At 33.7% G+C, this 72,089-nt stretch overlaps 2 protein-coding genes across 5 annotated transcripts; both read right to left on the bottom strand.

The window, feature by feature from the left end:
• Positions 1-18,663: 18,663 nt before the first annotated feature.
• On the bottom strand, positions 18,664-30,245 carry LOC129891373 (uncharacterized). Of its 4 annotated transcripts, XR_008767188.1 has the most exons (7): positions 29,829-30,021; positions 20,902-21,158; positions 20,605-20,692; positions 19,889-19,955; positions 19,663-19,791; positions 19,313-19,422; positions 18,664-19,015 (listed from the first exon to the last, which is right to left on the bottom strand). XR_008767188.1 is itself a non-coding variant. In XM_055966712.1 (6 exons), exons 2-6 carry the CDS (start codon positions 29,894-29,896, stop codon positions 19,738-19,740), a joined length of 534 nt encoding a protein of 177 aa, XP_055822687.1. In that variant the 5' UTR covers positions 29,897-29,978; positions 30,189-30,245; the 3' UTR covers positions 19,446-19,737. The 4 variants fall into 4 exon arrangements, 2 of the variants coding, with proteins under 2 accessions (XP_055822687.1, XP_055822688.1); XR_008767187.1 differs by lacking the exon at positions 19,313-19,422 and having other exon boundaries at positions 18,666-19,015; XM_055966712.1 differs by lacking the exons at positions 18,664-19,015; positions 19,313-19,422 and adding an exon at positions 30,189-30,245 and having other exon boundaries at positions 19,446-19,791; positions 29,829-29,978.
• Positions 30,246-38,405: 8,160 nt separating this feature from the next.
• LOC129891372 (uncharacterized) lies at positions 38,406-42,750 on the bottom strand. Its single transcript, XM_055966711.1, has 3 exons — positions 42,643-42,750; positions 40,253-40,406; positions 38,406-38,723 (listed from the first exon to the last, which is right to left on the bottom strand). Exons 2-3 carry the CDS (start codon positions 40,402-40,404, stop codon positions 38,585-38,587), a joined length of 291 nt encoding a protein of 96 aa, XP_055822686.1. The 5' UTR covers positions 40,405-40,406; positions 42,643-42,750; the 3' UTR covers positions 38,406-38,584.
• Between the last annotated feature and the right edge of the window lie 29,339 nt (positions 42,751-72,089).

Here is a 72,089-nt window from a genome sequence, read left to right as displayed (position 1 = left end):
ATATGTCTACCCCCAATTTTTTCAGTTCCTTTTAGGAATTCATTAAAGTCTCCCCCAATAATCTAATCTCCCTCTATACTGATAGAAAAGTTCTTAAGATCCTCCTAGAGTAAAGTCCTAGTGTGATAGTCAATGTTATAATAGATATCACTAAAAGCCAAGGTTTAGGACCATTAGTTACCTGGATCAGGATATGAATGGTCTGAGGGGTGATGCAGATATCACTGAGCTTCAGAGCTTCCTTTTTCCATAGAATGACCATTCCTCCATAGAGTCCTTCTACAGCAGATTCAATGTAGAAATCGTAGTTGAAGACTTTAGTCAATCTCTTATTCTCAGTCATCCTTGTTTCAAGGAGTGCAAACATTATCGGTTTGTGCATTTTCACCATTGCCTCACATTGGTGCCTGAAGGTTGAGCTATTGACTCCCCTGACATTTCATATTACAAGATTCATCATGCTCACTTTAGGGGGAGGGTTGGTTTATAGCTTCTTACCATTCTCAACCTGGGAAGGCTTCAGATTATCCAACACTGGGTTCAAGGAAAAAACTGGGTAGGTGCTCTTCTTTTTGCTCCTCAAGCTCAAAGAGCATTTCTTCAGTGGCTTTGGAAGGTACACCATGATTACCTCGCTGGATAGCTCGGATAATTCATTTAGTAGACAATTTTTAGCACAATGGCTTGAGCATTTTGTTCCCCAAATAAGGTTAAAAGAAGTTTCAGGTCCTCGTTTTTTCTCATTATGATTTATGTTGCTGAGCTTCCTGTTTCTTGAGGTTTTTTTGGGCAGTTGTAGGCCTGGTTGTACCATGGTATGAAGAAAAAATTCATTATTTCTTGGGAAGGTGGGGATGTTGGGAAAAATGACATGGCTGGGAAGGATTAGGACATTAAGAGATTCATTTTCGATAGCGACACCGGATCTTGGATTCCCAAAAGCTGAGCTTGCTTCAGTGTGTGCATCCACACCAGATTCCCTATTCCTTCTATTGCAAGGTCTAGTCCCTCCTTTACCACGTGGTCTAGGTAATTTGGGTCTTGTATTATTAGGATAACTGGCAATTCTCCTATCTTCACCTGCAAGAAGATCGATCTTTCCTATATGGCCAACTCTAGCCAAGAGGATGACATGTGGTCTGGTGGAGTTGGTTTGGAGATGAGGATAAGAGGAGGAGTTGGTGGAGACGCTATTATCAGAGGAGGAAGAAGGATTTTTGGGAATGATTGTAAGTGTGAAATGACGTTTCCAGTGGCCATAAAAGAACGATCATCAATATAGCTAATTGAGGTGACGATTGGGGTCACTTCAATTGAATTATGGTGATGATTACTCACTAATGAGTAGGAATTTTAGATGGTGGAGTTAGCTTCTATGGTTTTTGTTACAGAGGATTTTTGGGAACGGAGGGAGTGAAATTTCTGGTGGGTCCCACCTGGTCCACTATCTTGAATGTTCAACTTGGAGGTGGAAGGGAGAGGTTTCCCTTGAGGAATGAGAGACAGATTTGAGGATCTTTTCAGGTGCTCCTGATAAGTAGTAGCATTTAAGGAGGCAGGTGGATAGAGACATGGGACTTGACAGTTTGTTTGGGTACCACACAAATTTGAAACATAATCTATTTTTTCTTTTCCTTTTTTTATTTATTGTAGTTTCTTGAGTATTGTATACATTTTTATTATTTTTTATGGATAAAGAAAGTAATTGTTTTTTTATTAACAGGTTTGGGGTACTTAACTGTCCTCGTTGGTACTCTCCTTACCTGTTGTGGTGTTGGGTTGTTCCTTTGGGCCTCCATTCCTACATCTCGGCCCGAATATGGATCTAGTTTGTTAATTTTTCTCTTTGGAAAAGTAACAATGTGCCATTGGTCATTTGGTTTTGTAGTTTTGGGTATTGTGGAGTGGTTATCGAGCGTTTTTTATTTAGTAGACTGAGTGCAACTTTTAAGAACATGCTCAATTTTTCCACATCTTGTACATATGATTCCTTCTTCATATATAAGTTTTTGGTTATGGGTTCCTATTGTTACCTCTTTCTTAACCAAGTGGCTGGTGGAAACTTGAATGCAAATTTTGGTGTATCTGCATTGTAGTGTCGTTGAGGTGCATGTATCTATTCTTCAGGAGTCTTCCTAGTTTTTTTTCCAATTTTTTTAGGTTTTCTTTGTCATAGAACTTAGTAGAGATTTGTGACAGTCTTGTTCATATTACTGTGTGTGTTTTCATAGTTTCTTGAGGAACAAAATTGGGCTCCCATCTTTTCACTGATAGAAAATTTTCAAGTACGAACCAATGGCCAGCATGAAGGATTTTGTTCATATTTTTTTTGTTAAACTTTGCAATATAAAAATCCCACCCAAATCTATTAGATTGAGGGGTTTAGTGGATTGTCACATGTCAGCAAGTTTTAATTTTGAATAGCTGTGAGTTATTTTCTTTTCAAACAGTTTAACAATGACTGAGTTCCTCCAAGGATTGTATATTCTCTCTTTGTCTTATTCAGATAGAATAATTGATCCTTGTGGAGAGTCAGAGTCTTTGTCTAGGAGAAAGATCCTTGGGGTGTATGTGTGGTTTAAGCCTTTCTTCTTGTTTAAAAGAATTTATTTCAATGAGGTTTCTGTCAATGAGTGATCTTCTTCCATTACAGTCTTTAATTTGTATCAGGTGGTTCTGGTGGGTCAGGGGGGTTGACAGAGGTTATCGAAATGTTCAGGATGGAGGATATTAGACAGCTCTATAGGAAAAATTCTAGAGCAATATTTATTTCTTTATATGGTATCAGAGCATGATTTATCTCACTGGATGTTGAGCAACCAAATTAAATGGCCACTCTCCAAATGTACGATGACCTTGAATGTGAGGTGAAGAGTTGAAGAATGAGAAAGTCTCACATTAGTGTTTAATGAGATAGCTGAGATGAGTGGTCTCATTTTAGGGACTTGGACAGTCCTCCTCTCACGAAATAGTTTTTGGAGTTGAGGTAGACCAAATATTCATTTCTTTACATTATCTTAACAACATCATGACTATATAAATGCCATAGAAATATCATGACATATTTAAAATAACAGGTTTAATTTCATGGCTATGCTCTTCTTCATTTTTCCTACTTGTGATTTGATATTTATGTTTTTTAATCTCATCAAATTAACTACAAGTATACAATATGGTCTGGGTTCAAGGGATGTTTTCATGATATGCACCAACTTGTTAGAAATAATATCAAGGAATATTTTGATTGATTGGAATTCATTGTATAATAAATAGAGTTTTTTTCTTCTTTCTTTGCCATTGAATGAGGAAAGTATAAGTCATAGTTACAAAGTATTATATATTCAAATCATAGTAAATTCATAGTATAGTGCTACTTTGTGTTAAAAATATATTTAATAAAGTATAGTGCTACTTTGTGTTAAAAATATATTTAATAAATATAAACAATTTATTCAAAATCAATCTATAAATAAGAAAAATTATAATACAGAACTTACAAATTAAATTTTTTATCTCCACCTATATATTCTTCACTATAACTAAACCAAAAGATCCGATTATTATATGAGCCATTACATATATTCGTTTAGTTATTAAGATTTTTACGCTATACAACAGCAAAATAAAGATAAAAAGAACCATCCTAATTTTTATCAAATTTTAATTATTATTATCACTATGTATACATTAATTATACACTCGTTATAAACTACTTCCTTCGTTTTGATTTATTTGTTAAAATTTGATTTGACACAATTATTAAGAAATAATGATTGATATAGTGAGTTTGTCATTTTATCTTTATTGAATGATAAAGTCCCAAATATATTTACTTACTATATTTTTCAAAGATATTACCCCAGGGTTAATAAAATGAGTGTATAATAGGAAACAAAAATTATCTTTTCTTAATTTATCAAAAATAAAAAATAAAAATAAAAATTAAATTAAGAAATATGTGACAAGTAAATCAGAAAGGAGGGAGTATTTTAGTCGCCTGACTAAAAATTTGGATAACTCGTACCGCAGGTATATATATAAATGACCAAAAAATATGATAATTTTTTTTTTCAAATTCCAAGATCATGTATAGTATTTTCTGCGTTCAGATTTACTTGTTAATTTTTAACCTGACATATTTATTAAAAAATTAATGATTGATATAGCGAGTTTATTATTTTATCTCCCTATTAATTGATAGGGTTATGAATATATTTACTCAATGCATTTTTCAAAGATAGTATCTAAATAAATTAAGGGTATAATAGAAAGAAAAAAATTATATTTTCTTGATTTGTCAAAACTGATAAGTTAAAATAGAAATCAAATTAGAAAATATTTGACAAGTAAAAGCGAATGAAAGGAGTAGGTCTAAAAAAGTACTTCCTCCGTTCATTTTTACTTGTCCATGTTTGACATAACACACCTCTTAAGAAACAATAAATAGAGAAATAATTTTACTATATCACCCTTATTAATTAGAAGTCATCTAAATATTAAAAAAAATAGTATTTAATTGCTAATGTAAAATAAGTACAAAATGAGAAATTATCTCTTCATTTTTCAAATTGAACAAGTAAAGTTGGACAACTATTTTTAGTATATTAGACAAGTAAAGATGGACGGAGAGAGCAGTAAATACTTCCTCTAATTTTTTTTATTTATCCACTATTTTAAAATTAAATTTTTATTTTTATATGTCACTTTTAATATGTAAAGAAAGACAATTATTTTTAATTCTTGTTTTACCCTTAACATTAATTACTTATTTCCCAATCATTTTTCAAAATCTAATATACTAAACTAATAAGGATAGTGTTGGTAAATAACCATGTCATCATTATTTTCTTAATGAGTGTGTCAAGTAAAAGTGAACAGAGTGAGTAATATAGACATACTCTCTATGCTCTCATTTACTTGTCCACTTTAAATTTTGTATGTCTTTATAAAATAATGATTGATATGAATATTTTATCATTATACCCATAATAATTGATGTTTAGCACTCTTAGGTCTTTGAAAATGATTTGGGGATAAGCAATTAATGCCTAGGATAAAACATGGAAAAAAATATTTTTTTTTGATATATTAAAAGTGACAAGTAAAAATTAAAATCTAATTTAGAATAATGGACAAGTTAAAATGAACGGATAGGAGTTACGTAAATTACTAGTATTACTATTTCAAGGGATATTTTCATGGATGTAATATATTTCCTCTAGTCCATATACCATATTAAGTGAATTATTGAGATATTTTTTTTTTTTTTTTGGTAAATATTGTTTTCTTTTATTCATTTGTAAAAGAGGTAAAAGATAATTTTGGGTACCATTTACCCTACACACACTTTCCCTTTTGAGCCCTAATTACTCTTCTTCTTCGATCTTCTTTGCCATTGAAGATGATGAAGAGGCCAAAATTGGTTTCCGTCTGATTCTCACCCGTTTGTTTGCTCTGTATGTGTGTTTGTTGCCTTGAATAGTCAGTAGATGAACATTTTCATCTGCTTCTTCGCTCCTTTTTGCCATTCTTGCTGTTCTTGTGAAGATGATGAAGAGGCCAAAATATGTTGCTATGATGGTTTTCTTCTGATTCACACCATCTTGTTTGCTCTGTATGTGTGTTTGTTGCCTTGAATAGTCAGGAGATGGCCATTTTCGTCTTCTTCTTCGACGTTCCTTGCCATTTCTGCTGTTCTTGTGAAGATGATGAAGAGGCCAAAATTTGCTATGATGGTTTCCTTCTGATTCACACCCGCTTGTTTGCTCTGTATGTGTGTTTGTTGCCTTGAATAATTTGTGCTCTTCTCCTCTTAGTGTTGACGATGATGAGGAGACCATTAGATTTGATGGATTCTTTCTGATTCACATCCGATTGCTCTGCATGTGTGTTTGTTGCCTCGATTTTTATTTTAAAGGTGGACCTTTCCTTGTCTTCCTTCTTATTCCGTCTTTGTGCTCTTCTCCCCTTATTGTTGAAGATGATGAAGAAACTCAGTGTGGTTTTCTCTGATTCTCATTTGTTGTTGTTTGTTTTTGGTGTGTATTGTACTCCTCTGTTGATCTTGTTGCTTTTGTGTGTTTTCTGAAAGTTGTGAGATGCCTTCTTTGCCTTTGATTCAACTACGTGTAGTTTGTAGACCTGCAAAATGAACAAACGATTAGTAAAGACATCAACTCATTCTCCTTTTCTGTGTCTCCACTTTCCCATTTCCTTTTTCCTCCCTTTCCTTCAACATTTCTTAATTCTTAGATACGGAATTTGACTCTTGTCACTATTTAGGATTCTTCTCATCTGTGCATTCAACTCCTCAAACAAATAAGCCCGCAGGGGACCCTCATCTATGGCATAATTTGCTAAAGCATCTGCCAGTTTATTTGCTTCCCTTAGGGTATGTTTGAAAATGACATCCAAATTTCTCTTGTATTCCTCCACTTCATCTACCCAACCTGCAATATTCCATGGAGGTTTCCATTCTCCATTCAAAAATTTTTGAATAGCTTGGGAATCTGTCTGGAAAATGATTTTATTTAGTCCCTGCTCTTTACAGTACTTCAATGCTTCCAAAAGAGCCACAATTTATGCTTCTATACTGGTGGCATAGCCAATTTCCTCACTCTTAGCATATATTAAGTTCCCTTCTGCATCTCTCACACAGTAGCCATATGCACTCCTCCCTGGGTTGCCTCTGGATGCACCATCTGTGTTGCAAGCATACCACCCATGTGGAGGTAGATTCCATCTAACTTTTGTTACCTTCACTCTTGCCTTGCCTCCCTCTAGCATTTGGATCAGATTTTTCCATCCAGGGGGGATAGTTCTAATTGAGGGATTTCTATATTGCACTAGTCTTTGGATAGAAACTGTGACTAGATATATAACTGAACTATTAATCTTTCTATGTCCATGCTTGATACCATTCCTTCTCTTCCAAAGTTCCCACATTATAATTGATGGCACTGCAGCATAAACCTGTTTCAGTCTGTTAGTAACTGGTGCCATCCACCATTTCACAATTAGCTGTTGCAGTTGTACCCCCTCCATCCTTATTCCTGCAGCCTTACAGAAAAAGGACCAAGTCCTTTTAGCTGTCTCAGAAGTTAAGAAAATATGATGTATAGTCTCTTCTCTAGGATTTATACAACACCAACACTTTGAAACCAGACTAGTGTTCATCTTCTTTAAAACATCATCTGTAGGAATTTTGTATTTCCAGCATCTCCACATGAAGAAGGAAATTTTAAAAGGTAAACCCTTTATCCACATGAACCTGTAAATGTCCAGTTTTGGTCCCCTTTGCCTAATAAACTCCCAAGTTGATTTAATTGTAAATTCTCCACTTGTGTCTAGAATCCACCATGGTCTATCAAAGTCTCTTTCTTCCTTGGGTATGGTTATATTGTCTATTATATGATCAACAATATCTTTAGCAAGTACTTCCCTAAGTTTTTCTCTATTCCACCTCCCCTGCACTATCATTTCTTTAACATTTTGAATACTTGCATCATAAGTATTTCCTGGATTTACATAGTATAAAGCTCCCAATCCAGTCCAATTGTCTAGCCAGAAAAGTGAATCTCCTTTCCTCACTTGCCACCAGATTTGGTGTTCTATTAGGTCCCTGGCTTCTAGCATTCTTTTCCAAGTCTGTGACCCTTGTTTCCATTGCACCACTATAGCATGCTCTTTCTTACAATATTTGTTGGTCATAAAGTCTCTCCACAGGGAAGGTTTTGTCCTAAAGTTCCACCATAGCTTACAAAACAGTGCTACTGCCACATCATGTAATGATCTAACACCTAGGCCTCCTTCTGTAGTAGGAACACACATCTTATTCCAAGCTACCCAGTGTCTACTTCTGCCCCCAATTGTGTTGCTCCAGAAGAACTGAGCAAACATTTTGTGAATTTGTCTGATGATTCCAATAGGGGGATTAACAGCTGATAGCATGTGCATTGGCATGCTTTGAAGTACATGCTTAATAAGTATTGCCCTTCCTCCAAAAGATAACATTTTACCCTTCCATCCTTGTAATCTATTCATGATCTTAAGAGTCAAAGTATTAAAGAATTCCTTCTTTCTCCTACAATGATAGATAGGGCATCCCAAATACATAAAAGGAAATTCTTTTCTATTCATGCCAGTGACAATCTCCACTATTATACTGATGTCTCCTGCCACTTTATTATGCATATAAACAACACTTTTGTTCATATTAATCTTTTGGCCAGAAGTCTGCTCATATTTTCTCAAAATCCTCATTATTCTTTGCAAAGAGACCATATCTGCTGAAGTAAAGATGATCATGTCATCAGCATATGCAAGATGATTTATTTTTGGACTCCATTTAGGCATGCCAAAACCTTTAACCTGCATATCATGATGAAGTGCATTTAAGCTCCTTGTTACGACCTCTGCTGCTAGTATGAATAAAGTAGGGGATAGAGGGTCCCCTTGCTTTACTCCTCTAGTAGATTGGAAGAATCCTTGTTGTTGCCCATTAACCAAGACAGAGTACCAGTTATTGCTGACAATTCTATAGACCTAGTCTATGCTCTTTTCTGAGAAACCCATGTGTCTGAGTACCTTAGTTAAGAACAACCAAGATACCCTGTCATATGCTTTTTCCATATCCAGCTTTATAATAACATTTGCTTCTTTTGTTCTTAGCCTTATATCAGATACTATTTCTTGAGTCAATAGTATGTTCTCCATAATACTTCTATTTTTGACAAAACCAGCTTGATTGGGAGATATAATATTAGGTACTTTGGCAGCCAATCTCTCATGTAACAGCCTCGAAAAAATTTTATTCACAAAATTGCTCAAACTGATTGGTCTCATATCAGAGAAGGTATTAACCATATCTTTCTTTGGTATTAAGACCAAATTAGTATGAGTGACAAACCTGGGTAATTCTGCACCACTGAAGAAAGCCTTTATCATATTGGTGACATCCTGTCTAATGATATCCCAACAGGTTTGATAAAACACCCCAGTAAAACCATCTGGTCCTCCTGCACTGTCACTATTTAGTTGGAAAACCACTGCCTTCACTTCTTCATCAGTTGGCTCTGCTTCAAACATCACATTGTCCTCCTCAAAGATCATTCTGGGTAAGTGATTCAGAATTTCATAGTCCTTCGGATCTTCTTCTTTTGTGAACTGAGTAGTGTAGTATTTGATGGCTTCAGCACTTATTCCTCCTTCTTCTTCTATCCAAATCCCATCTTCTCCTTGAATTCTTCTGATTTGCATTTTTTTTCTTCTTCCCTGTACATGTGCATGGAAAAATTTTGTATTTCTATCCCCATCATGGAACCACTGCATTCCAGCTTTTTGTTTCCAAAATTCTTCCTCTAAGTGTAGATATTTGTTTAAATCAGCTTGGACTTTATGCAATTCTTGTCTATTAGTAGCTGTTGGACAATTTTGAAATTGATTTTCCTTTACTTTAATAATCTCTTCAAGAGTTTCAATTTCCTGAAATATATTCCCGAAAGTTGTTTTACTCCATTGTGTCAAAGCTACTTTCACTTTTTTCAATTTATGGTGAAAAAGAATGAAAGGGTTTGCCATAAACTCAGCTGTCCAGTTTTGTCTAATTATTTCCATAAAACCTTCCTGCTTTACCCACCAGTTCAAAAACTTAAATGGTTTTTTGATTCTTCTATTGTCTCCTGTATAAGAAATTAACATAGGAGCATGGTCTGACCCACTCCTGGTCAGATGGTTGATATCAATACTAGCATATTTTGTTTGTAACATTTGATTACCCAAGCATCTATCCAATCTCTTGAAGATGCAATCCTCACCATTTTGACCATTCCACCAGGTAAATTTGCTGCCACTAAACCCCAAGTCTGCTATTCCACAGCTCTGAATGCACCCTCTGAAATCCAGAATTTCATTGATGGTTACTGGAAGACCTCCCAGTTTCTCATCTTCTGAGGTTATTGTATTGAAATCACCCCCAATCATCCATGGAATATTTACTGAGGAAGATAAATCTTCCATTGAGTCCCATAGCTGCAGTCTTTCATTTTGAGTACACTTTGCATACACTAGTGATATTAGCATCTCCTCTTGACTTCCTCTAATTCTCAATTTGATGGTTAAATGTTGCTGATGGTCCATCATTACATGATAGTCAAAAATATTATCCACAAAAGCCCAAATCTTACCTGATATATTAGCCACTGCATGCTCCATATCCAGCCTTCTTCTATATTCCTCTATCCTGTCTGATTCTTGGAAAGGTTCCATTAAACCAATAAATCCAAAATGATGTTTTTGATTCATTTTTATCAACCTTGTAAAAGCTTTCTTGGTATTGACTGACCTAATATTCCATATAAGAGCATTCATCATGGTTTATTAAGTTTATTAATCTGCCTTCTAGTATGAACTCCACCTCCAGGTGGGATACTTGTCTCTCTTGATATCTTTCTTTTTTCTTTTCCTCCTCCTTTTTGGAGATACTTTGGTGAGATATCTCCTGCTCTAACAGCTGCTTCAAAATTGTGCTCTAAGGTATGTTCATCTAGGTCTCTGCTACCTCTTTCCATAATCATTTTTGATATTGTTAATATGCCCTGCTCATGTTGCCCCTTACTGAGCTCTTGATTTTCCCTCTCCTGTTCTGTTCTTTTTTTTGTTGTTGTTTCTTCATTTTCCCTGTTTGCTTTATCATTTTCTTCTTGCTGCTCTTCTATATGTCTCTCCACTTCCCACCAGCTGTGATTTTCTTGTGAAGTCACTTCTTTGTTATGGCTATTGTGTTCCCTTCCTTGCTCTATTTGGTTTAAATCTGGAGTTTGAAATTTCACCATGTTATCTTGTGCATCTGATATTATTTGTTCCCCTCTGCTTGTGGCTGTTGTCTTGCTGCTGTTTGCACTATATTGGTTTCTGCTTTGACTCTTTTGTTCATCCTCCTGTTGTTGGAGCTTTGAAGCTGTAGATGCTGTGTGGATTTTCTTGTTTGGTGACTGACTGTGTATTTCCTCAGGTAAGCTATCCTCCATCCTTGTTCTTGTGTGACTGCTGTAGATCTCTTCTCCAGATTTGCTGTTGTCTTCTTGTGGTTGTTCTGTGACATTTGTGTTATTTTCTATGTCCTTTGTTGGGCTTTTATTAGTATAGAAGCTCTTTTCTATCCATGTTCTAGTCTCTTCTTGTGTCATTTGTTCTTTATTTGTATTATCATGGTTGTCTGCAGTATCTTCCAGTACTGCAAATGCATTGGTATTTGCTACCTCCTTGCTCTTTTGTACTGGACTCACTTTCCCAATTATAATCCCTGATTTATCCTTTTTGTATTTGCTCCTCCTTTGCATCCATTCTTGCTTACCAGTATTTTGCCATCCCCTTTTCTCTTGATTGACTTCTTTGTTTTGTGTTTCTGTGGCAGCTTCTCTAGACTGTTTTGCCAATTCAGGATTAAGGATTCTACATTCCTTTTCCTCATGTCCTTGGAGTTTGCAGTGTTTGCAATATTTTGGTAAGTAATCATAATTTATCCTTACCCATTTTGATTTTACTATTCCTGATTCATCTTCTTCAGCAATGTTTATCCTTTTTGGTAGAGTTGTTACTAAATCAACTTCGACTTTGATTTTTGCGCAGCTTGGCCTTGTTTTGTTTGCTGTTGCCAGATCTACCGTTAGTGGTTTTCCGACTGCAGTTGCTATGGAAAACACTACCTCTTTAACAAAGAAATTTGGAGGCAGTTCAGGAAAGCTTATCCATGCTACAGCCCTTGAAGTTTCTTCCTTTGGATTAAACCATGGATTCCATATGAAGGATCTCATTTGGCAATATCTGTCATGTACTTTTATGTAGTACACAGGGGTAGACATCATTTTGACATAGTCTTCCAGAAAATTTAGACGGATCAGAATGTGTCTTTCATCAAGCTGTCCTATGATTGGTACTCCTTTAATTCCACACTGCATTGGAATTACCTTTCTTAGTTCTTTTATATCAATGTTGTCATATGAAAACTTACCAACTACTGCATATTGTAGTTTCTCCTTTTCTATCATCTGTTGTATCTCATTGGATTTCCAAGCAATAAATGGTTCCCCGTTGATGTATGAGATTTGCTTTGATGGGATTGTGAGTGTTTCTGTATCCAGATTTGTGGGTTTGAAAAGATTGGCATATGTTTGGTTTTGTGTATTGGTCTTGAAATTTTCAGTATGTAATACTGTAGGTTGTGTGCTTAGTTTGTTGATTGTATTTTGGGTTACCGGAGGAGGTGGTCCTCCGGTTGGTTCGGCCATTCCGGCCAGTGGCTATTTTGTAGTATTGTTTAAGAGGGGGGAGAGAATATGTGACGGCTAGGGTTTCTACTAGTGCTCCCTGTACTGTTATAAGTTTAATTCACCCGCTACTTTGAATTATTGAGATATGACATACGTTTTAACAAAAATATATAAAGACATAAATTAATGATTATTTTTCACCATTACCCTTTGATTCTTCTCCAAACTATTCTTCTCGAAAATCTAAAGTAGTTAAGAACATTATTAAAAAAAAGATAAATAGAAAAAAGTCCCAATTATTTTTTTGAATTTTGATAAATTTACTCATTTTAAATTATATATTAAAATAAACATATAAATAACAATTCACATGATATGAATCAGATAGAGTATGATATAACATACGTTTCAATTCTCAAGCAAAATATACAGTCGTGAATCATGATACTCATCATTAAGGCTTAATTAAATATTGATTTTTATAAAGAAAAAATAGTGAAGGTGTAGGAATAAATAGAATCTACATAGAATAAAGCAATTAATTTTGAGGAAAATCAGGCATATGTAGTCAAATGGATTTGTTGAATTGGAAGACCAGATACAATGTAATCTTCATCTTCTTCTTTCTCTCTTTCTTTGTATTTTAATTAAATACAATCGAATCTTTTTATAATGATGTTGTTCGTTCAATTTAATTTTATTGTTAAAGTAAAATGATGTTATAAAGAATATATAATATAAAATTAATTTCAAAGAAAATTTATTTGTTATAGTAAAATATTATTATAGAGAATGATTGCTATAAAAATGTCTAATGGTCCGTTATGATTAGTCATATAAAAAAATCTTTTTTAAAAAAAAAACAATTGGGGTCGATTTTTGTTATTTTCTAACACGTTGGACTGTGTGGGAAACTATATATTATATTTCGTTAAGTGTAATATTTTATTAGCTATTTAATCAATTCCAAATCTCCTTATTATCTGTAGGAGATTATTTTCTTTGGCATTTTATCCACTAGACTCTTGATTTTGTCCATTGAAAATATCAATGGAGATTTTTCTCTAAAAGATACTATGATTTTACAAATTATTAGAGCAAAAAGGGAATCAAGATAAGATTTTTCTCATTTATTAATTTATTTATTGTGGTGTAATATATATTGGAACAAGGTGAGTGAGAAAAAATTAAAATTTTATGAGAGTAAAACGATGTACATTTTAAGGAAATCTTTGTTGGAGAATACAAATAAAATAAAATAAAATAAAATAAAATAAAATAATTTTGATTCGAGGACAATCAAATAATGACAAGTTTCTATGCAATTGGAGAGATAAAAACTTAGGATTTTGTTACTTCAACCTGGTATATAGAAAATTATTTTATTTGTTCGACGAGGAAGGCTTTTTTGTTATGCTACTAATGCTTGCTCTGCTATTCTGTCCAAGCCTGACTGAGGAAGAGTTATGGGGCATAAAACAAAAAAATACGCCGATAAGGCATACTATGTGTAATGATTCCCCCATTCATGATAAATAAAAAGATAAAAAGAAAAGTCATTCCATTTTGACAAAAGACCCACACCCAAGTTCCATAGCTTTTGGTTCGCTATTCGGATCATGATTTTCCTACCCCTAGAGGGAAAGGAACATCTCTGAAATGTACAAGTATGTAATATGACAGGATAAAACATGCATAAGGTAGAATAATACCAGTTCAGATATCGCAATCAGAAAGATAAGGAATTCAATCAGGATGTCATAAGTCTAAAGCAAGAGTAAGGTTTAGATAGAGACCAATCATATACAATTCAATGCAATCCGATCAGATCCAATCCAATCCAATCAAATTAGAGTACTATCAAGACATTTTACCTGGCTGGGCGTCCTCTGCCCCTATCTCATCCTATATTTCTTCTTGGAGGCATGATCTCAAGTCAAAACGTGAATGCACGAATTATAAGTGAACTTTTATAGAGCTAAATTCTATCGCATGAACTCAGGATATGAAGAAGTGAAACAATTTCTAATATCCTATAGCCTCCTAATTATAAGTTTGGTGCACGACTCACCCATAAGCAAGACTCTACTAGACACGACTTCATAAACACTCTAAGACTCTTGAACTCTATGCTCTGATACCAAGTTTGTCACGCCCCAGGAGGGTACCCTAGGCGTGGCCGGCACTTAGAGACTATTGCTAGTCCCTAAGAGAACCACTTTACCTGTTCACTTAATCACTCAATCAACTCTCTATCAATGGAAGACGTAACTCATCAAGATGATCAAATAAATACTTATGGAATAAGGCCAAAAGCCAACAATCTGTCAAACCAATCAACAAGACTAATACGAATGAAAGTAGCCAAAAGACAATCTTAAATCAACAAGTCAACAATCTAGACTATGAAACCTTTACCAACTGTCTGAGTGGTGCCAATGACAGGTTCATGGCTACCTCAAATCAAACAAAAGTAAAAGTCTAAACTCTAAAGATAGATGATAAAAGAATGTCATCCTCCGAAAGCAGGGAGAACTCACCAATCAATTGGAATGCTCTCGTAACGGTTCAATCCTCTCTTATGCTGGCTACATAGTTATTGGGTTCAAGCTATTACTTATACTTACCCAATTCGGTGTTCGATACTCATCCCAAGACTCAATGCTCACAAGACAATCAATTCCAATCAACCAATGAACAAGTTTCATTTGGACTTTTACCAGTTTATCGAATCTATCCAATCAGCCCTTTCGGACAATCAATCTTCTAATCAAACCAATCAACAAGTCTCATATGGATTTTTATCAGTTCATCAGTTCTGTCAAATTAATCCTTTCGGACAATCAATCTTCCAATCATTCTCAAATCATTTATTTATAAGAAGTTGGAACAATTATTTATGACAACATTTAGTTGAGACCATTTAATTGAGTCCAATAATGAAGATGCAAAGACTAACAGGTTTCATCAAGACTATCATCATGCTCACATCCCAATCACAATCATACATTCACAAGTTCAAAGCTCTAGACTCAATCCTTAATCATATTCATCCAATATTAGTCAAAATATCATGAGTATTTATAAAGTAAATAGTCAAAATTATTTGTTCAAGAACAAGTTCATAGAAAACATCAATTACAAAATATTATATAAAAATATGTTAATTTTAAGGAAAATTCTCAAGAAACACAATCACGGGGACTCAAATCATTCACAAATCAACCTATTACAATCATGGGGCACATGAAAGAACAAAGTCCATGCTTTAGTTTAGCCTTACATACCTAGGATGAGTACAAGACAATCAATCTGGCAAAAAATCGCTTCAATCTCTTGAACCCTAGCCTTTTATTCACTCCTTAACCCTAGGTCTCTAGTTAGAATGCGTATAATGGATTTAGGAATGTTTAGAAACTCTTTTAAGGTAGAAAATGAGCTATATCAGTCATGGGTTAAATATAGGAGGGGTGTGAAGAAGATCGAAATGCCCCTTCTTAAAATTAAAAACGTGCAGAAAAATTAACCTGTGAGGGAACAAGTGCGTGACGCGGACTTGTTCCCTCATAGTTCATATTTTTTTGAAAAATTTCAGCGGTGGTTTTTGAACCTAGATTGGCCAAGTCCACGACGCAAACTTGATGCGCACTTCTCTGGAATTGCAGTTTTGCCCCAAAAAATTATCTTTTGATTCGGTTGACCTAAAATTCAACCGAGATCACTTTCCCACATAATTGTTTTCCTAATCGATATTTCGGCCTCGGATTGATCGAAAAAGTTAAGAATGATGCGTTGTGCGAGCGTTCATTAGTTTAGGGGTATTTTGATAATTTTATCGGGTGTAACATAAATACTACTATAATTAATAAGGATGATATAGTAAAATTACCTATTTATTTATTATTTCTTAAAGAGTGTGCCAAGTCAAATATGGCCAGTTAAAAAATATACGGAGAGAGTAGTTTTAATAGACTTGTGGGTTAAGTTTAATAGAGTAACTAAACTAAGATCTTAGACGAAGAGAGTGTCCAACCAATCACAACAAGCAATCCTGCACTAAGCAAGTCGTAGTCCCAGTTGTTTTACTCCTTTGATAGAGTTGAATCGGAACAATTAGATCATTAAGACAATTTGTTAAAAAAAATAATGGGCTTTTTGAAAGAAACGAACAAAAAATAAACAAAGAATAATTTTCAGGCATGAAGAATCCCTCATAACTAATCTCTACATTATATTACTAAGCCTGAATAACTTTTATCAAGTTACCAAATCATCCCTAAGGGGTCGTTTGGTAGAGTATATAAGCAAAATAATGCATGCATTAATTTTGTGTATTAGTAATGCATTGTTTGGTATTTTTTTTATGTTATGTATAACTAATGATTACATTAGTTATACATTATATTGTGTATTAAGGTTTGTATTACTAATACCATGGATTTCTAGTGTAAGGAGATGTAATGCATGCATTAACAGGGTTAAAGACTCAATTACCCCTCAAACCCTTTTTGCATCTTTTCCACTATAATGAAGATATTTTTATAAATAAATACTTTTATACAATACATATATTTTTAATTCACCAAATCAAATAATATATAAAAAATATTTTATGTATAATTAATCAAGCATAACTAATACAAGCATTATTAATATACTTTATTTAGCATTATTTTTATACATTCTAACAAACGATCCCATAATGCGTACAATTTGAAAGTGCATGAAAGGACAGACACTTATAAGGCCCTCAAGGAAGTCTTTCACCGCTCATATGGGAAAGAACAATCCACTTCTCAAAATATAGCAAACTATTCTTAGACTTTTAACATATTTGGCCGCTCGATCAAAATAATTATAGTCGCTAATTAATATATAGAGGCATATTACATAAATATGATATTTAATTTGGCTTCAATTGGTAATTATGACCTCTAATATTACAAGTACACGAGTAGACACTTTAATTATCCAAAACTTGAACAAATAGATACATTCGTCCCGCATGACATCTTACATGACAATTTTGTATCCTACGTGACATCCTACATGTATTATGCTACGTTGGACATGTGTGACTATTTGTTCAATTTATATAAGTTTAAGTGCCTACTTGTTCATAACTTAAGTTGAAAAATATAGATATCAGATGAAACTAAGTTAAAGGACACATTTATATATTATGTCATATATAAAATATATACATCATTTATTTGGGCCAGCTCATTGCATGTTGGACTTTTAATGTCCTACATATTCTTCAATTGTACACAACCAATCCATTCTCAAGAACTATAAGCCAATATGGTTTAGTAGCTGTCAATCCAGCCCACAAAGTCCATTTCCCTTAAAAGGAAAGGTAGATTTTTTTTTTCAAAAAGACAAAAAATGAAGTGGAAGAATTTTCTTCGTTGAGTTGAAAGGGAAATAGGATGGGAAATCACAAAGTTTTCTAGTGCAGTTTTGACAGTAAAATCAAGATCCATAAAATACCATTTTCACAATAGTGTCATCATTGTCATGGACAAATGGAGTTGAGAAATAATTAATTAATTGAAGTCAGATTTGGAGTAGTTAATTAATTAATTGATTGGCTATTGGAGTGCAGAATATTTGGTTTTAAAAAAAAGCCTTACAATCCCTACAGGGCAAAATCTTTTATCTTGCTTTTCTTTTTTCTCCGTGAAAAACATTTTCCAAAAATTATTGCAACCAAACACACAAAAATATGTTTTCTTTGACAGATATTTTTCATTAAACGGGGAAAAACAACTTCCTTTGCTTAGATTATGTTTTAGAGTGAGGTAGGGCTATAGCTGTGTTAATAGGAACAATTTCAAATATATACAATAAACTAATTAGTTTATAACAAATATAGCTATATTTTATTTATATAAAAAATAGACAAAATCATAAAAAATTTACAGTGACTATACACTAACTATACAATATAGATTACTTATACATGAGTTATACACTAAATATACATTATGATACGGTGACTATACATGCCTATACAGCGAATGACTATTTTTTTGGTAATTATTTTGGCCAAATGGCTACTGAGTGTAATTTGCCTGTGTTAATAAGGGTGTTCACGAGTCATTTATTGATCAAAATCAAAATAAAAATTAAACTAATTTAATCGAGTTTTAAATTATTAAAACCAAACCAATAAAATCAGATTTATTTAATCAATTTGATTCGATTTTTACTCAAACTGTGAACACCCCTATGTCACGGACTTAGACTTCAACTAAGACCTCCATGCGGCACTTGACAACTTACTCACGAATCTTTCACGATCTTGCAAGCTCAAGTAAGCCTTTAAGACTAGATCACTAAGGAAACGCTAGATTATAAGAAAGATGAGAGTTTTTATGAAAAAAGTCTTTATATTACTGGAAAGAATGCTTGATTTCTGAATGGTTTATTACAAATGAATGCCCCCTCTATTTATACTACTCCTAAGGAGCTTAAGTGTAAATAAAAATTACTATACAAATCCTTCCATATTTACAAAAAAGTTCCTACTCTAGAATTTTCTACACACTCTAGAGAATTCTAGAGAACTTTAAGTCTTTCAAGACTTCTCTACAAGAATCTAGAGTCTTCTACAAGTCTCTCTAAGACTCTAGGTTCTTCCTCCTTCTTCAAGATCAAGTGGTGGGTCATAACACCTAGCTACGTGGAATTGATGTTTTCCTAATCTATCATCAAGCCCCATCTTTAATCTTCATAACAACCTAATTAGAACAATGTATCAAACACTTTGTTATTTATATTGAGACAATTTCAAATATATACAATAAACTAATTAGTTTACAACAAATATAACCATGTTTTATTTACAAAAACAATAGCCAAAATCATAAAAAATATACAGTGACTACAATATATCTTGCCAAAAGTCAAAAAAAATATGCATTGACCATACAATATAGATTAATTATGCATGATCTATACACTGTATATACATTATGATACACTCAAAAACTAAATATAACTTGACTATACATAAAATATATACTGATTATACATACCTATACAATGAATAGCCATTTTTTTGGTAATTACTTTTATCGAATGGCCATGTTGGGAAATTTGGAAGGCTAGGTGTGCATCAAAGAGATTTCAAGACAACATTCAGCCACTTCATCAACAGGAGGAACAATATATGCAAATCAAATTTGACAAAATTAATAAAAACAGCAACACATAATCAAATTATGCAGAGTAAATTAGCTTCCCATTTACAAAGCATATATTCATTCAACCCCTATATAAATGCTTCCTTTACTATTAGCCTTCTCATTTTCTATCGGTTAAAAATCTTTGTTTTCTAAACATTCTTGCATCCTGTCACTCCCCGTATTCTGGAAACTATACACACCTTTTTCAGAGGTTAAAACAACCCGAAAATTCAGATAACGCGAAGAAAATCAATACGTAATTCCGATCAACATGGTTAATCGTATAAACCCTCGTGCTCCCAAATATCAGCGAGAAAGTCAACCATGTCCTATAAAGAACAGCCATTTGGAAAAAAACACAGTTAATCCGAGCTTTTGCTTCAAATGGAAGTGAATAGAAGTTCCGAGAAGTGAGAAGTGACTCACCGAGAGAGGAATTGGCTGAGGGAATCGCTTGTTGGTCCCAAATAAGCTTTCATAGGAAACATTCCAACTATAGCCAGACAGAACAAAACAAGCACAATTAGCCAAGAAATGTAGACAAACTTTAAATAATGTAAGAGCAAAATAAACTCTGGAATTTTAAAAGTCTTGACGTGTATGGATAGGCGTGGTAGCCTTATTCAACGATAAAAAAAACCTGTTTGAATGAAGCTTATTAAACACTAGGTGGTTTCTTCTTATATGTTCAAGCTTTGGTGGACAGAGTTACTCGATACCTGAGTTGGTGGGAGGTAGAAGGCAGGGGCGGAGCAAGCCTTACAGTTAAGGGTTAGGTAGAGCCCAGTATTTGTATTTTAGAAAAAAAATCATTTAATAAATATAAGTAATCTTTCCAGAGCCCAATAAACAAAAGGATTGTGGTTCCGGACCCATAAAGTAAAATTTTTGGCTCCATATCCGATAGCAGGTACCCGTGGAATTAGTCGAGGGTTCGCAAAGCTGGCCCGGACACCACGGTTATAAAAGAGAAAGTGAAAGATAATCTCCGAGACTTCTAGTAATCTCCGAGACTTCTAGTGGCATAATACCACTTTAGGAAAGGTGCTAACATATGATTCCTGAGAATGGTACCATAGTGTTGAAATGCTCATAAAAAACATGAACATGAACATGAACAAGAACAAGAACAAGGTTCTCACTTTAACATCGGTTCTTCAGCTACTCGTCGGTTCTCTGGATTTTTACTTGCTAGCCACTGAAGCCTAGTCTGGTTCCAAAGAAGATAGCCTGCAATCAGTAGACAGTTAAGATAGCAAACAGAACATAAAACGCCCTATTCAATATTCATGCATGGGCTACTTCACAACTAGGTATGTCTTATGTTTTTGAATGGAAATCATGCAATGAAAGTGGAAAACGGACTCGAATGTCTAGCTACAGAAGTGACTAGTATTCTAATATATAAAAAACTCAAGTCATCAGTGCAATGAACTCACCATGATTTACGAATTCATTGTTGTTGCTAGCATTGCCAGTGCCACTGTGTTGACTGAGGCTCTGATTTGAGATACTGATGGAAGACATGCTTCTATGAGATTGAACAGTACTAATCTCCAAATCGCATGTACTGGTGCTCCAAAAATCATCCGATATACTCGGCTTTCTCACCAATTTTCCTTGTATTCGTAGTCCATTAGATGGTTCATCCACAGCAATAATTGGTTGAGATTTGGAACAGCAACCAAAGCAACCTCTGCTCTGTTCAAATTCAGGTTTATTTGCGTATACAAGTACAACACATGGTGACAAAGATGAAAATTGTTTTGATGCCACAATAAAAAGCAATAGCTTATTCGAAAGAACAGAGCTCTTGAATCATTAAACAAGCACACAGAGTATCCGATTAACAATATATACATGCAAGCTGCAAAACAAGAAAACGCAATGGGTGGGGGAACTCTGTACTCAAAGGATGTCTAGGTACTGCAGCTTAAAGAGATGAAATGTCTGCCTAAATTAAATTCCATATATTTAGTTAAAGTAGAAAGAACATGTTGCAAATTATTGTAAACAACCTCACTACCTATTAGGTAAGGGTAAGGTCTGCACACACTCTACCCTCCCGAGACCCTACTTTGGGAATACATTGGTTATGTTGAGGTTGTTGTTATTGTTTGCAACTTACCTTGTAAAACCTTTTTAAAACAGTGACTCAATCGATGTGGGACACGTTCTCTAAAACAGTTCTGCATGTATAATCTGGTTCTAGGATTTGAAGACTTCTCATTTCTACTTTCTTTCTCTTTCTTCTTTTATTTATTCTTTTCCTCTTTGTTTTCCTTTTCCTTTTACTTTATTTGGAGTAGGGAGAAAAGGCTCAATAGACTAAGGAGTGTGCCAGCAAATGGCTCAATAAATTGAACATAGAGAGGCACAGGTAGGTAGAATAGGTAGAGAGAAGACGCTAGTCAAAACTACCCTACCTAAGTTTAATTGTGAAACCATTTGAAAGAATTTGAGCACCAAATCCCAAAAAAACTTAAGAGCCAGTGCAATAGCCCATATCCTTAGCAAATATAAGACGAGTTCTTGACACTAATGATCATTAAAAATTCTGCTCATTGTGACATCAACATCAGCCTTTTTGAGAAAAATCGCTCACACAAATAATATTCAAGATACGTAACAAGAATTAAAAAAAGAAGCACCAAAATACTATAAATAGCGAGAATAAAAAGAGAATCAAGTACACCAAGATTTTAATGTGAAAACCCCTTTCAATAAGGGAAAAACCCACGGCCTGAAACGCCAAATAATATCACTATAGTATTATATTGGAAGAGACCACTACACGCTCAAAAGAAACAACCCTCTTTTGAGTTACTCACCTTAATATAATACCAGTCACACTCTAATTTACCTCCCAAATGCTTTTCTTCTTACTGTCTGTGAATTATTCTCCACTGTACTCTTGCTTCAATGCTCTATTTATCTACGTTGGAAGGAGAAAATGCTCCTCTATTCATAACATAGGAGTCCACAAAAGTAGAGAGAAGCAAAATAAAGGGCAGCCCGGTGCACTAAGCTCCAACTATGTGCATGGTTCGGGGAAGTGCCCGACCAAAAGCAAAATATGTTGGCAAATATAACAGAAAAGGTAGCACCTAAGGGCGTGGCGTAGTGGTCAATGAAGTGGTTGAGAGTCATGGCATATCAGGTTCTAATCCCAGCAGAGACAAAAATACTAGGTGATTCTTCCCATCTATCCTATCCTTGGTGGACAGAGTTACTTGGTACCTGTTGCTGGTGGAAGGCAACATATATCCGGTGGAATTAGTCGGGGTGCGCGAAAGCTGACTCAGATACCACAGTTATCAAACATATTACTACAGTTTTTACTTATGAGCAGATAAGCAAATGGATTTAGTCATGCTAGGAACTGTCCTAAATACTAATATTTAAATTCCCTTTTGACAAGTGGCTTCATCAGCCAAGTGACCTCTTACATGAAAAGTTTTGGACAACTAGCTAGACATTGTCATGAAGAAAAGTTTATTCTTATCCTACAAATAGGATGATTGTTTACGATCATAAGAATAACAAGCCTCCTGCAGCTAATTCACTTCTCTTCTGGTATTCATTCTCTAATCTCTACATTCTTAACTGCTCTCTCTGATTCTCATTTTTTTCTGACTAGCTAGTTTGTTATTTAAATTTTGTTGTTCCTTCTCCCCTAAAAGAGACATTTTTGTTCCTAGGAAAATTATTATATTGCTGAAATAATTTATTAGGACAGTGCCTAGAATGGTTGGAGCCATTTATATATATGTTCATAGATAAATATTGTAGTAGTATTTTGGCTAAAGTCATTACCGGCCTTCTACACTTGTTCGCATTTTTCACTTTAACACCTTAACAGAGCATTGTTCTTATTAGACACTCCAATCTTGAAAAATTGTACCTATTGAACACGAATGACAAGCCCAAAAAATATAGTGTGTATAACTCACACATAAATTTTGTCAAAAAGCCATGAATAAAAGAACATGTGGCAATGGCCCAAAATAATTATAAAAAATGAAATACCAATAAGAAAAATAGTTGTGACCCCCTTATAATCCAAAAAAATAATCAACGAATAAAGAAAAAGGAAAATCCATTTTCTAAACCTCACAGCCACTTACCCAACCCTTTCCCCTTTCATCTTCTTCCCCTCGTCTCAAGTTGTCACTCCACCCCCTTGGGCAAAGCTTACTCTTTTCTTCCTTATAATAAAATGTTCATATTTAGTTAATGAGTGAAAATAAACGATGAAGCACAGTATAGAGCTTAACGGAATGATTGTTGAGATGTTTGTGGAAGATAAACGGTGCCAGTGAACTTATTCGCTATCGATAGAGAAGAGAAAGAGGGGATCTAGATTGTGTCGTTTAAAATAAATTCTATCTAATTCTCTTATATAACTTAACGGAATAATTGTTGATTGGTGATGTTTGCTCGGAAATGGACGGAAATGGATGACGAGCGTTGGCCAACATTTTTAACTCAAATGACCCAAGAATCTTCTTTCTTTCTTCAGATTCAACTGCCAGAAAAATTGTTTTTCCTGAATGCCAAATCAGATGAACGAAAATGGTAAACTTGTGGTGGAGTGGTGGCTAAGTGTGAAAGAAGAAGGGGGAAAAAAGATTATTTTGCTCAAAAATTACTTTTTGTAAAAATCAAAAGAAACATAAAAGCAGAAGAACAAAAAAAAAGTGAGAATAAGAACTGAATGCAGATTTAAGCAAAAAAAAAAAAATGAATGAAGATACATGAGGAGATTTGTCGAATTGGGGCAGAGAAGACGACTGGTGGAGGTTTCAAACTTTTTTAAAAAGTTAATTATTTCATTATAGTCATATGTAAAAAATGTAAGCTTTTTCGAAAAATAAATAAATCATTATTTGAGATGCATTTACGCACCCAAGGAAAATGAGGAACACTTATTTTGTCATGTCACCTCTGTGTTTAATAGGTACAGTTTAAGGGTAATATAGATGTTCAATAGGTGCTAGTTTTCGTTAAGGTGTCGGTGAAAAATGCAGACATGTTTAAGGGACTGCATATGGCTTTAGCCTAATATTTTTTCCCTTCAACATAATATTTATTTATCTTTTCCATTATCTTTGCTAACAATTCCTCTATGAGGAAGGAGGAACAACAAAATTCAAATAACAAAGTAGCTAGTAAAAAAATAATAAGAGAAAGAGCAGTTAAGATTCTACCTGAAAGAGAATTGAGCTAGAGAATTAAATTGACTGCAGAAGGCTTGTTAGTTTTATGATTGCATAAACTCTCCCCACATACTTTATTCTTGACCTCTAGGATGAAATTTTACCAAGCGATTTTTTGGTACATGGCTTTTTAACAAGTAGGGGACGGACCCCATAAATTTCCCCCTCACAGACCAATTCACCTAAGCCTACCAAAGGTAACACCAAATTTCTAGATGCACCTATAGGCTATTTTGCTAGAGCCCTTCAAATCCTTGCACATCCATGTCAATTCGACACCATTTGGTGCGACTTTTTAACAAGTAGGGGACGGACCCCATAAATTTCCCCCTCACAGACCAATTCACCTAAGCCTACCAAAGGTAACACCAAATTTCTAGATGCACCTATAGGCTATTTTGCTAGAGCCCTTCAAATCCTTGCACATCCATGTCAATTCGACACCATTTGGCATCGCACCAGATTTGCTCAACTTACCTAGGGTGCTTTGACAACATCTATGATCAAGAAGTATGAGAATATTTTGATTTACACAAGATATCTTAGACAGGACATGGCGCAGTTACAGCTTAACAAAGACATGACCTTAGATAGGAGGGTGTGGAGGACCCATATTAGGGTAGAAGGCTAGTACATAGTCTCGTTATTCTTCCGTATTAGTAGGCGCACTAGCGCACTATAATTTCTTGTGCTCTGACTTCTGTTATTATCTTTCTATTACTTTCTGTACTTTGATTACTCTATTTTATCTATGTCGCTTTCGTTATTTGCGTTATTCATTATTTGCTTTTCCATATCGCTTTGAACTTCCTAGCCTCATCTGACCTCTTTTTATGCTTCTTTTGAGTCGAGGGTCTCTCGGAAACAGCCATCCTACCTTGGTAGGAGTAAGATCTGCGTATACTTTACCCTCCCCGGTTATGGGATTTCACTGGGTTGTTGTTGTTGTATCTTATAAAGAAAATATTATGTGTATATAAGGAATTAAGTTGTATTTGTTTAATTCAATAACTTTTATTAAAATATATACTTATTTATGTTTTTTTTATGACCATGGTGTTCGGGCCAGTTTTTGCGCACCTCGACTAATTTCACGGGATACCTACCACCTCCCACCAGCAACAGGTACCAAGTAACTCTGTCCACCATATACTTGTTTATTTATGTTTTAATATACATTTATTGTCGTATCCCAACACATGTATCTGCACTCGGATCCATACCACCAAATTCTAAAATTTATGTGATGAGGAATCCGAATTCTACATTTGCATCGTATTAACACCTACACCCGAGTCCAAGCAACATAGCCTATAGGGTCTTTGCACAACTCAAACTTGTCTTTTGGACTATCTCGGTCAACATATTTCATTTTCACTAGTGAAAATCTTCACGATTTGTAAGAATTCGCTCTCTCGTCTCCACTTTTTCTCGAATCCAATGATATCCCACATCAATGTGTTTACTCCTTGTATGGTACATAAAGTTCTTGTTCATGTCTACTGCACTTTGAATGTTCTAATAGACAACATACTCATTCTAACACGAGCCAGATTTCTTGAAGAAACCGATTGAGCCACATCATTTCCTTGCCAGCTTTAGTAGCAACAATATAATCCACTTCAGTTATAGAGAGGGACAAATTGAAGCTCCCAACAAAAAGTAAACAAATATCCAATAATAGTTCTCTACTATCAGAAGATCCATATCAACATTTGTACAACCCTTCAAGACTGGATAAGATCTTTCAAAACACAAGTACTCCTCAGAGGTATCTCTTAGTATTCTTTTCCCGGATTTTCAAGAAATCTGCTGAAAACATCAATCGCATTAGACATATTTCTCCTTTTCTCTATTTTGTGCTTTGAGCTCATGGCTCCTATATTGTTATAAATATAGAGACAATTCTCTCCTTTCAACACACCCAAATAGAAGACAAAATCAAGAGCAGAAAATATTCATATTCATAGATTGTAAGAAGAAAACAACTTCTTCAGAGCGTAGAATAGCTTCTTTAGGCACAATTTATTTGTCAATCTTATGGACATGTATGGACATTCCAACCTTGTCTATACTCTATATGCACTAATCTTCATCAATGATGTTGTTGAGAACATCTTATTAGTGTAATCTGATTGCACTAGCTGTTTTTTTATCCATGTCATCCAATCCTCAGGTTTTCTGGGTTCGTACTTTGTCGTATTGCCTACTATTGCCTTGCGCAATCCCTTATTAGAGTAAAAGATCCCTCATCCTTCTTTGCCACGAGGAGAAACTGTCAGGTGAATTTTGCCACCTTGTGCATTACTCCCAAGAAACTTCATAGAGTATTGTACAACTTGCCGTGAACAATATTTCTTGGAATGAGCTGAACCTAGGCTCTAATACCAGTTGTTGTTGAGAAAAATGCCTATACAAATTATATTCATGATAAATTACAGGAAAAAATGGAGAACCAAGACAGGATAATCAACGAGAATTAAAAAAGGGAGACCAAGGCTACCAAAATTTTAACATGAAAGCTTTTCTTAATAAGAGGAAAAACCACACCCTTAAGGAAATTTTCACTCAATAGTCCTGAGTAATACTCATGAAAACCACTACACACTTGAGAAAAACAATCATCTTTTGATTACAGTCCTCATTATAGCACCGCTTACACTCTATTTATTCTCAAAGACTGCATTTCTTATGTCTGTGAATTACTCTCTGCTCTTGCTTCAATGTTCTATTTTGTGTGTTGAGAACTGTCTCTCTATGACAATAGGAGTCATCGGTTCCTACCACAAAATTAGAGAAAAGAACAAATTGCCCAAATTTCTCCTCCACACTCTTCATTCTTGACCTCCAAGAATGAATTTCGACCCAACATTCTTTCGGCATATGGCTTTTCAACAAATTGGGATGGACCAGACAAGCCTAATCTCCATATTTATGAATTTCTTATCCTCCCTTTCACAAATTATATGACCCTTCAGTTAGCACAAAGTTAATGAAAGGACAGCCAGAATGATCTTTTACACAAATTAGCTAACAATCAAATGAAGGGATCAGAAAATTGGGAAGCACTAAAGACATGACGGTAAGGTAACTGGGAAAAATTAGCGAACATACACATAAAATAAAAGATATCCAGATGACTACTCCACTTACATTCATAAATGTTATCAAAAATCATATCAAAAAAAAAATCTCACGAATAGCCACCATCTATGACATAATATATTCTAGATTTGGAAGTTCAAGGTTTGATCACTCAAAAGTTCTCCAAACTCATGTCACTGATTACTCATACGACACACCAAGTAACGAACTCTAAGACAATGACTAGTAGGAAGTAAATTAAAGGAGGAAGGAAGATGGGATATTTCCTTCTGTTTTCTTAGGAGTACAAGGAATCTGGAGTAAAACTAGAGGAGTATGCTTCCCTTCAATTTAAGTTTTTTCAACATCAACAACATACCCAGACACTTTTGCAAGTGGGTCTGGGGAGAGTGAAATATACGCAGACCTTACCCCTACCTTTCTGGGGTAGAGAGGTTGTTTTGAATAGACCTTCAGCTTAAAAGGGAAGGTATTCATAGAAGGGTTGCAAGAAGAAAAAATTACAACAAACTATCAAGATACAAAGCAAAATGAAGCAATAGATAGTAGAAAAAATTTAAGTTTTTTCAACCCTCCCAAAATTGGAAGGGAAGGAGGAAGTATCACTTGTACTTCCCTTTTTTTATCTATTTGAGACGACCAGAGTTGAACGTTAATACTTCCTGGAAGTGGGAGTGTGGGAGTAGATTAGCAAGTTCACCTCCAGCCCCCCCCCCCCCCCCTCCGTCCTCTCCCCCTTTGCGAAAGCATGCAGAAAGTAAATACCAATCTTTCGGGTAGCCACTCTTTGCTAGTGAAAATACACTTAAGACTGTTTTGCAAGATAAAAACCCCTTCCAGACCAGACTGAGCATTAGTTCCCAACAAAACTAGGCTTACTGAAAGCAATAGGAGAAGAAAAGATAATTCCAAAAAAATGAAACATGAAAAAATATCCAGCATCCCATGTTAATGACAATATCCATTTTGGAAATCTTATATTCCAAGATAGATCACTCCTACGCTAATTATTACGTTATTCCAAGATGAGGTGCATAGAGCACACCTAGAATATTCTACCAACTATTGATTGCATAAACAGACTCGAAGTATACTTTTCTTGCCCAAACTTTCTCAAAGTATTTTACTAATCACCCAAAAAGGAACAATTATATATAGAGGAAGATGTCCCACAGCTGATAGTGTTCATTAGAATTTTGAAACAGTCTTTGAGTTCTTGAAGAATGATAAATGTTAGTTACTTCTCAACCTAATCTGATCTATCTAATCATTTCAATTTTATTTCTCTTCAAGAGTTTTAGAAATTATGTCTTGAAAGCATGGTATTAACCCAAATCATATACCATATATCTAAATTGACAGATTACAAATAATCATGATAGGATTAGCCTTTTGGAAAAGGAAGTTCACTTTATCAGCTACTCTTCAAACCATAATTTGGACGACCAAACACCAAACACTCGATAAAGTAATAAGGAGAAACTTATGTTTCTTTTCTTTTTCTTTTTTTATAACCCTGGTGACCAAAAGAACTTGCACATACCTCGACTAATTCCACGGAATACTACCACCTCCCACCAGCAACTTGTACCAGCAACAGATACAATGTAATTGTGTCCACCAAGGCTACTACAAATGGGAAGAAATTTATTATTCACTTCCCTAGACATCTGATTCCCCACCACTCCCCCACCCACCCACCCACCCTTCTCCTCCGTCTAAAGAAGGGAAAGTTCTAAACTTTCTCCTCCCTCCTCTTGTAGGAGCAAAACCCCTTCCTCCAATTCCTATTTTACCTTTTTAGGGTATCCTTTTCAGTAGCTAAAATATACAAATAGCAGCTAAATGTTTCCAAATAGGCAAATGAATCACAATTTTCAGAAAAAAAGTCAATGGCAGTAAATAATGTGTTCAACAAACAACTAAAAAGCCCCATCACACACATATAATCACTTCTAACAGCCTAAAATTCACCAAATTTGAATACAAAACAGAACAAACAACAAGAAACAAAAATTGAGTGTAAGAATCTGAATACATACCCCATGCAAGCTAGAAAATGACTGATCCAAGCACTGAATGAACTGGACAGCATCATATATCTAAACATACAAGAATTATTATCCAATTCCTCTTCAAAGCTCCAAAATGAACCAGATCACAAAACCCCAAGATAAAAATCCAATCTTTTTCTGTCCCAAAAAGTAAAGAAACAAAAACCCTTTTCAGTTTTCAAGAATCAGATTAAGAAAAAAAAAAGACAACTTTTTTACCTTACCTCAGAGCAACCATATAGATACAAAATACAAAACACTCATTAATAGTGTATAATAAATAAATAAATAAATAAATAAATAAATAAATGGAATTGAAACTGAATTCCAAAAGGGTGCTTCTAATACCTGGAGTCTCTTTCTCTCTCTCTGCTTTATCTGTGGGTTTGTCTTGGTTCCAATAGTGGACTAGGAAGTGAAGTGGGTAACAATTAGGTGTCTTTGAGGTTAAATTATCATGTCACATGTGTGCTTGTGGGTTACAACTAAAAAGGTACGGAGATCGAGAATTAGGATATGCAATTAATAGATGATTAAAATTTGATTCATTTTTTTTTAGTGTCAATAGATTTGATGGGAGCGTGAAAGCATGTGTATGTGTCGTAGTAGTAGCTTTATATATGTGTGGTTTCGGGCTTTTAATATTTGTTACATATATTATCTATTGTATTTCAAATATTATATTTTTTATTTGTTATTAAATATTTTAATTTGCTACATTTGAATTTGAGGATCTTTCAAAAATAATATATTTATTTCTATGAGATAAAAATAAAATATGCATATACTCTATATTCGATAAATTTCATTTATAAAATTACACTAACTATATTATTATTTTCGTCCTAGTGTGTGCTTAGTGGTAAACTAATCTTGCTACTACTGTACAATTTTTAGAATCAAAATTCAAGAATCTGATGGGCCACGTGAATGTGATGCTTAACTGAATTTGGAGTAAATTAATTCTTGTGGATAGTGCCAATTTGTTTCTCTATATGAGCTTGAGAATTTTGTTAATAGACCTTTTTTTCTTTTTCGATTTTTTATTTGGTGTCTAGTATCTATGTTGAAGTCTGATTATATTTGTATATGTGTTATGCAGAGCTCCATTCTGAAGAAACGTTTTTTATCAAGAATCTTTTCATACTCAAGACTCGAACCCGAAATTTGTTATAGACCTATAGAATAAATAAATGAATTGGTAAATGTGCTCCTTTCTGAAATCTTTTAACTTTTAAAAAATGCATTTCATAAAATTTTATATGATACTACTGTAAATCCATGTTCCTTTCTAAAAAAATAAATATCTTTTTTTGGTTTTTGGTGAGTTTTTTCTATTTCCTTTTTGATTTTTTTAACCCTAGTGATTTCGAAATTGATATTGACCACTTCAATCATAGAGACAAGTGAGGCTAATAATATTGAACTTGATTTATGTCCACAAATTTTGGACTTACAAAATTTTCTTGATCCTAAAAAAAAGAAAAAACAAATCTCCAAACTTATGCAAAATTATCACATGGAAACAAAAGGTCGTGAGTTGTAGATAACAAAATACTTGTACATTGTAGAAGGTATTCTAACGTAAATAAGTGTTAATCTTCAAATGTATTTATTTTAATCCTATATAAGAAAATTTCACTTATAATATTTTACTATTCGAATATTGAAACTGCGGACAAAGTTATCGAGTAATGGAGTACTTTTCCAGGTAGGTTTCCAATTCATACCCTTTTCAAGAGGTATGGATTGGAGATGAGTAAAGTTTGTTTATATTTTATTCTCCCAAAATATTTTTTTATTATTGTACAATACCAGAGTATTTTGGCTTGTACCAAAGTATGATTTATTAAATTTATGAGAAAACAAAAATGAACTAATTTATGATCATCTGTTCCTCCATCACCATTATCATCATTTTTTTGACAAAATCAATATGGATAACGGACTAATTTTTTTCTCTTCACACTGCATTCAAAAAAATTCTCCAACATTTTGAATACGCTCTAATAAAATATGTTTTTTGTCTCGTTCTTATTATTAGAGCGTGTCCAAAGTGTTGGAATTTTTTTTGTAAAGTTTGATCTATATATTAGATAAATAGAATTGTTGACAATGGACTAATTTTTTTTTCTCTTCACACACATTCAAAAAAAATTCTCCAACATTTTGAACATGCTCTAATAAAATATATCTTTTTGTCTCAATCTTATTATTAGAGCATATTCAAAGTGTTGAAAATTTTTTCGTGAAGTTTGATCTAAATATTAGAGAAATAGAATTATTGACAACGGACTAATTTTTTTCTCTTCGCACTACATTCAAAAAATTTCTCCAACATTTTGAATACGCTCTAATAAAATATCTTTTTTTGTCTCTTTCTTATTATTAGAGCGCGTCCAAAGTGTTGGAAATTTTTTTGTGAAGTTTGATCTAAATATTAGATAAATAGAATTATTGACAATGGATTAATTTTTTTCTCTTCACACGCATTCAAAAATAATTCTCCAACATTTTGAACATGCTCTAATAAAATATCTCTTTTTGTCTCAATCTTATTATTAGAGCATGTCCAAAGTGTTGGAAAAATTTTCGTGAAATTTGATCTAAATATTAGATAAATAGAATTGTTGACAATGGATTAATTTTTTTTCTCTTCACACGCATTCAAAAAAAATTCTCCAACATTTTGAACATGCTCTAATAAAATATCTCTTTTTGTCTCAATCTTATTATTAGAGCATGTCCAAAGTGTTGGAAAATTTTTCGTGAAGTTTGATCTAAATATTAGAGAAATAGAATTGTTGACAATGGACTAATTTTTTTTTCTCTTCACACACATTCAAAAAAAAATCTCGAACATTTTGAACATGCTCTAATAAAATATCTCTTTTGTCTTAATCTTATTATTAGAGCATGTCCAAAGTGTTGGAAAATTTTTCGTGAAGTTTGATCTAAATATTAGAGAAATAGAATTGTTGACAATGGATTAATTTTTTTCTCTTCGCACTACATTCAAAAAATTTCTCCAACATTTTGAATACGCTCTAATAAAATATCTTTTTTTGTCTCTTTCTTATTATTAGAGCGCGTCCAAAGTGTTGGAAATTTTTTTGTGAAGTTTGATCTAAATATTAGATAAATAGAATTATTGACAATGGATTAATTTTTTTCTCTTCACACGCATTCAAAAATAATTCTCCAACATTTTGAACATGCTCTAATAAAATATCTCTTTTTGTCTCAATCTTATTATTAGAGCATGTCCAAAGTGTTGGAAAAATTTTCGTGAAATTTGATCTAAATATTAGATAAATAGAATTGTTGACAATGGATTAATTTTTTTTCTCTTCACACGCATTCAAAAAAAATTCTCCAACATTTTGAACATGCTCTAATAAAATATCTCTTTTTGTCTCAATCTTATTATTAGAGCATGTCCAAAGTGTTGGAAAATTTTTCGTGAAGTTTGATCTAAATATTAGAGAAATAGAATTGTTGACAATGGATTAATTTTTTTCTCTTCACACGCATTCAAAAAAAATTCTCCAACATTTTGAACATGCTCTAATAAAATATCTCTTTTGTCTCAATCTTATTATTAGAGCATGTCCAAAGTGTTGGAAAATTTTTCGTGAAGTTTGATCTAAATATTAGAGAATAGAATTGTAGAATTATTTTTTATATATAAAGTATAACTCTAATTAGTTTACTAGTGTTAAGTATTATGATTTCTTATGTAGATTAAATATAAGTTTTTAGGTAATTCTGTAACTTAAGTCTACAAAACAGTTAAATACTATTCTACATATGAAGAAAATAACAAATGATAGCTTTACCTATAATAAGATCTTTTAACGAAGGACAAGATGTGATATTTTTAATATAATATTATTACTAGTAGTATAATGTAAATTTTTCTAAGAGCTATGATTTTTCAATTTTCTAATGCAAAATACAACTTTAAAAATATAATATCTTCTTACTCTGATAAAATGGAGGTCTATTTTTATAATCATTAGTTTTCAGATCTTGTGTATAAAATTATTCCAAGTGTGTTGTACACTTGTACTCAAGTTATATGGGAGAAAATTAGTTTTGAAAAATAATATAATGTTATATTATGTTTTGAAATGTTTTGTGGCTTGAATGAAAAAAAATTCATTGGAAATAGATTTTTTTTCTTTTTATTATTTTCTAATTTTAAGTGCATCTTAATTGGTCGTGTTATTTGTAAAATCTGTTGATGGATTGAATCACAATTCTGTTTATTTTATATTTTTTTTAAAATCAATAAAATAATTTAACAAAGTACATATAATTAATGTAAATCAAGTCAAGTAACGACATCAGTTTATTTTCTGTATATTTAGTTGTACAACGAAATGCTTTGTTAATAATTTGTCTATAACTATTTATTAGGTAATTGATGATATAAATATATTTTTTGAACAGCCAACTCTTAAAAAAAAATTATAATACAAAGATAATATTTCTTTTCCTTATTTTCTTCTCATAATATTAAATAAAAGTAAAGTCGTTCTCTTAATTTATTGGCTAACTAGCTTATATTCTATGGGCATGTGAATAAAGTTATTAAGCTAAATTATAATTGATTGTCACCAATTTTATGGTAAAAAATAGCCAATTCATTAGGATCAAGTTCCAAAACGTTAATAAAGGAGAGTCCTTCTCAATTTTTTTTCCAATGATTTGATTTTGCAAAAAAGAAAAGAAATAAGAATAAAGAGAAAAGTAAAGAAAAAAAGAATAAAGAGAAAAGTAAATCAGAAATAAGAAAAAATATAAATTTTAATAGATTCGTGATAGTTGTGCAATCTATTTTGTTTTGAATTTATTTTATAATTGCTTGCACATTTTTAGAAAGTGTAAACACTTTCTCTGCCACATCACCTCTCGGGGGAACGACTAATAAACTTTTAACTAGAATAAGGGGTAATAGGTCACTGGCAAAAATGAAGTATGTAGGTGATTTTTTCGAACAAGTTTAAGGTGGAATTTATGTCTTGTCTCAAGATATAAGTCATAAAAGAATGCATATATTAGATGTGCAAATTTCAAATGACTCACTTTTTTTCTATTTTGGTTAGAAAAAACGTCAATTATAATAATATACTCTCCATGTTTCAAAAAGAATGACCTAATTTGACTTGATATGGAGGTAAAGAAAATAAATGTTTCCTCCGTCTCATTTTATTAACACTCTTTAACTTGACACAATGCTTAAAAAAATAAAGATTTTTGAAACTTGTAATCTAAAGCAATTCTTAGATATTTGTGTGGCTAAAATTCATTTTATTAAGGATAAAAAGAAAATTTTAATGTTAAATTGCTTCTAATTATAGTAAGGTAACATTTTTTGGAGATTGATTAAAAAAGAAAAGTGCCACAAAAAATAAGATAGAAGGAGTAAGATTTTTCAATTTTGTGGTACTAAATTAAAGTTATGTCAAATATATCAAAATGTCATTTAATCTTGTGTCCTTAAATATACCACTCGAAAAGCTGAAATTAAAGTCTTGAAATGTGTCATATTTTTTGAAACAATCTAAAAAAAAGTAGGTCATTCTTTTTGGAAATGCAGAAAATAGTAAATAATTAATAAGCTTCATAAAAAAATACAATGGATCAAATATTTGAACATGTTCGATAAAATCGAATCAATCAACAAACTTAGGTTTAATATATTTTTGAAAAAAATTACTTAAATACACAATTTATTTTATCATATTCTCTAAAAATTCATACCGTTTGAAAATATTTCAACAATTCCTACTTTCCTCTTTCTCTCTCCAATTTTCAGATTCATAACTCTTCACCTTTCCGCTGCCTAATTAACTGTCCTAAATTCACGCCTCAATTACAGCCTCCATTTCAGGCATTTTGATTTTCAACCGCCTTCTTCAAAGTTTTCGTCATTACTTTCAAATTCTAAGAAAAATAGAAGTTCTTCATCCTCTCTGTTGGCATTTTGTACACCAATTTATAGAAAATTTTTGTTTCAAATCATTGTTCTTCACCTTAATGTCCTAATACATATGAATTCTCGTCCATCTTTTAGTATTGGTCTTACCTAGTTAGTTCTTCAAAATCAAAATCTTTCTCAAACTGAAGATGTTTCTAAAATTGACGATCTTCCTCAAAATCAAGATGCTCCTCAAACTGAAGATGTTCCTCAAACTGAAGATACTATACTCGTGAGTTTGATTTGGATGATGATAGTTTTCATGAAAATAGATCCAAATAATGGAACGATCCATTAATCATGAAGAAATTGCATGAGAAGAAAGCGAAGAAGGGTACAGGTTCATGTTCGAATCCCGTTGAAAAAGCTTCTAAAAAGAGGGGCGATAAAAGTTGAACTTGTTATTACACACCCTTCTTTACCAAATGTTTTTATTTCTAATGTACCTAACTATTTTTTACTTTTTAAATCATGTATAATCTGTACTTTTCAGCGTTATGATTCATTACAACTTATAATGTAATTATCGTGTTTAAATATTATTATTGATAAATAACCCTAAGTTTTTAATCATAAATTTTCATGTATCATGTGAATGGTTCTGTACTAGATACATACTTCTTTAAATTTAAGTAAAAATTGATACCAAATACATTCAACTAGTATCACTCATAAACTTAGGGTTATTTTTTATACATAACCCTAAATTTGTCAATCATGAAATTTTAGGTATCATGTGTATAGTTCAGTACCAGATACATAAATGCTGCAAAATTAAGTACAAATTAGAACTAGATACATTCAATTAGTATCATTCATAAACATATGATTATTCTTAATACATAACCCTAAGTCTGTCAATCATAAAATTATATGTATAATTTGTATGGTTCTGTACTTGATACATAATTGTTTCAAATATAAGTAAACGTTTGAAACTGATACATTCATCCCGTATCATTCACAAACCTAGGGTTATTTTTGATACATAATCCTAAGTCTGTGAATTATAAATTTCTATGTATCATGTGTATGGTTCTGTAATTATTACATAGCTGCTGCAAATTTAAGTACAATTTAGTATCAGATACATTTATCTAGTACCATTCACAAATCTAGGGTTATTCTTGATATAAAACCCTAGGTCTGTGAATCATAAAATTCTATGTATCATTTGTATGATTCTGTACTTGATACATAACTGCTGCAAATTAAGTACAAGTTACATCAAGGTAGAATATAAAGTATGTGATCAAAAAAATTCCATCTTTTGGGATAGATTGGAAGAAGAGAATTTAGGAAAACTAAAAAAGAAAAAATGGATGAAGAAAAAGATGAAGAAGAAAAATTGTTACTATTTGGGATAGATTGGAGAGAAGAAAATTTGTAATTTGAATTGTTTGAAGTTTCCAAAGTTTTGGGAGAGATTGATATCATTTTGTTTTGCGTGATTTGTGAAACTGACATTTAATTTGATATTTCCCCCCATTTAGTGCAACAATCAATAAAGTTATGTATCGACGAGCTATGTATCAAGCAATATAGTGATGTATCCGAAATCCATCAATTTCAAGAAATTTTTGTAATTTGAAAAAAAATGGATAGGATATAATTAAATCTTAATACTATGGAATTTATGCAAGTTACACTACATTTTTTTGGTATGAGTTAACCATCAACAAATGGGCATTCTTTTGCTGCATCCCCTATTGGAGAGGAGCCAAGTCCGTCAGTTTCTTACTAAAAATAAATCGACTTTGAGACCCATACTAAATAAAGTATTTATACTAATTAATAGATGCAAGTCATCCTACTATGGATGATGATATAATGATACTTCCACCATCCATTATGAAACCATCTAGTTTTAAATGAAAGTGACAAAATGTGGGTTGAGTTGACACAAAACAAAGATGAAATGTGTCATCAAAATAATTGATATCCAATAATACACCCAACAAAGGCTCCAATAATGTTTGACACAATTATTAAAAGTTCAATTCAGATCCCATTGTATCCCATTGTAAAGCAAGTCCACCTTCATTCTTCGTGCAACTAGCGCTAAGTCCTTGGAGAAACCATTAATATTCTATAAACAAAACAACAACATAACCGGTGTTGTACTACACAATGGGATTTGCGGAAGATAAGAGTGTATGCAAACATTACCCCTACTCCCTCAGAGGTAGAAAGGTTGTTTTGATAGACTCTCGGCTCAAGAAAAAGCAGAATATTATATTAAATAAAATAACCAGAAATATATGGGTTCTGATTTAACAAGAAAATAACATCCATAAATTGGTTTTGCAGTCCAACAATGTCACATTGCATCTTGGCTTCCATCGAATTGCTCAAGTCCTAGCAACCTGCTTTAACGGATAACCCGTCAACCTTTTCTTTTTATCTAACGGACAAATAAAAAAAAATGATAGTGAATGAAACTGAATTTCCATAGGAAAAGAAAAGAAATTTGAATCATCCTTTGTTCTCTTATCCGACGGATGAATCAACAACCCTATGGTCAATAGTAGAAAGCAAGGAACGGGACATTTGCCTGGGTAATTAACTACAAGAAAAAGAAGGTACCAACATACTTATAGCTCATTGTAATTGTACTATAGCACAAATGACAGTGTGTTCAAGGGTATGAAGGGGCAAGAAAAGTAACAGCAGCAAGCAAAGCTGACCAAAGTTCAAGAAAACATCAATGTTTAAGAGTGCTAATAGTGCAACTCTTTCCAACAAAAACTTCTACTGCTTACTGTCCTTCCTTGAATAGAATGGAAGCTATCCCCCTTTTCCACCAAGGTGTCACAGTCGCCTCGATCTTACCAGGAAAGAGAGAGCGAATACCTTCGGTAGCTGAAGTATCCTGCTTTACCCTCGTCATCACAGGCCTGAAGAGGTATCAGCAAAAAGTCTTAATAGTCTAGTATATATTTTACTTCTAACAACCTCTTAACATGGATTCCATGCACCATTGCTCACATCCAAAAATTACACATCAAAGCAAGACAGCAACAAAATTTTAAAGTTCAATACTTGCAGTGGAAGAAATATCGAGGACAACTAATGACAGCCATGTTACAGCTTTTGGTCGATAAATGTGATGTAAACCATACCATTGGCATGTCCAAATTTTATACAGCAACTCTCTCCTTTTGATTTTAGTACTTGGCCTGATTCTGTTTTAGTCCATCCCAAAATTATGACTTATTTTCTTAAAATACCATGGCAACCCCCCCCCCCCCCCACTTTAAGAAGTCAACAAAATACCTATGACAAGTCAACACACAAGTGCAATACAAAGATTACAAACAGAGTGCAGGAGACTGTTCAAGAGCAAAGACTTCTAATTTCAAATTGGCATCGAACAGTCAGATAATTATTTTTTATTCTGGGAAATTGTGAAATGGTGAGCTATTTTGTGCAGCTCCCTTCGGTAAACCTTTCTACCAGAAGCCTGCCTTGCCACATTTCTATTTGACAATTTCAAAATGCTACCTAACCGAGCAACTCTATTTTTTAAAAGAAAAATGAAATGCTACCCCATCCAATCCCCACTCAGCTACAGATTTGCCATCCTTACTTAAGATGGACGAGAAAACTTCATCTTCCATCCCTATCTTCTTTTTAAAATGACGGTGGGCTTTTGGTTCAGCTTGCGCGCACTTAAGGCTACGGATAACTCTGCCACCAAAGCAGGAAGAAATCACCTAGTGTCATTTGTCTCGTATCCCTAACTATACTAGGCATATCTCTATTTTGGTTCATTTGAGAACAAATGAGACTCAAGCTAAGTTGCTCAGACTCGGGAGCGGGTGTCTGAGACGGATGCAAATCCGAGATTCAGATTCGGCAAAATCTAAATTTTAAGATTCGGGGATACGAATCCGAGTATAGATATGGGTGCGGGGATTCAGCTAAACATATTCAATATTATAAAAATATAGTTATAAAGATAAAGATATTTTTTCCCTCAGAAAAGAAAAAGAAAGTCATTCAAGACCTTCCACCAACTCTCCTTACAGATCATTGTTATTGTCTACCATAAGTAGGAATACAATCGCTTGAATATTTAGCATCTCTTTGTTTGGCTTGAAACATGAAGCAACAAATATTGACCAAGAGGAAAAGTATCTTTGTCAAAGTATCTGATGTGGGTTGATCGAATCCCACACCCACACCCGCACCCGCACCCGTCTGATGTATCTGATGTGGGTTGTCTATGGACTCTTGGTCAAAGTATCCGATGTGGGTTGACCGAATACCATGCGTATCCCGCACCCGTCTCGTGTCGAGAAGGGTGCAGCAGCAAATATGAAGAGTCCGCGCAACTTAGGACTCAAGTACTAGAAGCTGTACAGTTTTACATAACTGCTTTACTTTTATATTAAAAGAAATAAAGAAGCCTGAGAATGCATACGCAGTTGATATGAGGCCTTCAGAGGCAAACGTTGAATAGCCTTGTCTTTGTTTATGCTTGGGATTAGATGTACATAGCACATATACCCGCCCACGCCTCTTGACTGTGCGACAGAACTCACACATCTTCTTCACTGATGCCCTAACCTTCATGGCTGTTAATGATGCAAACAAGGAAATATGAGAATTTTATCCATAAGACTAGGAACTGGTACAAGTATTCACCAAAGAAATATTTTACCTTTTCACATATCAGAGTTCGCGAAACAATGAAAGGAAAGAAAAGGAACACGACTATGCTTGAAGAAGGGACATGTCTTTTTGCCTAAATGAATACGTATTTGTGAGAGAGAGATTTTGGGAGGGTGTGTGTGTATGTGGGGGGGGGGGGGGGGGATCGAGAGAAAGAGAAGGTGAGAGAGGGGGAGAAAACGGTTGTATTACAATTTTCCAACTTTGCAAGCATATCAATTCAACATATAACAATTCCTCAATAATTTATTTCTTAGTTGAATAAGAACTTCTCTATTTGATAGGTATCTTAGTTGAGTACCAAATTGGTAAGTTGTATAGCTCGCTTAGAAGTTAGAACAAAGTTTAGCTTGCTTTTGGCCTAACTTACAATGTCCAAATCTGCACCAAATTCACACGGGACAAAGCTCAGGAACCATGCCCTCCTTTAATAAATTTTGTTTACTTTTGAAAGGCCATAGAAAGATAATGGCTTTATAAGTCCTAAAACTAAATCCTCGAAACTCTTCATATATCAGTTCCCAAGTGAATAATTAACTCTTAAAAAAGGAACGAAAAGTAAAATTCGGGTAAGAAGTAAAGCATATACTTGTACCAAAATTTCAAGCAGAATAGTAAAAAATGATGACTGAAGAGTGCAGGAAAACACCAAAGTATGGTGGGGCTTTAATCAAAGTGGAATTAAAGGGTAGACATTAATGAAAACAGACACTAATGAAGAAAAATGTAACTACTTATCATATACACACACACACTCATAAATGTAGTGCAAGAAAAATTAAATAGAAGGACAAATGAATCGCGCTAAATGAATGAAGTAAAAATCATATCAATCAATGGTATTTCTGATTTAGAGGGAAAAAATGTAGTTTTATGTTTCCCCAAGCTAGTTTATTATACTAAATTTTAATTTCTTATTCCTAATCACTAGAAATTTCATTTAACCTTTTTTTTAGCAATTAATCCATCAGTTTACCAACTATTTTATTGTTTACTACTACTACCCTCTTAAGCATATAAGTTACGTGTGATTCTGAAGTGCTAACCAAACACCGTATTGATGCGTTGAATTTTATACATAGCAAAAGAATGCTACCAAATATGGTACAAGTTATGCATCATTTAATACATGAATAAATCAGCTCCTAACTAGCAAACAAACGACTCAGTGCCTACACTAAAGTTCCAGATGAGCAAGGCCAAGCGCACAACCTAGCTTTAACTGAGCATTGGGGCTTAAGCATGATTACGAGCCTTTAAGAACACTGTCTTCAAGTTGTCTCCATCCCTTGCTTTTTCCAATTCACTTCTGAATTTATCATTCTAGTTTTATAAGATGTCACCAAATGGATTAGGAAAATATAAAAATTTTAAGCTTCTGAAAGACAAGGTTTACTTATTCATGTATTATTTATTCCATCTTCTATCTTGCATAAAATAATACAGAGATTCTGTCATAACTTAAATATGTATTTAGTTATGCGGGATTCTAATTTGTTAACCAAAAACCATATTTGATGTGTTGAATTTTGTACATAGCAAAAGAAATGCTATCAAACATGGTACAAGTTATGCAAGATTTAATACATGCATAAATCACCATAGACTATTTCCTTCTCATCGAAAGATGCCTAAGCCCTTTTCACCAAAAGAAAAACCAAAAGACCTCTTAGTGCCAGCTGGGAGCAAAGCCAAGTGCACAATCTAGCTTTAACTGAGATTACGAGCCTTTAAGAACACTGTCTACAAGTAGTTTTTATCCCTTGCTTTTTTCCAATCCATTTCTGGATTCATTCTTCCAGTTTTATCAGATGTCCGCAAAGCGATTTAGCAGAATATAAAAAGACTTTCAAGTTTCTGAAAGACAGGCATACTCCACAATCTCTACAAAATGCACACGTAAAATTTCTACTTTGGATTTTTCCAATTTCCATTTTACATACAATTCACATTTACATAACGATATTCATATTTGATGATCTTATTTACTATTCTTTTTTCATTTCATGATAACTTACTGGAATCAAATAGCACATAATCAAAACATTCAAGCCGTGTAAGAAGAGGGGTTTAGGGTTTTAGCATATAGAAGACATAAATGAGAAAATATTGAGTATGCAGAGAGAGACATTGTCTTACCTACCTGATTGCGCCGGATAAGCAGATCGCCGATGAGTTCGCCGGAGAGAATTGGAAAGTCGGGAAAGTTCACAGTCGATGGAAATTGGAAAGGAGAGCTATGCAATGGATTTCACCTATAGTTTTGGTGGGCCGAAATCTATAGCCCAATAGGATGATCCACTGTTGAAGTCCATTTGCAATTTTGGGCTTTGTTGAAAAGTTGCAGATTTCGCAACTCGCCAAAAATAATGGAATTTTTACATAAATGAAATCTTTTAATTAATAATTACTCTTTTTAGGATATTTTTTTTAAATTATGGTCTATAGCATATTTATCTTAATTAATAACTAAAATCACTCAATTACCCCCCCTCTCTCTCTTTCTCTCTCCCTCTCCCTCCCCCCCTCTCTCTCTCTCCCTCTCCCTCCCCCTCCCCTTTCTACGGCTTCTTCTTTCTTTTTTTTTTCTATCTATTTTTCTCTTTCTCTTTTTCTTTCTCCCTTTTTTTAAAATAATAATTAATTATCCTAATTTAAATAGTATCGAAGTGTTTGAAATTCACATATAACACTTATAATATATCTATATTAAAAATATTTTAATTATATATTCACCACATTTATTGAAAGATGCCTATAATATGTATCATAAATTGATTTCAAAATGTATTTTAATTATTATTTATTTTTTCACTTATTAATGGTGCTAAATTATATTATTGTATTATAAATATTTTAGTTATATATTCACCACGTGCATTGAGACATGCCTATAATATATTGAATTCAAAATCTATTATAATATTTTTTATTTTTTTCTTATTAACAGAATATATTATTGTATTAAAAATATTTTTGTTATATATTCACCACGTGCATTGAAACATGCATATAATATATTAAATTCAAAATCTATTATAATTATTTTTTTTTCTCTTATTAACGGAATATATTATTGTATTAAAAATATTTTAGTCATATATTCACCACGTGCATTGAAACATTTCTATAATAAGTATAATATATTGAATTCAAAATGTATTACAATTAGAATTCAATATTATACATTGTTATAAATTCAATTGTTATTATTTCAACAAATATAATACATTTCTAACAGCGTAAATTAATTTAAATAGTACTAGAATGTTTAAAATTCACACATAATACTTATAATATATTTTTTATTAAAAATATTTTAGTAATATATCCACCACGTGCATTGAAACATGCTTATAATATGTATAATATATTGAATTCAAAATATATTACACTTATCGTTTATATTTATTTCTTTTTGTTATGTTAGAAATGCATTATATATGTATTTATATAAAAAAATTATTTAATTTAAAAAATAGTAAAAGCATCATTTCTATAATATCCAATTCAAAATTAAGTTTTAAATTAAAATAATTAATTATTATTTCTAAAAAGAGAAGAAAGAGAAAGAGAAAAACATGGATCGAAAAAAAAGAGGAGAAAAAACGGATAAAAAAAAGTAGAGAAGAAGTAGAGAGAGAAAAGAAAAAGAGGAGGAAAGAGAAATGGAAAAAACGAAGAGAGAGAGAAAGCTTTATTTATATAAGAAAAGCAGGGGAGAGAAAAAAGAAAAAGAAAGGTACTTTATTTTTTGGCTATTTTGGGTAAGAAAATACTGCTATTTTTAATAAAAGTGAAACATGTATTAAAATTCGTAATTAATGTTATATACTATATTATTTAAGTTTTTAAAAAAGGCAATCCGATGCACTAAAGCTCCCGCTATGCGCGGGGTCTGGGGAAGGGCCTTATTAGACACAATCATTATTTAAGTAAATGATTCAAAAATAATTACAACCGTTAATCATAGGGAAACTACCTTATTAGACACAGTCATACCATATATACTATAATTCTATCTATACTTTTAAATAATTATAAATTTTACCACTAATTAAGATTTCTTTTACCATATATTGAGGAAGATACACCTAGATACATGTAATTTTGCTATCAGATACACTAAAATATGGAAAGAGGCGAGCGAGATAGTCATGTATCCAGATACATGAGAATCACACTAGATATACACTAGATACATGTATTTGTATGTATCTGGTGTGATTCACATGTAGCTAGCATATCAGATATTTAAGAGAGTGGCTAGTGAGATGGGAGAGAGGCAAGCGAGATTTTGTCTATGTATCACAGATGCATGCAAATCTACTTGGATACAGTGTATCTAGAACAAATTTTACCTAATGTTGACCTCATGTATCCCGAGATACATGTATTTGGACATATCTGAATGCATCAAAATTTGGTAAGATTCGTACTATTGCAAATTATAGTATAATTTAAGTAATTAACTACTAAGCTAGTAAGACTTTTGTAAGTTTTTCTTAATCATATACAGAAGTAGCTCAATCATATTAGTTACCTAAAGCCAAAAATGAGTCAGAGGTAACTTTTTTATTTAAAGTTTATTTCATATAATATTTTCAAATACAAAGTTGTTAATATATTTCTTTCTTTTTATAAAAAATTACTTTTCAGCTATATACTCATTACTAATAATAAAATAGTAATATATTTTCAGTTATTATTTTGCTGAAGGACTATACAATGTAAAAGTATCAATCAATATAAAGTCATGAAATTATTTTAATATTAATGTAACAAAGCTTCACCATCTCAATGCAAATTGAGAACTTTGATGTTGGGAATTAGCATGTTATGTGTTCTAGAGGCGACCATTAATTTGATGCCCGTTGTTTGCATTCGAGAAGCTTGCGATTAAAGAATTCTTCTATCTATCCAAAATAATGACGGAGTAAGAATTTTTGTCAAAAGTATTCATATTTTAAGATAAATAAAAAAATAAATTGATGCTTTGTTCTCTTTTTTAAGTTAAAAAACGGAACTAAAAAAATTAAACAAAATACCTAAGTCTAGGCTTGCAGGCCACTAAGACAACTTTGAATAGTCTTAACCATTGAACTATCTTTTTTTTATGTTAAGGGTGTTCAACAATGAGTATATATTCAAAAATATCAATATTTAGCATATATACTCGCAAAAAAATTTCGACGAAAATTGTTCATCTGACCACTCTTGTTAAGGTGTAGCTCCTCCCTTAATCCAAGATATAAATTTACAAAAATTTAGAATCTCACCCACAATAGTTTTTTTTAGAATGAACATTTGAAATAGCATCATATCAAACACAACAAAATAGATTTGGGCTGCTTATAAGGAGGATTGCTAAGCACTTAGGTGATGCCTTCCCAAGTATTGCCACAAACTATTTTTCTCTTTCAAGATAAAAAGGTATTTACTTTTCAATATAATTATTAACCATGTGATTATCTAACTTTTTGTTGATGATATCAACAATTAATGATGCAATTAAAAGGAGGTTGAGACTTATAATATGATTTCCCTCATAAAAAGTTATTTCCATTAATTGGTGAAAAGGTAAACTTAGATACAATTGTTAATTAAGAGCTTAGCCTTTCATTAGCCTCTAATTATCAAATTACAAGCATAAATAGTGCAAGATGATGCATACATAATACAAGTATAAAACCAAAGATCTTGTTAGCAATCTAATAAACACTTATTATTATATGTTTACCTTTCTATTTTAAAATACTATAGGAGATAACAATTAGATTATCAAATTTATGTCATTTTCATTTTTAATTGTAACATTTAAAAACTATAAACACTATATAACATTTTTAATTGCATGACATCAAGCATGAAATCAAGTTTAAGTAAAACAAAAACTGTCGAAGTTTTAAAATTTTATATGTATAGAAAGCCAATTGTAATACTAATAATCATAATAATAATGTCAATAATATCACTTTTAATCTCTTAGTTATAATTGATAGATTTGAATTTTAGTTTTGTGATATCAGACTAAGCATATTTCTTTTGAGTTGGGGGTCTATTAAAAATAGTATCTCTACAACCACAAAGATAGGGGTAAGATCGTGTACATCCTATTATTTTCAAACTCCACTTGTAAAATAACGCTGAATATAGTTAATTATTTATTTATATTGCTACATGTACTTTTGATCCTTTTTCTTGTGATTATTAAAATATCTTTTATCCTAATTATTAACAGTCTCACCATTTATTAGTCATATAGTAAGTTAAACTTGTATTGTTACTTCATATTTGATGGAGTGTAAAGTTTAAACACGTATAATATGTCAATAAGTTGATCTAGTCTCTTGCCCAATCTTCGCCTTCATTACTGACCAAGTTAAAAATTAAACATATTTAATCAAATATCACAAAGATCAAAAGCGTTGTACAAGTAAATGGATGAACATTTTACACAAATCACATCAACATATGTCATTGGAATTTGGATTAGTTAACTCCATAGTGTGTAACTTAATTATTGGTTAAAGATGTTAATACTTATCCCAAAAGCCTAAAGTTATCCTTCTTCAATGACTCTTAAAGCAAAAGTGCAACTCCTCTACCACCCAATTACTCCTACTCAACTTGACATTTTTTTTCCTACTTTTACTAAATAAAATTATTATTACATGCTTTTTGCTAAAGTCGAAGTCATAACCAAACATATAGTGACAAGAAACAATGTCACTGTTTTATTACCTAGCTATAGTTTATTAGGTGTTTAGTTAGAAAAGTTCTAATCAAGAATGAGGTAATCTATGTAACATTATTGGCGGCTTTAATGTTAAGTTCTTAACTGAAAGTCTGAAACTACTAGATTGCTCTATCATTGACCATTTCAGGAGGCCACTTATACCTAATATAATATGTTTTTTTTTAATTATTCAAGACAACTCTTATTAAAAATTAATAATTAATATATACTATGGTTTTTCCATTGGTGAGGTCATGAGGAAAGATCTAGGAAGCATCTCAATATCCAGGGGCGGACCCAAGGCAAGTTCAGGAGTTTTATCCGAACCCCCTTCGTTAAAAAATTATACTATATATATAAGATAAATTTTTTAACTTATGTGTATATATTTAACATTGAACCCCCTAAACATAAGCCAAAGGACTAGCTCAGGGGCAAATGAGGTTCAATATTTTGTCTTAGCTTGTCTCAGCTCGCGGGTTTGAATTCGAATAAACACATTTTTTTTCTGATTAGCGTATTTAATTTTTTTTGAACCCCCTTCATAAAATTTCTGGGTCCGCCACTGTCAATATCATATTCCCTCTTGACTCTAGGAGCTCCATTGGTACCTCTAGTAAGTCCCAATGACTCAGTCCCTCAATTTCTTTCACAGTTTTGTAGATCGACTCAATTCCTCGATTTATGTTCCTCGATTATTATTAATTTTACCTTTTTTTGATAGTATATGTGAATTTAAATTTGCACAATAAAATATAACAAGTGTAACATGAATGCGAGAAACAATGTATATGCAGTAAGTATTATTGATTGAACCCAACAATTTAAAGTTTTTAGATTGAACCCTCATCGAAAAGGTCAACTAAGCTTAAATAGGCTTCACTATTGTCATTCAATCAAGAAAATGCATTATTATTGAACTTTCAATAGATATTTCTTATATATTTATAGGTTTTTTTTAACATAACACTAAAATTACTGAATTTTCTATAATCCATATTCAATACCCTAAATTCGCCCCTAATAACATAGTATGATGCTCAAATAAGAATAAAATGTGATAACAAACAAATGCCGTAAAATGGATGATGACCTCGAGAATGATGCAATTGAAAGGTGGTTGAGATTGATAATATAATTTACAAAAAAGTTCATTGCATTGGTGAAAGAGTGAAAGGTACAAATTGTTAATTAAAAACTTAATCTTTTGTTGGCCTCTATTGACCAAATTACAAGCATAAATAGTGCAAGATGACGTATACACAACACAACTTAAGATCTTGTTGGTAATCCAGAAACAATTATATTGTATTCGTCATCACGAAGCATGAAATCAAGTTCTAGAAAAACAAAAAACGCCTGAGTTTTAAAGTTTTCTATGTATAGAAAACCAATAGCAATAATAATTATAATAAGGTCAATAACATTTTGGTCCCTAAGATAGTTGAAAAACTTTAATTTTACTTCTTGCGATAAAAGTTTGGGAGAGGATATGATGAGAAATTTGTCTATCCCTAAGAATCAATTCGGATTCATGTTAGGACGATTGATTACGGAAGTCATTCATTTTCACTACTAAAAAACTGTCAAAAAACGACAAACAAAAAGCGACGGACTGCGTGGCAAACAAAATGCGACGGCGAAAACGACGTTGTCCGTCGTTTTTCTTTATTTTTAAATTTTTTTAAATAGGAGCGACGGACAGTGACGCCTAGTCCGTCGCTTATTTTGGCAGATTTTTCCGCTAAAATTAAATATTATTTTTATATAAATATTTTATATATTTTATTAAAAAATAATTATTTATAAATTAATTATTAAGACGCCGTTCGTCGCTTTTATTTTATTATTATTTTTTTAATGTAGTGACGAACTGGGTCGCTAAGTCCGTCGCTACTGCTCAAAATATTTGGTCAACATATTTAAAATAGCGACGGATGGTGTCGCATTGTCTGTCGCTTTTTGGTCAAAATGGCGGTCAAATATTTTTAAAAAAGCGACGGACTTAGAGATGCTGTCCGTCGCTTTTTGTTAAATATGTTCAAGACAGAACATTTTTTTCAGTTTTCCCTCTCTCTCTAAACCCTCTATTTCTCTCTGCCTTCTCTCTAAATCCCTCCCTCCCACCGCCGTCCCATCACCGCCCCACGACCGTCTCTCAGTTCTCTGTCAGCCTACCGCCGCTGCCGCCGTCTTGTGGAGCTTTTGGACTATTAGTCATTTTTAAGAGGTTAGGGCTTAAACCTAAAACTAAATTTTATTTTTTTTTATTTGTCATTTGTTAATTAGTTGATTACATTTAGTTTGTTGTAGTTCATTTGTGTATTGGATTGTAAAATTAGTGAATGTAGTTATAGTTTTGATTTTAGGGCTTAATTTAGATTTGGATTGTTGAATTAGATTGTAAATTTTTTAGTAATTTGTGATGTTAATTAGTTAATTAGGTGATTACATTTAGTTTGTTGTAGTTCATTTGTATATTGGATTGTGAAATTAGTGAATGTAGTTATAATGTTGATTTTAGGGCTTAATTTAGATTTGGGTTGTTGAATTAGATTGAAATTTTTTAGTAATTTGTGATGTTAGTTAGTTAATTTGGTGATTACATTTAGTTTGTTGTAGTTCATTTGTATATTGGATTGTAAAATTAGTGAATGTAGTTATAATGTTGATTTTAGGGCTTAATTTAGATTTGGGTTGTTGAATTAGATTGAAATTTTTTAGTAATTTGTGATGTTAGTTTGTTAATTAGGTGATTACATTTAGTTTGTTGTAGTTCATTTGTATATTGGATTGTAAAATTAGTGAATGTAGTTATAATTTTGATTTTAGGGCTTAATTTAGATTTGGGTTGTTGAATTAGATTGTAAATTGGATAGTAATTTGTGATTTAGTAGTTACTTAATTAGTTTATTTCATTTAGTTTATTGTAGTTTGTTTGTATATTGGATTGTAATTTAGGAAGTTTTGAAGTTTGAAACTTAAAGAAAAATATTGGAACTTAATTAGAGGCTTGAGTTTTAGGACTTTACAACTTATAATTAGAATAATTTAGATACTTGAATTTTAGGATACTTAAATTTAGAAATTGAACTTAATTAGAACTTTGAAGTTAAAATTTTTATTTACTTTAGAAATCTTGTTGAGGTTAAACTTCCTTTTGAACTAATTAAGCTAATGTTGAACTTTAGAATAACTTAAATACATGAATATAGGAAATTTTGAAGTTTGAAACTTAGAAAAATATTGGAAATTGGATACTTAAATTATATATAGGACTTTAATTTAGAACTTATAATTAGAATAACTTAGATACTAATTTTGAACTTTAGATTTGTATAATATTTGAAATCTTTAGACTTTAGAACTAATTAAGCTAAGTAGAGTTAGATATTTAAAGTCATGAAGTTGAACTTTAGGACTTTTGAAGTTAAACTTAGAAATTTTTTAGGTTTGTATAAATTTTGAACTCTTTAAACTTTATAGCTAGTTTGAATAACTTAGATACTTGAATTTTAGGATATTTTAATTTATAACTTCAACTTGAATGTCATGAGGTTTGAAACTTAATTTTTACTTGAATTAATTATAACTTGAATTAATTAGAAATTGAAATTAATTAGAACATGAAATTATTGATAACTTGAATTAATTAGAATATGAACTTAATTATAACTTGAATTAATTAGAACTTGAACTTAATTATTATATAAATTAAGTAATTATAATTTGAATTAATTAGAGTATGAACTTAATTATAACTTGAATTAATTAGAACTTGAACTTAATTATTATATAAATTAATTAATTATAACTTGAATTAATTAGAATATGAACTTAATTATAACTTGAATCAATTAGAACTTGAACTTAATTATAACTTGAATTAATTATAACTTGAACTTAATTATAACTTGAATTAATTCGAACTTGAACTTAATTATAACTTGAATTGTAGTCTTTATGAACTAATTACGCTTGAATATATGTAATTTTGTAGATGGATCATCGTTTGTGGATGTATAACATGTATTATGAAGTTGGTGGTGGTTTGAAACCTGAATTTATTGACAGTGTAAGAAATTTTATCGATCATGACATGACACTTGATGTTTTTAAGCGAAATGGATTGGTTAGGTGTCCTTGTCGTGAATGTAGGTGCTTGAAATTTTTTAATCCAGATATAGTTATGGTTCATTTGTATGGTAATGGATTTAATCCTAGATATTTTGTATGGGTTGATCATGGAGAAATAAATGGATTATTGAATAATATATTTTATAATCTGCTGCCCGTGGATGAATATAATATGATTGCACCACATGGTCAAATTAATATTGAACATGATAGGGTTCTACATGATAGAGTTCAACATTATACATTCAACATGATAGAGTTCATGAAATGGTTAATAATGCGTTCGGGGTTCAAGGTGGGATGGAACCCGAACAGTATTTTGATGAAACTCCTAATAAAGAAGCAAGACGCTTCTATCAACATTTAGAAGAGGCTAATCGTCCACTATGTGAAGGGAGTCTGCATTCTGCTTTGTCAGTTGTAGTCAGGTTAATGAATATTAAATCAGATTGGAGTGTTCCTCATGCGGCTATGGACTCAATGGTTGATCTTTTGGGCGAACTGGTTAATCTTGAGTTTAACATACCTAAGAAATTCTATCAGGCAAAGATATTGGTTTCCAAGTTAGGATTGTCGTATGATAGAATTCATTGTTGTGTTAATGGCTGCATGTTGTTCTACAAGACTGATAGTGAATTAGAAAATTGTAAGTTTTGTGGACAAGCTCGTTATAAGAGGACTCTTGTTGGAAAGATGGTCCCAATTAAGGAGATGCATTATTTACCTCTTATTCCTAGATTAAATTCATGGTTTGATTGTCATCGTCAGTTCTTGCCAATGAACCATGAGTTTAGAAAGATGAAACATGCATTAAAAAAGGGTTGAAAATGACCCTCCACCTCCATCACTAACAAGACATCAAATTTGGGAGAGAGTTTCTCAATTGCCTAAAGTTACAGAAACTCCACCATCTAGACTTCCTGGATATGGTGTTGAATATAATTGGACCAAATAGAGCATATTCTGGGAGTTGCCGTATTGGAAGGATAATCTCCTACGACATAATCTTGATGTGATGCATATTGAGAAAAATTATTTTGACAATTTGTTTAACACAATGATGGATGTTAAGGGCAAGACAAAAGACAACACAAGAGCTAGAATGGACTTACATGAATACTGTAGGAGAAAAGAATTGTGGTTGCAAGAATTACAAAATGGTAAAATTGTCAAGTCTAAAGCCAGTTATTCATTCACATTGGATGAGAAACGTGATATATGTGAGTGGATTAAAAATTTGAGAATGCCAGAGGGATATGCTTCGAATTTGGGTAAGCGGGCAGATCTGAATAAAGGAAAGTTAATAGGTATGAAAAGCCATGATTGTCATGTATTCATGGAAACATTGATTCCTATCGCTTTTAGTCATCTACCTGACAGGATATGGAAGTCAATCACAGAGGTAAGTCTTTTCTTTAGAAATTTATGTTCTGGAAAGTTGTTGAAGAATAGTTTAGATAGGATGGAGGAAAATATTGTTGTTATTACTACAAAGCTAGAGAAGATTTTTCCATGTGGTTTTTTTGATGTGATGGAGCATCTTCCGATTCATCTTTTTAAAGAAGCCCGCCTTGGAGGTCCAGTTCAAACAAGGTGAATGTATCCATTTGAGAGGTAACGTTTTTCTTATATAAATAATTAATTTATTCTTCTTATATATACTATAATTATTAGTTAACATATATTTAGGAAAATTGGAAGCTGCAAACAAACAATTAAACAGAGAGGAAAAATCGAAGGCTCAATCGTTTAGTCTCATATTGAGAGAGAAACTGGTGACTTTTATTCCTATTACTTTGGGGATGAAGTTCCATGCAGAAGAAATAGGCCTAATCGCAATGATGAAGGTGATAGTGATCCGATGTATCCATCGATTTCAATTTTTAATCATTGTGGTCGAGGATCTAAACAGCGTGGAGAAGGACGAATGGAAAGATGACGAAAATAAAACAAGTGAGGAAGAATAGAGTGGTACATTATCACTAGTATGTAAGTTATTTATTTCTCTAACCCTAAATTTAATCAACTATGTGGTTTTTATATATTGTATTGTTACTTTACATGCAGATGTCATCTGGTGATGGTGATAGATCCCGGGATCATCTTGGTATTAGCCATTCTGGTAGAAGTAAAAAGAAGTCTAGGAGACCTGTTGATCATGATGATATCGCAAGACATATTTCTTCAGTGCCAGAGATGCAACACCACCGAGCTAGTCCTAGTACACATATTAATGTTGTGCCTTTTGGGACTATGGGTCCTTTAGTTTACCATAGTCAGTTCCGCCGACCACGCGACGCTTCTTCTTCTTCACAGGTCGGATATACTTTATATGATCAGACCTACCAACTACCCACGGAGGTTATTGCTCGACCCCCGAGAGTATCATCTTCTTCTACTCCATCTCTCGGATCTTAGTCTTCTCATATATCTAATCTGAGATTTAGAGAATTTAGTGTTGAGACTGACACTCTCACAACATCGCCTACACCTTCTTATACTGCTAGAACAGAGGCATTACATGATGAGTCTGGGTTAGCTCCTGGGAAGAGGGACAAACTTGGGAGAGTCATGATTGAGCCTGATGGATCCTCGTAAGTTTAATATTTTATTTATTTATTATTGCTAGATTAATAACTTAGTAATGATATAATTATATGTTTATTATGTATCTTGCAGGTGGCATCCTTCGAAGGATGCTGCTAGGGCTCTTCAGGAGAGTGTTAGGAGGCTATATACTGAGCCCTATCACTCTTGGCGGGAGATTCCAAACAATATTCGTCAGGCAATGTTTAATGAATTCAAGGTATATATATGTTTAATTCTAGTTTTTTAAGTTACTTTTAATATTTTTACTATACTTTACTTAACTAATTATTTTACGTTATTCATTTTTTTCAGACTTTATGTACCTGGGAGCCAAGGTACAATATGGTCATTGCGACCACTTTTGAAAGAAAAGCGAGCGTCAGACTGTCTAGCTGGCTAAAGAAAGCTAGGGATGATCGGACACCTTCGAGTTGGATGCTGCCTCATATATTTGAAGAATTATGCCGGTATTGGAATACCGAAGAATTCAAGGCCTTGTTTGATCAAGGAAAAAAAGTAAGAGTTAGCATAAAGGGTGGCTCGTTGCACACCGAAGGTGTAAAGAGTGTTGGTACAATTCAGAGGGAGATGGTAAGGTTTCTAAATTTTAAGTTTAAATTCATTTTCTGAAATAAATTATTTCACAAAATATTATTTCATTAATTGTATTTTTATTTATAGGAAAAAGAATTGGGATGCACTCCCTATTGCCATGAAGTCTTTAAAAAGACTCATGTGAAGAAAAAGACTAATGAGTCGGATCCGGATGAGTGGGTGGAGGAAAGGGCCGAACGAGCCTATGTAAGTTATTCAAGATATATTATAATGTATTTTATTTCTAAGTTTTATTTTTAATATATATATATATATATATATATATATATAATTTGATTATAACTTTTATTTTCTAATATGCAGCAAGATTATGAGCGTCACGTACGTGAGATGGGAGATTCGATTTAGCTAACGTCTGAACAGTCTACTCAAATTTGGACAGAAAAAGTGGTTGGAGGCAGCCACAAAGGCCGAATATATGGAATGGGCTTTAGGAATAATGTACGACGACTCCAATCAGGTTTAGAAGGTATTAGATCATCGCGTCAAGCCGAGGTCATTGACAGGCTCGGCTTGACGGGGTTCAGATAGTTGCAATGTCTCAGCAAATTGCAGAACTTACACGCGCATTGGCAGAATCAGAGACAAAATGGATCGAGGATCAAAAAAGTATGAATGAACAAGTTGAGCAAATTAAAGAACAAGTGCTCAATTTCGCCCGTCAGCCTCCGCCCCGTTATTCAAGAACGTCCACTCCGGATGATTCCGATGATAGTGGTGAATATATAACAAATAGTCCTTAGGGTTTCCTATGTTTGTTTATGAACATTTTGAATATTTTTGTTAACTTTGAAACACTTTAAATCGTTCTAAATTATGATTTTATTTATTTTAAGTGTTTAATTATGTTTGTTATTATATATTTTGCGAATTTTGTTTGTTGTTATTTGTGTTTGAATGGGCTGAATTGAATACAATTGAATTGAATTTTGATTGCAGGCAGGTTTCTGCTGTCAAAATTGTTGTAGAAAAAGCGACGGACAGGATCCTTTAGTCCGTCACTTTCTGATTATTTTTTTTTTAATATTTTTCTAGAAAAGCGACGGACAGGGTCCTTTAGTCCGTCGCTTTTCTGGATTTTTTTAATTTTTTTTACAGAAAAGCGATGGAAAGAACGACCCTGTCCTTCGCTTTTTTGGAAAAATTTCAGATAAATAAAGCGACGGACGGAGACTAAATGTCCGTCGCTTTGTATTAAATAATTTCTTTTTGTAAAATAATAAAAAGACGGAGTCCGTCGTATTTGTTTATATATTTTTTTAATAAAAAAATAGGAGCAACGCAGTCCGTCGCTTTTTACGACCCTGTCCGTCGCTCCTTCAAAAGCGTCAAGCAAAAAAGCGACGACAGTGACTGCATCGCTTTTTCGTCGATTTTGACAAAAAAAGCAACGCAGTCCGTTGCTTTTTTGCGTCGTTTTTTGACATTTTTTTAGTAGTGTTTGTAAAAAAAAAATTGGAGCAATATAGAGACAAGAAGAGAGACTTACACTGTTACATATAGTGCTCATTGACATAGAAAAAACATATGATAACGTACATAGTAGGGATGTGCATAAATACCAAAAAATTAAAAAATAGAACCAAATCGAATCGAACCGAACTAATTTGGATTTTCGGTGTCGGTTTTTCAATTCGGTGTCGGTTCTTTTTTCGGAACTTCGCTTCTTCGGTTTGGTGTTCGGTGTTAGTGTCACGAAACCATGGTGCGCCTAAGGACCGAAGTTTTATTAAATAAATTTAAGATAATATTTTAAATTATATTACTTCTATATTTTTGACTCAAAACATCTTAATTTTTATCCAAACTAATGACCCATTTTAAATTTTGGCTCAAATTTTGGAGCCCTAAATTAAACTGAGGCTTATTTTCAATACTATGTTATCATGGCTTGAGCTGAGAGTAGACTTGGCAAAATCTAAAAGATATGATCTCAAGTTATTCAAATGTTTACACACCTCTTCAGAAATTCTATTTTCATGTACACATAACCTATGAACAATAATTTGTAAAAGTTGTTGACAATTAGTGATATGAACAATAATTTGTAAAGGCTACTGACAATTACTAAAATTCTATTCTATTATCATGCAAGAATTTTTATACCGAAAAATTGTTTTAAAAACACCGAAATAAACCGAACCGAAGTTGAAAAAACCGAACCGATCTAGTTTGGTTTGAAATATGATGCTCAAAACCGAACACCGAAGAACCAAACTGAATTTTAGCAAAACCGAATCAAAGAATCGAACGCCCACCCCTAGTACATAGGGAGGTCCTTTGGAGATGTTTGAAGTCTAGTGGTGTGCATGTGACTACAATAGAAAAATTAAGGACATGTACAATAAAGACAAGATCCGAGTTAGGATAGTGGAAGGTAACTCAAAACACTTTACGATCGTGATGGGTTTGCACTAGAGATCATCATCTCTTAGCCCATTTCTATTTGCCTTAGTGATGAAGGAATTGAGATATCATATGCAAACGAAGGTGTTGTGATGTATGTTATTCAAAAATGACATAGTATTGATTGTCGAAATGTGCGGTGGAATTAACGATATGCTAGATATTTGGAGATAGGTCCAACAGTCTAAAAGGTTTTAGGTTAAACATGACTAAAATAAAGTACTCAAAGTGCAAAGTTAGTGATCACAAATCATATACAAGTATCTTGAGTTCATAATCTAAGGAGATTGAGAGATTGCGATGATATCACACATTGTATTGGAGTGATATGGGTGGAATGAAGGCTCTTCTCTGGGATATTGTACGATAAGAATGTCAGTATGACTTAAAAGTAAATTCTAGAGAGTGATGGTTAGACCAACGTTGTACTATAAGACAGAGTACTGGCCAGCAACGTTCAAAAGATAAGGATATCGAAGATAAGAATGCTCAGATAGATGTGTGAGCATACTAGGTTAGATATGGTTAGGAACAAAGTTATACGGGGCAAGAAAGTAGTGGCCTATGTGGTGGACAAGATGAGAGAAGCGAGACTAAGATGGTTTGTACATGTGAACGAAGGTGAAAGGATGCACTAATAAGGTGGTGTGAGATGTTGGTTGTAGTAGGAGTTAGAAAAGTAGCAGTAGGTTGAAGTACAATAGGGGGAGGGGGGAGGGACATGGCTAAACATGAGATGGCATAACTTTAGTTAATTAAGGACATGCATTTAGATGGAAAAGTATGGAGGTCGAGGATTAAGGTAAAAGGTTATAAGTAGGTAACTGGGTGTTGTCGCACTTTGTGTAAGAGAGGGGGCTAGCCTCCTCCTCTCATATTTTCCTTTTTTGTAGTATTATTTAGTAACCGCGCATAATTTCTTACTCTTCAATGTGTATTACGATTTGTTTCTTCATTTGCTTGTATCTTGATATTTTGCTGTCATATTTTTCTTGCAATCCTGCATTGAATACTTTTTTTTAAGTCGAGGATATATAAGAAACAACCTCTCTACCCCATAAAAGTAGGGGAGGGTATGACCCTCCCCAAACCCCACTCGTAGAATTACACAAGTATTTTGTTATTGTTAGTCTTAGTGATATCTAACTAAGCACATTTAATATTCAATTAATTTTTTTGGACTTAAATTAATTGAAATATTTACTTTTATTCTTTTTTCCAATATTAATTTTTTTTATCATAATTAATTCATGGGTGCAGCCACATGGAAGAAAGGGGAGTCACAGCGGAAAAACACTGTATGATTATGGTTAAAGTTATTTTTTTTATGTATATTTAATAGATATTGAATCATCTAAATTTTTTCGTGTGCTTACTTCTTCATATTCTTACTCTTCCCTTCTACTTTAGTTAAAATTTCTTACTCCTCCCTTCTACTTTAGTTAAAATTTTGGATTTGCTATTAATAATTATTAACAGTTCCACCACTTATTAGTCATATATTATATTAAATTTGTAGTGTTTCTCAATATATTTGATGGAATCTAAAGTTAATCATGCATGACATGGCAGTAAGTCGGCATAATCTCTTGTCAAACTTTTGCCTTTTTAGTGGCCAAGTTAAAGCATTCAACGTCACCTACCATCTTTATTTTCAAGTTTGAACTTGTTCAATTGAAGTTAATGCTATGCTATTCTGCCCTTTTTCAAGAGAATGGTAATATAATATAAAAATAGTCCATTATAACATATTTCTAACCTAATAAAACAAAAAAAATTATTTTAATTAATTAAAAATTAAAAATTTAATTAAATATCACAAGGACAAAAAGTGCTATACAAGAAAATTAATGAGCTTTTGACACAAATCACATCAAAATATGTCATTGGATTAGTGAACCACAAAATGTAACTTGATTATTGGTTAAAGATGTCACTAGTTATCTCAAAAGCCTAAATCATCCTTCTTCAATGACTCATATATTTCTCATGTATATTTCAAAATTTGGCCAACCTTAAAGCAAAAGTGCAACTCCTCTCCACCACCCAATTACTTCCACCAAACAACTTGGCATTTTTTAAAAACTTTTACTGTACATAATAATTAATATTAGATACTTTTTTTTCTATCCTCTAATAATAATAAAGTTGAAGTGCACAAGCGAACAAATTGACAAGAAACAATGAATTAAGTACATACCAGAAAAATTTAAAGTGTCACAACTTGATTAGATAACTTTATTTTAATTTATAGAGAAATTCTAAGCAAGAATGAGGTGAACCTAAGTAACATTATTGGCAACTTTAATATAAAGTTCTTAACTGAAAATACCAGATTTCTCCATCATTTGACCATTTGATCAGAAAGCCCCCTATAGCCAACAAGAGCACTATATTTATATTATTATTTTTATTCAAGTATTTAATTAGACAACCCCTCTTAAATTAATTAATGTTTTGATCTTTTCATCAGGGAGGTCACGAGGAAGGATCTTGGAAGCATCACAACATTATATTCTTTTTCTGTTTGGATTTTCGTTAGTGAATGTTTATCACATATTGGTGCAGGTAATTAAGTCCTAATTATCGACTCGTATACAGTGTTTTATGTGATAAGAATGTGTTATCGAGATTTAAAAGTAAGTTTTATAAATGGCTGTTAGACCAATTATATATGTTGTATGGAGGTGGAGGGTTGATCAACCAAGAACATTGCATCGCATTTTCAATAAATGAATATAGCAGAAATAGGGATGATTAGATACATGTGCGGTCATATTAGAAGCGGAGAGATTAAGAATGGAGAGCTACCGTCAAAGTGGGAGTAACCACCATGGTGAATAAGATGCGAGAAGTAAGATTCAGATGGTTTAAACATATCAAGAGGAAGAGCACATATATATGGCCCAGTGAAAAGGTGTGAAAGTTTGACGAGAGGTAGAGGTTGGTAGACCAAGGAAGAATCGGGAGAGGTGATTAGATTGGACATGACTCATCTTCAGCTCACCGAAAATATGACTCTAGATAGAAAAGCATGAAGGCCTTTGTCATGACCCCGACCCGCCGTGACTGACAGCCACTCTAACCCTCCGATGGGAGAACCATTTTTACAGCCCAAACTAACAACACTGATGAGATATACACAATTTAAAGATTTTGGAAGCAGGTTTAATCAATGAATAATACTAAGTTTCCATAAACTCAGAAACAATTTAGTCAACAACCCGAATGTATGCGAAATTTAACTCATAGGAACTGAAAGTCGAATGTACCAAAACTCTAGTAACACCAAGTCTAACAAGGGAATGGAATCCCCAAAACATAGTCATGAAAGCTAAACCAATGTTTGACATTTTAGTCTTGAAAAAAGGACTAGGAATACAGAGAGAGTCCACGATAACCCGAAAGAATAGCTCACTCTTGAGCTCGAATGCAACTACTCTTCTAGACGAGGTCTCTTCGCAGCCGACTAAATATATCCTGTACTCAACAAAAGGCAGATCAAGTATAATATTAGTACACAAAATCAATAGTGTACTGGTAGGATCACGCGACTAGCCAGTAAGCGAATCATGAACAAGTAAACCCAGCATAATAAGCACATATATACAGAATAACTTAACCAGTGTCATCTCAAACAACATTCGGCAAGATCGCAGTTCAACAACCTCAAAATTATATAACTTCATATAAAGGTCCTCTTATGGGACCTACAAACACTCAACTTGTGTTGGAATGTGACATCTGGTCCAAGGTTTTTGTTGGAATATGACATTCGGTCCAAATATGTGTTGAAATATTACATTCGATCCCATTTATGTATCAGAAAGTGACACCCGATCCCAACATATAAAACAACCACAATTATATTTAATATTCAACATTATGTCACTAAGAACAGGTTCATCATAAAACAAGCCAGCAAGTGATCATTTCATATAAACTCTAGCATATGTTCCCTATTCATATACACATATGCATACCATGACGCAATTTAGCAAGTAGATGAAATACATATGGAAAACAAAACCATCACCTACCTTAAATTCGAGCTTCAACAACTCTAAAGTGCAAGAGCTTTCCCTTTTCAGGTTCGTTCCGCTTGTTCTTGATCTAAAAACAATAAATACATATAAAGGATCAACAAAATAGCCTAACTATCATGAAAAATAACACAATTCTCATCCTAGGCCAACCCATGATCCTAACCCCCATTCTAGAGCTACTTTCCACCTTTAGTTTTCAAACTAAAACCCTTCCTCAAGATCACTCACCATAGATTATAGCTTATAGAAATCAATTTATAAGTTTAGGGAGTAAATTACTTACCTTTGGCACAATTTGGGGTGGAAAGCAGTAGAAAATCATCCCAGGTCATTTCTGCTTCTTCAAGAACGAAGTGGGAATGAAATAACCATTTCTGAGATTTTTTCCATCTTAAGTCACCACTGTCCTGCTCTGGCGGGATCCATCCCTCTCTGGTGGAAATAATTTCACTCTTGTGGGGTATGCGGAAATAGTGAGCTCGAAGCTTGCGCTCCAAGACCCCATTTCGCAAATACCCCCTTTCAAAGTCATATTAAATTATATCCATCACGCCAAGTCCTATTTCAGGAGTTCTACTCGCCCGAATGCGATTCTACAAATCTATAAATGCTCCGTATCATCTTGACGATCAGATTACCCAATCAAATTAGAGATTTGATCTCCCACTATTTACAAGGTCACCATCGACCTCACCTGACTCAGAATTTGTCCAAGTCTGGCCTAGGCTAAATTTTTTCGAAGTTACAACCCAAATTCTTTTGGCCCAAAATCCTTTCCCATTGACATCCATAATGACGGGAACAGATCATTACAAGGGATACCAATTTACCCATCACTCATCCTCAAGTGATTAACTACGGAACACAGGGCATAAAGTAGGGATAGAAGAGTACTGTTTCGACGAACAATTGAGGATACTTGTCTCGCAATTCCCTCTCAGTATTCCAAGTAGCTTCCTCCACCGAATGATATTTTCATTGCTCTTTAACCATATTGATATCTATAGTCCTCAACTTCCGGACATCACGATCAAGGATTGCAACTTACTCTTCCTCATACTGAAGGTCCTTGTATAACAACACCGAGTCCCATTTAATAATGTAGTCCCCATCTCTATAGTGCTTTTTGAGCATTAATACATGGAACACCGGGTGTACCCTAGATAAGCTAGGTGGTAAGGCTAATCTATACGCCACTGGCCCTATATAGTCAAGAATTTCAAAAGGGCCAATATAACGAGGACTGAGTTTGTCCTTCTTACCAAACCTCATTACCCTTTTAATGGGTGACACTTTTAGAAATACTTTCTCACCAGCCTCGAATGTGATATCCCTCACCTTATGGTCAACATACTCTTTTTGACGACTTTGAGCCGTTAGAAGCTTAGGTTGGATGCTCCTTACCTTATCCTAAGCATTCCTCACTAATTCTACCCCCAATGGCTCTACTTCTCCAGCTTCTAACCATTCTATGGGAGACTTGCACCCCCTCCCATAAAAGGCTTCGAATGGGGCCATCTCAATGCTGGAATGATAGCTATTATTGTAGGAGAACTCACACAAAGGCAAGAACTTGTCCCAATGTCCCCCAAAGTCAATCACATATTCCCTCAACATATCATCCAGGACTTGGATAGTCTTTTCTGACTGTCCATCTGTCTGTAGATGGAAAAATATGCTGAAAGTGAGTGGAATACCCAAATCTTCATGCAATTTTCCCCAAAGTTTAGAAGTGAAATGCGTACCACAGTATGAAATGATAGAGAGGGGCACCCGTGCATTCTTACTATCTTTGTAACATAAATCTTTGTGACTTTTATGCATTATAGTCTACTCTAACCGAAATGAAGTATGCTGACTTTGTCAACCTATGAACCACCACCCAAATGGAGTCATACTTCCCCAAAGTCTTGGGATATCTCACCACGAAGTCCATGGCTATTCTCCCACACTTTCAATTTCAGAATGGACATTCTTTGAAGTAAACCTACAGGTCTTTGGTGCTCATATTTCACCTGCTAGCAGTTCTGACACTTGGCTACATATTCAACTATGTCTTTCTTCATACCTGGCCACCAGTATAGAGCTTCAAGTATTGATACATCCTAGTTAGTCTATGATAAATAGAGTATCGTGAACCATGAGATTCAGACAAGATTTTCTGAATCAAGTAGTCTACCCAGGGGAACACAAATCCTTCCCCTAAAGTGGAGCACCCCACTTGCATCAAGTGTTGAATCTTGGGCCTTGCCCATCAACACCTTTCCTTTAATTTCATTTAAAGTCACATCTTCAAACTGGTTGGTCTTAATCTCCTTTATAAAAGTGGGCCTTAGGTCAACACTGGCCATTACCCTTCCCTTTTCTAAGATGTCTAGCCTTATAAACCTGGCCTCCAAGACCTAAATTTCTCTAGCCAAGGGCCACTTGTGGTCTCCCAAATAGGCTAAACTGCCTATACTAATCGGTTTTCAGCTTAATGCGTCTGCTACCATATTAGCCTTACCTGGATGATACTGGATCGTGACATCATAGTCTTTGAGTAACTCCATTCACCTTTGCTACCTTAAATTCAAGTCTTTCTAGGTAAACACCTACTGTAAGCTACGGTGATCGATAAACGCCTCACACTTGACACCATACAGATAATGCCTCTAGATTTTCAATCGATAAACACCTCACACTTAACAGCCATACCGTAGTTCCTCTCATGCACCATTAACTGCCGCAAAACATAAGCAATGACATTCTTATCCTACATCAACACATCCCCCAAACCTGACTGTGAAGCATCATAATAAATAATGAAGTCTTTACCTTCAACTAGCAGGGCCAAAATTGGTGTTGTGGTCAGGAGAGTCTTAAGCCTTTGGAAGCTCTCTTCGCACTTATCAGTCCACTCGAATGGCACCTCCTTTTAGTCGGCCTGGTCAAGTGAGTAGTGATAGAAGCAAAGTTCTTCACGAACCAGCGATAATAACTGGCTAGTCCCATAAAACTTCTAACCTCGGTCACAGAACTAAGTCGAGCCCAGTTCTTAACTGCCTTAATCTTTTGTGGATCTACCATCACCCCTTCCCTTGAAACAACATGACCCAAAAAGGCTAATGAAGGCACCAGAATTCACCCTTAGACAATTTTGCATACAACTTTTATTTTCCCAAAATACCTAAGACAATTCGGAGATGGTCTGCATATTCTTGTTAACTCTTTGAATATACCAAAATATCATTTATAAACATAGTCACAAACGAATTGAGGAACGACTTGAACACCCTATTCATCAAACTCATAAAGGATATAGGTGTATTGGCAGCCCTAAAGACATCACCAAAAATTTATAGTGCCCCCATACCTGGTTCTCAAAGCAGTTTTGGGCACATTCTCAGGCCGAATTTTCAATTGATAGTACCCAGACCTGAGATCAATCTTTGAGAAGACTAATGCACCGTGCAACTGATTAAAAAGGTTATTAATATGGAGCAAAGGATATTTATTCCTAATTGTAACCTTATTCAGTTGACGGTAGTCAATGTACATTCTCATACTATCATTATTTTTCTTAACAAACAATACCGGAGTACCCCACGGAGAAGCACTAGGATGAATAAATCCCTTATCAAAAAGTTCCTGGATCTGAGACTTAAGCTCTCTCAACTATGTCGGAGACATACAGTAGAGAGGAATAGAAATTAGACAAGTGTCAAGCTCTAAGTCAGCTCATAAATCTATATCTCGGTCAGGAGGCATACTCGGCAAGTCTGGAGGGAACACTTTCAAAAATTCATACACTACAGGGATAGACTCAATAGAAGGAGACTCTACATCCATATTTCGAATATGGGCCAAATAGGCCAAACAACCCTGTCCCACCATTTTTCTAGCCTGGAGAAAAGAGATGACCTTGGCTAGTTTAGGCTTGTACACACCCCTTCCCACTCTAATCTTTCCCTCTCTAGGATCTCTAGAGCCACAGTTTTTGTATTACAATTAAGTACAGCAAAATATGGGAACAACTAATTCATGGCTAATATTACATTAAAATTGGTCATGTCTAAAATCACTAAGTCAACCCAATGCATCTAGTATATCATAGTGCATCAAATACCAATGCATATTTCACAGACACACAAGAATAAGTAGAACTCGGATCAAATAAAAATAGTAGACATCTGGTCATAGATAAAAATAGTATTTATGATCACTACGTCAGACGCTTCTGCCTCGGTCATGCTTGGAAATGCATAAAATTGAGTCCAGTTATCCTAACAAGCCACCTCCCTACCTGGATGGACTACTCCTCGGCCTGCACTACCATTACCTCGGCCCTTATGGACTCTCTAATTTCCTCCTCGCCCATCATGTGGACGTTCTCTACCATTGCCTCCCCCACCCGCGGGTACTATTGCTCTATCTTGTTAGGGTGCTGAAATTATCCCGCGGGGGTGAGGACATTCTCTCTGTATATGTCTCAATTCTTTGTCTCAATTCTCCACAATTGAAATAGTCGCGATCAAAAGACGGTCTGCTACATGAAAATGATGCTCATTGACCCTCATGGCCCAGTTGGTGCTGAAAAACTACCAGTAGAAGCGGACAGAGCTAACTAAATCGATCGGACTGCAATTACCGGCCTGCCTAACCCTCTAGAATAGGATCCCTGCAAATTACCTATGCTTTTGGGCATATTAGCCAAAACTTTGGCCTGTCCATCTCTTCTCACACCTTCTACCTTTTTCACAAAATCAGTGACTTCATTGAAACTCCTGCCTGACGAAGTCATATGAGCTGACAGCACCTGCAATTTGGGATTCAATCCCTTTATAAATAACCCGATCCTCTCCTCCTCTTAGTGACTAGCTGAGTAGCATACCTGGACAACACATGAAATTTGACCTCATAAACAACTACTGGCAACCCTCCCTACTCCAGTGCCATGAACTCATTCTTCTTTCGGTCCCTCAAAGTACGGGGCACATATTTTTCCAGGAACAAGGCATGAAATTGAACCCAAGTAAGTAGGGGCAACACTGGTGCACGAAACTCTACATAAGCCCTCCACCACTGCTTGGCCTCACCCTACAACTGAAATATTACAAACTCTACTCCACGTTGATGCACTATACCTAGCTTGTGTAACCTCTCGTAGTAGTCAAGGATGAACTCATAGGCATTCTAATTCTCAGTACCATAGAAGAATGGAGGCTTGAGCTTTAGAAACTTATTGATCATGTCATGTTTAATGCTAGTCATAACAAGACCCATAAGTGGCTTGAAGAAGGCATCAGTGTATACCAGCTCATCTACTAGCAGAGTTGCAGCAGGAAAAAGGCGAGCAACAGGAGCTGGTGCTGTAGGCATAGTGGGGATGGCGTCAGTGCCAGCCAACCCACTTAAAAGGGCCATAATCTACTATGCCAAAATAGGGTCCAGAGTGGGAAGACCAACAACCCCAGCTTGGGTGTCTTGCTCTTATTCAACATTCTTCTCTTCTCCAACCTCTACATCTCCCTATAACTCATTCTGGGGAGCAGGAGGGACCTCACCTACTGGGACCTCTTCAATTGGAACTTCCACTCTAACGGGTGCTGCTCTCTCTCTGGTCCTGTCGAATCTCCCTCTCCTTCCTCTACCTCTGCCTGGCCCTCGAATGGCGGGCTCTTCCTTTGGCTCCACTGAAGCTACGGGTCGTACACCATTATAGCGAGTGTTAACCATATGTGGACAAGAGAGTGAAAAAAATTAGATACCAATTTAGATCATCAGATACCAATTGGAATCAAGTTATAGCACGAAGGAAAGAACATAGCGAAACTTTTCCTAAATTCTTATAGCCTCTCGAAGAAAAGTACAAACGTCTTTGTACCATTCCGCAAGACTCTACTAGACTCATTTTGGTACGATGAGATCAACGAACCTAGAGATCTGATACCAACTTTGTCAAGACCCCGACCCGCCATGACTAACACTCACTTTAACCCTCCGATGGGAGAACCATTTTTACAGCCCAAACTAACAACACTGATGAGATATACACAATTTAAAGATTTTGGAAGCAGGTTTAATCAATGAATAATACTAAGTTTCCATAAACTCAGAAACAATTTAGTCAACAGCCCGAATGTATGCGGAATTTAACTCATAGGAACTGATAGTCGAATGTACCAAAACTCTAGTAACACCAAGTCTAACAAGGGAATGGAATCCCCAAAACATAGTCATGAAAGCTAAACCAATGTTTGACATTTTAGTCTTGAAAAAAGGACTAGGAATACAGAGAGAGTCCACGATAACCCGAAAGAATAGCTCACTCTTGAGCTCGAATGCAACTACTCTTCTAGACGAGGTCTCTTCGCAGCCGACTAAATATATCCTGTACTCAACAAAAGGCAGATCAAGTATAATATTAGTACACAAAATCAATAGTGTACTGGTAGGATCACGCGACTAGCCAGTAAGCGAATCATGGACAAGTAAACCAAATATAATAAGCACACATATACAGATAACTTAACCAATGTCATCTCAAACAACATTCAACAAGATTGCATTTCAACAACCTCAAAATCATATAACTTTATGTAAGGGTCCCCTCATGGGACCTACAAACACTCAACTCGTGCTGGAACGTGACACCCGGTCCACGATTTGTATCGAAATATGACACCCGATCCAATATGTGTCGGAATGTGACACTCAATCTAAATATATATCGAAACGTGATACCCGATCCTATTTATGTATCAAAACGTGACACCCAATCCCAATAAACAAAATAGCCGCAATTACATTCAGTATTCAACATTATATCACCAAGAATAGGTTCATCACAAAAAAAGCTAACAAGTGATCATTTCACATAAGCTTTAGCATATTTCCCTATTCATATATACATATGCATACCATGAAAAAATTTAGCAAGTACATGAAACATATACGAGAAACAAAACCACCACCTACCTCGAATTCGAGCGTTAACAACTCTAAAGTATAAGAGCTTTCTCTTTTCGGGTTCGTTCCGCTTGTTTCTTGGTCTAAAAATAGTAAATACATATAAAAGATTAATAAAATGGCCTAACTATCATGAAAAATAACACAATTCTCATCCTAGACCAACCTATGATCCTAACCCCCATTCTAGGGCTACTTTCCACCATTAGTTTTCAAACTAATACCCTCTCTCAAGATCACCCACCATAGATTATGGCTTCTAGGAATCAATTTACAAGTTTAGGGAGTAGATTACTTACCTTTGGCACAATTTGGGTTGAAAATCAGTAGGAAATCGCCTTAGGTCATTTTTGGTTCTTCAAGAACAAAGTGGGAATGAAATAAACCATTTTTGGGGTTTTTTCCGTCTTAAGTCTCGACTGTCCCACTCTGGAGGGATATACGGAAAGAGTGAGATCGTACCTTGATCTCCAAGCCCCCATTTCGCAACACACCCTCTTCCAACGATATATTAAATTATACCCGTCACGTCAAGTCCTATTTCGGGAGTTCTACTTGCCCAAATGCGATTTCGCGAAGCCATAAATGCTTCCATCGTCTTGACTATCAGTTACCCAATCAAATTAGAGATTTGATCCCGTATCATTCACAAGGTCACCCTAGACCTCACCTGACTCAGAATTCGTCTAAGTTTGGCTTAGGCTAAATTTTTTCGAGGTTACTATCCGAAGTTCTTTGGACCAAAATCCTTCCCTATTGGACTATCCATAACGATGGGGACAGATCGTTACAACCGAAGATTATAATAGATATCTAATAAATAGTAGAGTGTTTTCTCTCTTCCTAGTGATTGAGTAGGATTCTATAGTTTGGAGTTTTAGTTGTTCCCTTACCGTACTATTATTACTATGCTACACCTCATCTTTACTCCCACCCTATAGCCCCCACCATCTCCATATAATTTTTATCTAGATAATATAGATAATTTATAAATATTTTTAAAATAATATTTTTTATTTATATATTGAACACAAAATAAATAAATATGAAGAAAACTTATTTTCTTGAAAAATATTTTTCTTTATATTGGGCACATCCTATTTTTTTTATTTAATCATACAGTAAAATGAATTCATTTGCTTGATAATTCAAATTTGAGTCCCGTAAAACCTATTAAAGATGACAATGCTCTCTATTAGAAGCTTCTCAATTTTCGTAGATTAAATTTGCGATGATATTTAATTAAATGGGAAGAAATCTCATTTATTGAATCCCACATCTGTATTTTCTTAAGAGATAAATGTCAAAAATATACTTGAATTATCTCTTTTTTTTTAGTTTTATACCTAAATTATTTGAAATGTGAGTTTCATACCTAAATTATCAATTATTAGTTTGAGAAACACACATCTCTCTTTTATTCAAATCTCATCATGATGTGTGTATTACTCTCTCTTTTAATTAAAAAGATTTGTCATATCACACTTCACATGGACAAAACATTCTACCTTAACAAAAATTAAATAAATTATTAAAATTAGTTAAAATTAAAGATTAAAGTATTAGTATCTTCCACCTAGAAAAATATAAAATAAAATATAAATATTTTTCTTACCTCACTCCACCACTTGCTCTCACCATAACCCCCTCCCCCCACCCCCACCCCCACCCCCACCCTAATTTTTTAGTTTTATTTTTATTTATTAAATTATTTCTATATAAAAATTTTAAAAAATTCTTACTTGTCTCCCCCTCCCCCATTCAAATAATAGTTTTAATATTTTTATTTTTATTTTTATTTTTTAAAAAAGTTTCTACCCAGCCCCACCTAATCCTTCACTTTCAATTTTTTTTCTCTTTTTGTGTTAAATATATACATATGATTTTAAGAAAATATTTTTTTATTTGCTGCAAGAATTTATATATATATATATATATATATTAAGAGCTCAGGGTTAGATGGGGTGAATATAATTTTATTTTTTATAAAACTAAAAATAATAACATTTTTAGGCAGGAGTGGGGGAGGGGGTGAGGTATGAATTTATTTAAAATATTTTATACAAGAAATTAAAATTTTTTTAAAAATAAAAGGACGGGGATTGTGAGGGCTGGGGAGGGGTGGTGGAGTGCATGAGCAAAATATTTTAAATTTTATTTTTTAAAAAATAATTTCTTTTTTTTAAAAAAGTAATTTCTTTTATAAAAAATAAAAAATATATTTTTTGGGGTGGGGGGATAGAAACACTTTATTCTTTAACTTTTAACTAAGATTAATAGTTTATTTATTTTTATCAAGGTGAAATATTTTATTCATGTGTAATGTCATGTGGCAAGGTTTTTTCAAAAAATAGAGAGAGTAGAGAGAGGAGTGGCCTCGGTGGAAGACAAGATGCGGTAAGTGCGACTGAGATGGTTTGGACATGTGAAGAGGAGAGACACAGATGCCCAGTGCGGAGGTGTGAGAGGTTGGTCATGGATGGTTTCAGAAGAGGTAGGGCTAGGCTAAAAAAATATTGGGGAGAGGTGATTAGATAGGACATGGCGCAGTTACAACTTACCGAGGACATGACCTTAGATAGGAGGGTGTGGAGGACCCATATTAGGGTAGAAGGCTAGTACAAAGTCTCATTATTCTTCCTTATTAGTAGGCGCATTAGTGCACTATAATTTCTTGTGCTCTGATTTCTGTTATTATATACTACTCTCTGTACTTTGATTACTCTATTTTATCTGTGTCGCTTTCGTTATTTGCTTTCACATAACGATTTGAACTTCTTGTACTTTTAGTAGTATCTAACATCCTTTTGTGCTTCTATTGAGCCGAGGGTCTTTCGAAAATAATCGTCTTACCTTAATAGGAGAAAGGTCTGCGTATACTTTACCCTCTCCAGACCCCACATTGTGGAATTTCACTGGGTTGTTGTTGTTGTTGTTGTAGCGAGAGTAGAGAGAATGGCGTGTTTCTCAAATTAATAACCCTCAAGGTCAGTTTTTTGGAATTTTTGTAAAATGACCATTTTACCCCTCCCTTTAGATGCCTCGAGTCATTTCTAATTGTTACTGGGTGTTGATTTTTAGAAAATCCTATGAAAAGTTAATTCCTTGGAAATTTTGAGTTTCATAAGCTTTAAGTATTAAAAAGTGGTATTTGGGGTCAATTGGAGCTACGGGTCTCGAAATGGAATTCTGTCGATTTCAGAAGCTCCGAAATGTCGAAATAGGCTTAGGAGACTTTACGGAATCAGTTTTGGAGTTATAACAAAGATTTGAGGTCTTGAGTTGAGAATTTGAGGAACTTTAAGCCAGGGTTTGACTTTGGTCAACTTTTGGAGTTTCGATGCTTGGAATGAAATTCCGATGACTCCGTTGAATTCGGGATATGGTTTTTGGTCTAGAAGAAGTGTTGGTTGAATTTTTAGAGGTCCCGAGTTCGTTTTGGTACTTTGAAGGCCTAAGTTGGTTTAATTGCGACTTTTCGAGTTTTGGGTCAACAAAATCTCGAATTCAAATTCTGATAATTTCATCAGCTCCGGAATGACCAAATTCGTCTAGTAGCACCATTGGAATGGCTATCAAGGCAATCGATACGAGTTTGGGGCCATTTGACGCTTTTGACTTTGAAACTTAGCCTATGGTTGACTTTGGTCAACATTCTTGGAAAATGTGCTTGAATGAAAATTCTGACAGCGCAGTTAGTTATGGAATATCGATTTTGGTCAGGAACGACCCTTCATTCTCTTCCCGAGGCTCCCGAACTAATATCGAGGCCCGTTGTAGAAAATAACACTTGGATGTGGGATCCACTTTTTATTAAAATAAACTCGTATGGGAATTCTGAATACGCCATTGAGTCCAGAATGTCGAATTTAGTGTGTTAGCATATTCGGTTTATTTTTATCGGGTTCCAAACGAATTCCGAAGGTTCATTTGGAGACTTTAAATTGTGGCAAAAAAATCAGAAAATATCTGCAACAAAGAGTGCAGATTTTCAGATTTTCTCCTCAACTTTGAACCTTCATAACTTGAGTTCTAGAGCTCCATTTTGGGTGATTCGAAGCTCAGTGTGTTCGGGAAATTCATGGCTATGCATTGGAGTTCTT

Source organism: Solanum dulcamara, chromosome 6 (genome assembly GCF_947179165.1).
Source record: "Solanum dulcamara chromosome 6, daSolDulc1.2, whole genome shotgun sequence".
NCBI classification, from domain to species: Eukaryota; Viridiplantae; Streptophyta; class Magnoliopsida; order Solanales; family Solanaceae; genus Solanum; species Solanum dulcamara.
Note: the sequence above shows the minus strand (reverse complement) of the source record. Positions and strands in the feature narration are given on the sequence as shown.

Bases quoted from the DNA above. Each gene is read 5' to 3' on its own strand.
- LOC129891373 (XM_055966712.1), bottom strand. From the start codon at position 29,896: ATGTTTAGATATATGATGCTGTCCAGTTCATTCAGTGCTTGGATCAGT. The intron at 20,693-20,901 runs GTGAGTTCATTG...TACTGATTGCAG, and splicing joins CAATGAATTCGTAAATCATG to GCTATCTTCTTTGGAACCAG. The intron at 19,956-20,604 runs GTGAGAACCTTG...GTCTGGCTATAG, and splicing joins GCTGAAGAACCGATGTTAAA to TTGGAATGTTTCCTATGAAA.
- LOC129891372 (XM_055966711.1), bottom strand. From the start codon at position 40,404: ATGAAGGTTAGGGCATCAGTGAAGAAGATGTGTGAGTTCTGTCGCACA. The intron at 38,724-40,252 runs GTATGCATTCTC...ATACCTCTTCAG, and splicing joins GAAGGCCTCATATCAACTGC to GCCTGTGATGACGAGGGTAA.